The sequence below is a fragment of the Lolium perenne genome, chromosome 2, assembly GCF_019359855.2.
Source record: "Lolium perenne isolate Kyuss_39 chromosome 2, Kyuss_2.0, whole genome shotgun sequence".
NCBI lineage: Eukaryota > Viridiplantae > Streptophyta > Magnoliopsida > Poales > Poaceae > Lolium > Lolium perenne.
In genome coordinates, this window is record NC_067245.2 from 123,307,589 (window position 1) to 123,379,677 (window position 72,089).

Genomic DNA, 72,089 nt, shown 5'->3' on the forward strand with positions numbered 1-72,089 from the left:
GCAACACAGGGTGGAGAGACCTGAGAACCCAGGAGTCACATTAGCAGACTTCCAAAACACTAAGCCTATATCTTTCGCATACGCGCCCGAGCCAATGGACGCGGAAGATTGGCTGATGGATACTGAGCGAAAGCTCAACACCGTGGGATGTAACGACCAAGAGAAGGTTCGTTATGCTACCCATCTGCTGTGTGGACCTGCCGCATCATGGTGGGACAATATTGTAGCCGTTTATCCGGCTGGAAAGGTATTCACCTGGGAGGAATTCGCAAGGAAGTTCAGGGAATCCAATGTCCCTGAAAGTATTGTGGAGTTGAAGCGTCGAGAGTTTGAAAGTCTCGAGCAGAAGGACAAGGCAATCCTGACTTATGTCAGGGAATTCTCAAAGCTATCCCGGTATGCTGTTGAAGAAGTCAACACCGAGGACAAGAAGAAGAAGAGGTTTCTGAGGGGGTTAAGTCCCCAGTTCAAAGTTCAGCTCCGTATGATGAGAGCGACGGAGTTTCAAGAGTTGGTGGATGCAGCCATCACTCTAGAAGATGATTTCAAGCAATTACATGAGGAGAAGAGGAAAAAGGCCAAGTTTGAGCCTAAGAGGTTTGTTAGTAACAAGCCTAATACCAGCTTGAGTTTCAAGCCCAGATACAACAACAACAACAACAACAACAACAACAACAACAACAGTAACTACTACGGTAGTAGGAGGAATCAAGCTTTCCAGACCGCCAATCCAATGGTCTGTCGAATCTGTGGACTTCCAGAGCATTTTGCCAAGGACTGTAGAAAGCCAAGGGTAATATGCTTTGGTTGTCGCCAGGAGGGGCACATGCTGAAGGACTGCCCCAAGAAAAATAGTGGAGGAGGTCAGTCAGGAGGAGGAGGAGGTCGAGGAGGAAACACTGGAGGCAACTGGAAGAATAAAAAGCCCTTCGGCAAGCTGAACTGTACCAGTCTAGAGGAGGTGGTCAACTCGACCGGGCGGTGATAGGTACGCTCCAGATACTCACTCATCCTGGCAAAGTACTTTTTGATACTGGTGCAACTACATCATTCATTTCTCAACAATTCATCACCAAACATGGGATTAGTTGCACTAAGTTAGATACACCCATAACCATACTTTCTGCGGGGGGAATGATAGTAGTGACCCATGCCAAACAAAAACAAGTCATTATGATCAATAAGTGCGCGTTTGATGCGGACCTGTTCATTTTACCAATGAAGGACATTGATGTCATTCTTGGTATGAACTGGTTAGAAGCTAATGGAGCGTTGATCAATTGTGTAAACAAGACGGTATCATTGAAAAGCCCCGATGGAAGTAGAATGATCTACCAAGGCGACAAACATACACAGATTGAAGTTGAGCTACAGCTGAATAGCATGAAGGAGGTGAAGTTAGAAGATATACCTGTAGTAAATGAATTCCAGGATGTGTTTCCTGCGGAATTACCTGGTATGCCACCAGATAGGGAGATAGAATTCACTATCGACCTAATTCCAGGAACAGCTCCGATTGCTAAGGCACCATACAAGATGGGGCCCAAGGAGTTGAAAGAGCTTAAGGAGCAACTGGATGACTTAGAACAAAAGGGATTCATTCAAGAGAGTGTTTCACCATGGGGATCACCTGTGATTTTCGTGGATAAAAGAGATGGAGGAAGAAGGATGTGCGGAGACTACAGGAATTTGAACAACGTCACAATCAAGAACAAGTATCCACTTCCAAGAATACAAGATCTATTTGATCAAGTTAGAGGCGCGGGAGTCTTTTCCAAGATTGATCTAAGATCCGGTTATCACCAGATAAAGATCAAGAAGGAAGACGTTAAAGCGCCTTTGTCTCAAGGTATGGACACCATGAATACCTTGTAGTACCTTTTGGATTGACCAATGCCCCAGCAATATTCATGAATCTCATGAATAAGATATTCATGCCATATCTAGACAAGTTTGTCATCGTATTTATCGATGATATCTTGATATATTCCAAGAACAAGTCCGAACATGCTGAACATTTGAGGTTGGTGTTGCAAACACTAAGGGAACACCAACTTTATGCCAAATTCAGCAAGTGTGAATTTTGGCTAGATCAAGTGGAATTTCTTGGTCATGTCATTAGCAAAGATGGAATCGCTGTCAACCCGAGTAAGGTAGCAGCAGTTCTAGAATGGGAAGCACCCAAGACTGTCAAGGAAATCCGAGGATTCCTAGGAATGGCAGGATATTATCGGAGATTCATCGAAGGATTCTCTAAGATAGCAGGACCTATGACAAAGCTGTTAAGGAAGAACACACCATTCGTGTGGTCAGAGGAGTGTGAGAAGAGTTTTCAAACTCTGAAGGAGAAACTCACCACGGCACCGGTGTTAGCAGTTCCGGAAGTTGGCAAGGATTACACCGTGTACTGTGACGCATCCAAACATGGATTGGGTAGCGTACTCATGCAAGATCAGAAAGTGATATCTTATGGATCGAGGCAACTTAGACCTCATGAAGTGAATTATCCAACACATGACTTGGAATTAGCAGCAGTCATATTTGCACTCAAAACTTGGAGACATTTTCTCTATGGAGCTAAGTGTGAGCTCTATACAGATCATAAAAGCCTCAAATATTTCTTCACTCAGAAGGAACTCAACATGAGACAGAAAAGATGGCTAGAATTGATCAAGGATTATGACCTGACAATCAATTACACACCAGGGAAGGCTAATGTTGTAGCAGACGCCCTGAGTAGGAAGAGTACCGGAGGAGTGGAACAAGAAATATCACCGGAGTTGAGGAAGGAAATAAGTCAAGCCCAAATACAACTTTGGGAGAAGGAAGCCCATGAAGGATTATCGGCGTTGCAAGTAGCGGATGAGCTAAATGTTAACCTGAAGAATGAGATAATGATGGGTCAGCTGGACGATCCATTCATCGTGGAGGAGATGAGAAGAATAGATGAGGGAAGAACATCAGAATTTCACCGCGGAGAATCTGGATCATTATGGTTCCAGAAAAGGATTTGCGTTCCGGATATTGCTGAAATTAAGGAAGTAATACTCCGGGAAGCTCATCAAACACCATATTCCATACATCCGGGAAGTACAAAGATGTACATGGACTTAAAGGAACTATTCTGGTGGAATAACATGAAGAGGGAGATAGCACAATATGTGGCGGAATGCCATACCTGCTAGAGAGTGAAGGCTGAACACCAGAGTCCGGCAGGGAAGTTACAACCTTTACCTATTCCAGAGTGGAAATGGGAGGAAATAGGGATGGATTTCATCACCGGACTACCCATGACTAATAAAAAGAAGGACATGATATGGGTAATCGTGGACCGATTGACGAAAAGTGCACACTTCTTAGCGGTAAATCAGCAGGATAAAGGAGAAAAACTCATCGATCTCTACATCAAAGAGATCGTGAGTAAGCATGGAGTGCCTAAGAAGATCGTGTCGGATCGAGGATCCGTGTTCACATCAGCATTCTGGAAGCAACTTCACGAAGCTTTAGGATCCAAGTTGGATTATAGTACCGCTTATCATCCCCAGACAGGTGGACAAACGGAGAGAACCAATCAAATCCTAGAGGATATGCTTAGGGCTTGTGCCCTAGACTTCGGAGGATCATGGGAGGAGCACTTACCACTAGCAGAGTTTTCCTATAACAATAGTTATCAAAGCAGCATCAAGATGGCACCATTTGAAGCTCTGTATGGAAGGAAGTGTAGATCACCGATATGTTGGTATGAAGCCGGAGCAAGCAAAGAGTTCAACCCTGATTATGTCAAGGAAAAACAACAAATCATTGACATCATCAGAGACAGGCTTAAGATAGCGCAAAGTCGGCAAAAGAGTTATGCCGATCAGAAGAGGAGGACATGGGAACCACAAGTTGGAGACATGGTCTATCTTAAGGTAAGCCCGATGAAAGGACTTCAGAGATTCGGAGTAAAAGGAAAGTTGAGTCCTAGATACATAGGACCTTTCAAGATACTGAGTCAGAACCGAGGTTTAGCCTTTGAATTTGATCTACCGGGAAGGTTAGCTCAAGTTCACAATGTTTTCCATGTGTCACAACTCCGGAAATGTTTGAAGACCCCAGATGAACCAATATCACATGATGAGATCGAGTTACAACCAGACTTGACATACATCGAGAAGCCAGCCAAGATTCTCGAGGAGAGCTGGAAACAACTCCGAAATAAAGCTATCAAGTACTGCAAGATACAATGGAAGCATCACCCCGAGAGGGAAGCCACCTGGGAAAAAGAAGAAGACCTGAGGAAAACATACCCCGAGCTGTTCAGGTATTACAACCACAACTTCGGGACGAAGTTTTTCTTTAAGGGGGAAAGGCTGTAATGTCCCAGGTTTAGAGACGATCGAGGGGTAGATTTTAGAAAGGGATGTGCATTGCATAGTACATTCTGGGGAAATTTCGCGCTTTTAAACAAAAACTGCATCGAAGGGGGACAAGTTTCTCTCTCGACACCTTACAGGGTTAGGGTTTCGAGAGTGCGACAAACTTGCATCTCACTTCACTAGTTAGGGTTTTGAGAAGAGAGGGGAGAGTTTGCATGATTGAATTCTAAATGAAGTGACATGGTTGAATTCAAACCAATGATGAATTTGAAGTTCAAATTCAAACATTAAATAATTACCCTAAATAATTTAATTGTGAGGAAATTCATTAAGTAAATAATCAATAATAAACAAAATGAAAAATTATAATAAAGTAAAGCTCATTAGGGAAAACTTTGAGCTTTATTGATTAACACACAAGATACATTGTCTTTACAATATTCATAATGGAAATAAATGCATATTACAACACATTACAAGAATTGGTGAAATTGAAAAATAAAAGAAAATAAAAAGAAAAGTACAAGGATGTATCCTAGTCTAAATACTACAAGATCATCTTCACTTGATCTTGGATTTGATGACCTCCATGTCCATTTTGATCAATTGTTGATCCCCGCACAAAATCACAACAAAAAGAAGTTATTGTAAAGACAATATTGTGTGGCAGGTTAGAAATCAAATGAAAATAGGAAATGAGCAGATAGGACCAAAGTGGCCGAGCTGATCCATGCCATAGTCATGTTCCAGGTCCAGGTGCACAGCACATGCCTACACACACACACAGCCTGCTCACAGGGCTGTGTGCATGCAGCACACACACACAGTGAGTCACCAAAGTGACAAGCAAGAGCTGTCGACCAGGGAGAGCAAGGGAGCACCACATATAAGCTTTTCAGAAGCAAACCCTAAGCCATATCCATCGACAGGCTTCACTGGTAAGAACATAAGATCACAAGAACACAAGAACACAAGAACAGCCACTGCTGTTCAATCTGCTAACTCACCACAAGATCTTTGAATCAAGCCCCACAAGATCACCAGGAGGAGCAGGGCAAGCAAAAGATCAACACAGAAGCAAATCCTCTACAACAACACTTTAATCTAGGAGCTGGAGTGAGGTATACCACACAAGAGCCTGAGCAAGATCATACCTTGCTCATACTTAAGCATGCTTGCATCACATGAGCACTGAAGGGTAGGAAAACCCTGGATGTATCATCATTTGGTTACTAAACCAATTGGTGCCAGCAAGTATAATCAGGGTTAGAAGGAAACTAAACCAGGGAACACTGGTTGTGACAACACAGTATCAAAACCAGAGAAATCCAGCATGGATTACCCTTGTAACCATCCAAATTGCAAAGCACCTATTAGCCTAGCTAAACCATCAGTTTGACAAGCAACATATGTCTATCCTGTTTATCAACATCAAGGCTACTGGAAGTTCACTAAGTGACTAGCCAGTGAGCATCTATCCATCACAGAAAGCCACCAAATAGGGGAGCTACCCTAGGGCAGCATATGAATACTGCCAGGGTCACCTCAAACCCTAGAACAGCCAAACTAACAAGCCAGATACAAATATCATCACCCTGGTTGGGTTCAAAGAAGGGCTAGGGTTCCCAACCCTTTGTGGGCATCCATCTAGCCTAAGCCAATCAAGTGTGATGATCATCACTGTATCACAGTTCACATCAATTATCCACTCCATCAATTAAGGCAACACAGATAATTGATGTTAACAAGCAAACCTTGGAATAAATAATTGCTAATGATCCAGAGGATCACTGCAAGCATCAGCTGATGCTTGAGCAAGCACCAGCACTGATCTGTGCCACACACATACACATAAATAGGTAACAGCAATGCACAGGCACAGGTAAGCAAACCAATTATCAGCTGTTGATGATCACATGATCATCAGAGCTTGCCATGGCATGCTAGAGCATCACTAAGCAACAGAACATGGACCAAGTATTTAATTGGCCACAGATAATCAACAAGTGTTTCACAGGCAACCAAATAGATAATTAAATGATTGTATCCAGAAGCACACCCAAGGCAGGATGAACCCCTAGATTAAGATAAATAAGTAAAGCACTTGGTGCTCATCACTGAATCATGCAGTTAACCAGCAGTAATGCTCAACCAAGCTTACACATGAAATTGCGCACAAGGGACAGCATATCAGTGCCCTGGAACTTGCAAATTGCAAGGATTACACATGGTAATCAAGTCAGGGCAGCCAAATTGAATACACATGAATGTCTGGCAAGAATAGTAAATAGAACAGAGGCACAGGGAAGGTTCCAAGCCAGATATGCAAGATTCAACAAGCATGTGGCTCTGGAACATGCACAGAACTGTGCATAATCAAGATAGCAAGAATTAAGCCCAGCTAATAGGCAGAATAGGGCAGCACCGTAGCTAGGATTCATGGCAGTAGCTCTAGCAGCAGCAGCACACGCCACACAGCAAGCTAGGCGCAACAGAGCAGCAGCAACAGCACGGCAGGCCCTCCATTGGGAGGAAAGCATTTGCTAGAGCTACTGAGAGAGGAAGAAGAACAGGCACACATGGGAGAAGAAGAGGTGGAGGACGTACCAGGGTCGAGCAGGCCAACCACCATGGCGGCCACGGCGGCACACGCTAGGGCGCGGCGGCGCCAGGCCAAGCCAGGCCATGGCGGCGCCACAGCACCACCCCATCGTGGCGGCCACAGCACCATCTCGCCCGGAGCTTGGGGAACCACGGGATCAAGCGGATCCCGAACCCTAGGCATGGCGGCGAGGGTCGATGGCGAGCGAGGGACGGCGTCAGCTCCAAATCGACGCGGAGAGAACGAATCGCCGTCGTCTGGCGGTTCGATTGCACCCCATGGCATAGGCCATGGCGGCCGGAGACCGCCGGAATCGGCCGGCGACGGTGCGGGCGGCATGGTCGCCGATGAGAGCGGAGGGATTAGGGTTAGGACGAGCGGCGCGAGGTGCGGGAGAGAGCGCCCGACCGCACGGGTCGGTTGGCCCCGCGCAGGTCTAGCCCAACCTTTGGGCTCCATCGGACTGTGGGCCCCCGTGGGCAAAAAGGACTTTTCACAATTCAATAAAAACATGAAACTTTGAAATTCAATAGAAAATTATTTAAAGCTCTTAAAAATAAATTAAAAATATGAAAAAGGATCAGCATAAAATTCTCTATTTAAATAAAATATCAAAGAGAATTTTTGAAGACAATTAAGAATAAGTCCTATGTTAAGGATTTAAATAATGATTTAAATCACACATATTATTTTCATTAATGAAAATAAGTCCATCAATGCAATTGGACTTTAAAACACCTTGACAATATTTCAAGGTTGTATTTTACTTTAAATCAAGTATCCTCAAATTATTCTTAGTATTAACCTCTTACATGAAATAATAACGACATCGGAAGGGGGGAACAAACCCTAAAAATGGAATCATGCATAATTGCTTCTTTAACCATTGCCCTTATCGGACAATGATGCTATTTTTCAGAGACAGAGGACAAGGGTCAGTCCACACCTTCCAACTGCAAAACTTTGCAGTGTTCAGGCAAGTTCATCACTTGCTCATGTCATTTGAGTATTTTTATCAAATTACTTGCAAAGTATTATGGTTATCACTATTGCACAAAAATCAAAACCACTACTTTCATAACTATGAATATGACTAAGTGGTGGGCAATGGAACCATGGATTGTGTTGATATGGTGGAGGTTCCATTGCACGGGTTTATATCCATCTAGGATTAAACAACAAATGTCGTGATGATTCTTGTGCCGTAATACCCGTGTTAACCATAAGATCCGGAGTGGGACGGAGTAGTCAAAAGTGTTTCCACCTCTCGTTCATCAACGGATGCGCTTTACCGTAGACACTTGTATCTGTCAGGGCAAGCGGTTGGCTGGGGAAGCCTTAAGTCCCCACGGCATAGTCCGTAGACACTTGTCGCTCGAAGTGCAAGCGGTTGGCTGGGGAAGCCTTAAGTCCCCACGGTATTGCGGTCTATGATGGGTTGCAGCTACCGGCGAAGGAGTTTGGTTCGATCCCAAACTGTCGTCGTGGTCGGGGTCCACCCGTGAGTGGGAATAATGGGACCGGCGAGGACCCAGGGTCGGGGCATGCAACAAAGGGTGGGTGTTCGAGGTAGCGGAGGAACATGATTGGCTAGACCTTATACCGGGCCTCACACCAAAGGAAGTGTGGATGGGAAAGCTGCCCGGTTGGCACCAAGGTTAAGATCTCTTATGGGTAAAGCAACACACCTCTGCAGAGTGTGAAGAACTATGACCTGTCACTCCCTGTTCCGGGATGAGGAACTGCGAACGCGGCCGGAAAGGAGCTCCATGAAGTTCTAGTAAACCGGTGAAGGCTGACGGACATAGCTCTTTGAAATAAAAGCAATCTCTTGAAGAAATGTTGATCAAAACTTGCATTGGTATTAGACTTTCTGGTCTAATATCGTAGCTAGTGCATTAAACACCTCTTATCTATAATGAACTTGTTGAGTACGCTCGTACTCATACCACTCTTAAATCCCATGCTTAGATTGTCTGAATCGTCTGGAGGAGGACTACGACAGCAATGAAGGAGCCGAGATCATCGGCTACGAGGAACCAGACCTCTCAGGAGGAGTTGAAGGCGTAGACTATCTCATAGTCTACGGATCCGGGGAGGCTTCCGGAGGAGATCAAGCCTAGAGATATCCGAGAGTAGTAATAGCCGAGCAGCACGAACTCTTAATATTTAGCTGCTCGATGAAATAAATGTTTAGCTTAATGAGACACTTATATTGTAAGTTAAGTTGGGTTCGCCTCGAACCCAGGAGTATTCCTCTTAGGACCCAAGAGGAGCTCCAAGAGGACATGTGTATGATAATTGTAATAATAAGTGAATGAGTTATGGACCTCGCTATGTTCTGTTGTACTACTCTGAGGGATGTAACATTTGCGGAATGGTACTTCGTGAATGTTATATCAACGACTGGCATACTACAACATGCAGTGGTATGCAGGGTCACCACAGGACTGGAGTGGCATCTCTCCTTGGTATGTCCCGAGAGCTGGTCCTGACGGAGAGTACTGGTGCCTCATGATTTCCTGGATCACCCGAAGAGCTACACGCTCCAAAGTGTTCACCAGGTTCTCAGAGTGGCGGTGCAGCGAGTGAGCCACCAGGTAGTTAATCTCCTGACGTAGGGACCTGGTGCGTTCTTCTGACGGGGCGGACAGGTCTATCCCATCGAGCGCACCTTCCGGCGAGAACCCTTTCCACCTGATGCCATGTGAACGGGTTCTGTGAAAAGAGCCGATGAGGTCGGCTTCGAGGATCGCTTTGACCTCGTCATACTTCTTCTTGAGCTCCTCGGTCAGATCCTCGTACGTGACTGGAGTGTCGTCCGCCATCTCAGATGTAGATGGCGATGTGGTTGATGTCGAAGATTGTCCCACCGGGCGTGCCAGAATGTGTTGCGGTCAGAAACCCACCGGCGAGCAGCGACGGGCAACACAGGAGAGCCGGGAGCAACTTAGGGCTGCGGCTGGCCCTGGTCCCTCCGAGCGACGGCCCGCAAAGACTCCGGCACGCACGTCCGATGCTGGTGCAAGGGCGTGCCACCTGACCTATACCTGGTCAGGAAGGTGATGGAGATGCCTCGCTTAGTTTCCTGCATGGCATACACGTAAACATTAAATACGAGCCTCGATCGGCTCTCAGGTTGTCCTGTGAATCGGCTCAAGGAGCCGATCCACCCATGATTCGTACGAGGTGCACGAATATATGGTGGTCCTGCTTGATCAAAATAAAGCTAAAACGATCTACGACGATTTAGGGTTTTCACCGCATAATCGGAACGTCCTACTCACGATTGGGCCTCGCGGTCGCGCACGGTGATCGTAAGCCGATCCTAGATAGGGCCTAAAAACCAACACGAGGTTGATCCCCGGAACATCCTGTCTAGGGCCAGCAAACTACACCCTACGCGTCGCTGGATCCTCCAACCCTTTGTAAGGCCTAACTATGCAGATATTAAACTAATCCTTGAAGAACAATGAGCAATCATAACGGATCGGATCTACTAAATAATGATCAAGCGGGGTGCCGCCCCTACACCTAAGATAGGTGTAAGGGCGGCTAGATGTCTAAGGGTTGCACTACAACAGCATATGATACGAAGAACAATGCTAACCCTAAAACATCTAAGATAACTACGTTGCTCGCCATCAAAAAGGCTTCAGTACGAGCAACGCATGAACAACGAATAAACTTGTACTACCTAGATCGCAAGATGCGATCTAGGCAGCATGATGCTTACCCGGAAGAAACCTTCGAGACGAAGGAGTTGGCAATGCGCCTAGATTGATTTGTGGTGAACGTGATTGTTGTTTATTCCATAAACCCTAGATACATATTTATAGTCCGTAGACTTTCTAACGTGGGGATAATCCCCACCGTGCACGAGACAAACTCTAACTAACCGACACGTATCCTACTATGTTACAGATACACGGGCAAACTAGCCCAAACTTTGCGTATAAGGCCGATTCACGTGAATTCTTCCATGTATATTCTTCAAGCCCATCTTGATTGCGGCCCACCTCTGACTCGGTTAAATTCTGGTGATAACAAGTTGATAGCCTTGCTCTTGATGTTGAACTTCTTAAACTAAAAGTTATGCCTCATGATGTTAAAGAAAGCAAAATTTTGAATGCCATTCAAGTTAGAATTAATAACAATGTTAGCATGTTGGCTGAATTGCATGCTAGGTGGGAAAGAGAAGATGGAATTGCAAGAAATTATAATATGACTAAAGTTTGTACCATTACCACCACCAGTAGTGTTAAAGTCTCAAATGCTAGCAAACCTTTTAATATTAATGGTAAAATAATTGGTGTAGGAAAAGTCCCCACTCCTTCTACAAAATTTCCTAGAACCACTGAAAATGTTTCTGATAAGAGTGCTGAAATTTTTCGAAGTATGAGAGACAATAGTCCTTTTACCTTTGATAATAATGACTTTGATTTTGATGATTCCAATATCTCTGAAGTAATTAAGCTCTTACAAAATCTTGCTAGAAGTCTTAATGATAGTGCTATGAATATGGCTTTTACAAAATATATTACAAATGCTCTCATGCAAATTAGAGAAGAGAAATTAAAACGAGAAGCTTATATTCCTAGGAAGATAGAAGATGGTTGGGAGCCCATCATTAAGATGAGAGTAGATGAATTTGAATGCTTTATGTGATCTTGGTGCGACAATTTATGTTATGCTTAGAAAAATTTATGATATGCTCAATTTGCCACCGTTGGAACAATGTTATTTGGATGTTCATCTTTCTGATACTGCTAAGAAGAACCTTTTGGGAGAGTTAATAATGTTCTTATTATGGTTAATAATAAATTTTTCCCCGTTTATTTTGTTGTTTTGGATATTGAATGCAATGCTTCTTGTCCTATTATTTTGGGAAGACCTTTTCTTAGAACTGTTGGTGCTGTTATTGATATGAGAGATGGGATTATTAAATATCAATTACCGCTCAAGAAAAGTATGGAACACTTCCCTAGAAAAAGAAAAGAAGTCATCTTTTGATTCTATTATTAGGACAAGTTATGATGTTGATGCTTCACTTGAAAATACTTGATGCGAGCTCTTTTTCTGCGCCTAGCTGAAAGGCGTTAAAGAAAAGCACTCTTGGAAGATAACCCATGTTTTATTTCTGTAATTTTTCTTTTTTTTGGGTCTTGGAAGTTATTACTTCTCTAATAACCTCTTTTATCATTTTTATTTCGTTTTTGTGCCAAGAATAGCGTCTAATAGGAAGAAAGTAAGATTTTGGGAAGTTGCTGTCCTGAAACAGATTTTGTGCTGCCACAAAAAAAATCGTTTTCCCAGACAGAACGTAATTTTGAGCTTTCAATTTTTGAGCATATGACCCAAATTATTATCTAACTTTCATTAGTTTAGCACTTTTCAATTTGAGCAACAGAAGATTTTCGAAAAAATCGATCTGTACCTGTTGTTCTGTTTTGACAGGTTTCTGCCAATATTTGCATTTGCCTCTTAATATCTTTCTTTTTGAGTTTTTTTTAGAGATTGAAGAGGTTTCTACAGTAGATAATGTTTTAATGGAAGTTTTATATATGTTAGAATTGAACCCAAGTGGATTTTTTATTTTGATTGCACTAATGCTGCTAATGAGAATTGTGTGAAGTTTTGTATGAAGGAAGTTTTCAAGTGTAGGGAGAGAAGAATGATGTAATGAGATGAAGTATGGAAAAAATCTCAAGCTTGGGATGCCCATGTCACCACAAGAAATATCCAAGAGGTACAAGCGTCAAAGCTTGGGGATGCGCAAGGCATCCCCTCTTCATCAACAAAGCATCAGGTCATCTTTCTAGAGGCTATATTTTTATTGCTTCATATGCTATGTGTTGTTCTTGGAGCGTCTTTATTTTTTTAAGTTTCTTTTGTTTTTTTGCTGTAGCATATGTTTGGATTCCAGCATATTTGTTTTGGAGAATGACACACTCTGTTTTAATTGCATAGAACACACTAGTTTTCGCTCCTATTGTTCTGCAAGTGTTCTCTTTTGCTAGTATTGCGTTTAGCTCTGGTTTTCCACTCGTATTTTGTTCAGAGCTTGTTAGTTTTATTTAATTAGGTATGATTAGCTCTCTGGTCTTTATTTATTATTATCTATAAGAGTTGTTTCAAATAAGTTGATTGGTGTTGGAAACGAGTAAAATGTTTCATGTTTATAGTGATGCAAAAGGAAGCTTGTTTAAACTTTGGCATGTCATGTTGGATGTTATTTTAATCATATGCTTAGTATTTATTATTGTAGCATGACTTGTCTCAAATAGCTGAGAGTGCTTAATGTGCCATTGAAAGAATGATGTGTGGTTTCCATCATAAAAAGCATAATATTGGGGTACTCTCCTTTGATGCTTTATTGGGTTGACTTGGCACATGTTTACATCATGTTATGACTACAAACCAGTCAACTAAAGCCTATATGATCATTTAGTTTTTGACTTGTAATATCACTTTATGCTTTGATTGATAATGTTTTGTCGCTATGCATGATTATGGCCATTATTGCTCTCTTAGTTGGTCGCTCCCAGTCTTTTCCTAGCCTTCACATGTACTGAGTATGAGCTCTACTCGTGCATCCAACTCCTAAAAACCAAAGTTTTCCAATTGTGTCCACCATACCTACCTATATGTGGTATTTCACCGCCACTCCAAAGTAAATTGCTTGTGTGCTACCTAATTTAAATCTTCAAAAACTATTACCTATTTTGTGTTTTGTTTTAGCTCATGAGGAAGTGTTGAATGCTTTATCATCTCTTTCATGTTTATTATGGCTTAACACCTTGACTAGCATGGATCATGTGCTAGTTCTTAATTTTGCAAAAGAGCAGGCGCGGGTGCCCACCAACTAAATATAAATTGAGCCATTAATCTAAATCTCCTAACACTATGTACTTGAAAAATCATGAACTAGCTTGTTTAAACAAAGGAGAAGAGAAAATTTATTGTTCTCTCTATGGGAGCCGCTCTTGAAGCCATTAAACATGAAAGGATGATAGATCATTTGATGTCATTCGTTGACATAGACATACATACCTCTCAAAATATATTTTCAACACCTCTATTGCATTCAAAATAAAAAGCTCTAGCACATGAGTAATTTTGTTTCCCTCTGCGCAGGGTCTTTCTTTTACTTTTATGTTGAGTCTTCATCTTCTTACTTTATGCATAGTTGTCATTCTGAGTATAATGTGCATAGTCCCAAAATTTATTATTGATTGATTCATGATTATGATATTGCTTATTCTCAAATTATTGTATCTAGTCACCCTTTGAACTTTAAAGGTGTCCTAGCATTTATATTTTGCTACTTCATAAAGGACAAGCTGAGTACCACTTTGCTATGTTTTCTCTATGCTCAAAAACAAACAGTTGCTTTCAATGCACTATTATTCATGATCTTTTGTTTGAGTTACTTTTCATGATGTAACATAGTTGCTAAGTTCTATTGTTAGAACTATATCTATCATGCCTATATTTAGAGTACTTTGATCCCATCTCACAATGCTTTTATAATAACTTGATCAAGATTGTGTTGGCTTCATGTCACATCAAAACTTATTTTTGTTATCACTTACCTACTCGAGGACGAGCTGGAGTTAAGCTTGGGGATGCTGATACGTTGCAAACGTATCTATATTCACTACAAGAGATCTGGTATATTGTGACGAGCTCAAGACGTCATGCAATAGCAATAAACGTCACGGAAGACCCCTCTGTGACGTAGTTTGAGCGTCATGAGCATCGTAACGGAATCCCCGTCACAGATTAGTCCCTAGTGACACGGCGCGCGAGAAAACGTCACAAAGTATATAATGACATCATGTGTGATGTCAGCACCTAGGAGACCATCCCACAGCTTGAAAACGTCATGGATTAGCGTCACAGATGTTGATGATGTCATAGGTGATGTCATCTGATTAATTTTTTTGACCTATTTCACATTTGTTTTCAATTTTTCGATTTTTCCCAAAAATATACATTATTTTTTTATTATTTCCGCTAAATAGAATTATTTACCCATTTCTGGTACTATTTTCTGGATTATTTCGCATGTAATATTAGTTACTTTTTATCTGATTTTATTTTCAATTATTGCAGGTAATAATTTCTGAATTCAATATATATTAGATTGTAAATTAATATTAAATTTGAATACATATAAACAGATACACTCAGTTGTGAGAAATCACAATAACCAAATATCATCGTATATAAACACAAGCAAACTAGATTCATATTTGAAAGCATCGTCATATAGTAATATTCTTCTAACTCTCGGACATCGCCCTCCCAGATCTTGATTGGTACCCCATGATACAAAGTGCTTGAGGAGTTGTGCTCCTTTAGAACTTCATCCACAATCTGTCAGGCACCGGCTGTTCATCTTGCAAGTGGTATTGTTTTCCATGGCAGTCTGTAGAAGAAAAACTACAACTTGTATTATTTTCGTAGCGGTCTGTAGAAGAAAATCACCGTTGCTCATGTTAGAGGACAGTGATAGGTTCAACGTTGCCAGATTGCAAATCATTTGATGTTTATCTAGCTGAGTCTTCCAAAGCTGGTTGTGCACTTCACATAAAAATCATGAAAACTCATTAAATGCAACGATAGTATAATTCTTAACGTGATAAGTTCAATCTACTATAACCTAGCTCAATATAGAAGTATCCAGTGCAAATATTTCTTTGTGTAATTGTTCACCGACTCACTTACATCTCTAGATTAAATCAGGTTGTGTTGGAGACTATAAATTACAACAAATTGGAGAGGACTCGGCTGAAGCGTTTCTGATAACAAGGGTGTACTTCTATAGTCAAAGATTGGACTATGGAGACATAATATAGCATCGCATCCATTTATTTATTTATACCTATATAAAAGTTAACCCCTTTTGCTCCAAGGAGAGCGTTTTTGGTCATGTTCACGTAGCTATTTTATCCAATCAAACCGTGCCACGATAGAGATTTTTACTGTAGATGGAGACCGGTAACTGTAGATCATTTATCTCTGGGATTTGTTTCTCCTTTTTTTCCGCGTGAGAAATCCGTGATGACCGGCTCCTTCCCGGTATTCCCACTTTATAGCTTCCGGTAATCGCTCTCTCTCCTCCTTTTGTTCACCTTCAGTTACCGGTCAACCGGTTTATTTCCCACGATGGATTGGTCAAAGCGGTGTTGCCATCTCCAGAACAATCCAGGTCCTCTTCCTTGCCAATCCCCACCGCTGCTCTCTTCCTCCCCAATTCTCATCGCTCAAGTTCCAAAAAAAAAATCCCATCGCTGCCACTCGAGTGCTCCACCCGGTGGGGCGGCGTCCCATCTCCCTCCATGGCTGCCGTGTCTGTACCGACGTATCAAGGTTGAACATCCCCAGGACGAGCTCCTATGTGCCTTGGCCCTGCTGTGTCTAGACAGCTGCAGCTCCCCACGACCTCGCCGGTTCGTCCGATCTATGCCTGCTCGGCATGTAGCAACACAACCTTCTTCCCCCACTCCTCGGGCGCCATCGCCGTCGACGCATACTGTACCAAGAGTCACACAGGGTGCGCTGGGTTCATCCCGCTCCTTCGAGCTGGGGAACACCCACAGGTTGAGGTGGCATGGCTCCGCCATCACCATCGTCAGCCAGGTACACTTCATCGGCCGTCGGTGCACTATCATCGGTTCAGAGGAGGATAGGCGGAGCCTGGCAGGATCAAGATGCTTTCTGCGGTGGTGTATCATCTGTGCCATCCTCTTCTGGATTGTTTTCTTCATTTGTTCCTTACTTTTCTCTACGGGTTTATCAGTTTGTTGCTTTCTGCTCCCTAAAGAAGATTTTACTTTGTGATGTAGGCCATTGGTGTTTCTCAGCGGCACCTAGCTATTGTTAGTCCAGCGCCATAGCGCTCTGCCATCAAGCTGGGTATCCGATGAGTGCAGGTCATCTTTACAGGCCATCAGTGCTGAAGACACACCCTACTATCCAATATTTGATTACCCCTACATGGAAGCAGATGTGAAGCTAACCCAATTTAATAACTGTTTTTTCAATAGGAATCCAGATCGTGGAAAAATTATATCCTTTTCTTCCCAAGATCACTGCAATTCAGCTCCGTACATGATAGCCTGTATTTTGTGTGCTAATTATGTTGTTCCATTATAGATGCCTAATTCTGCTACCTGACAAACACAGTCAAAGTAGCTCTTATTTGATCCACTCTCCTAGCATCAGAGGAAAAGATAATCTTGCAACATTACTATATATCAAATGCCAATATCAGTAACTGTGCAAAAATAAAACAGAAAGCAGTAGACAGGAAGTTCTTTTATAAGGTTAGTATGCTGTATTCACATATATCCACTTCAGAATTTTGTATGTTCAGATCAGAAAATTGCATCTTATCCATGAAATAAAGATTTATCTTTGACAGATATTACAGGGAAACACAATGAAGGAATATGTCCCAACCAAGAGCTTTCACCAACAAAGAGAACAACTGAAGGAAAGAACAACTTATACATTTGGGGATGTTCACTTTTTCTCACATGTTCTCACTTCTCTGCTTTGCTTTGAAGACAAATATTGGTACTAGCATTCTTTTTCCAAGTATTTTTTGGTAATTTTATTGCGCATTACGAGTCATCCTTTTTGTTACTTTGTCGGACATGCCTTATGATATTAATGTGAGCTTCTGTTATGTCCACATAGTTGCAGATGACTTGCCATTTGATCAGTGTGTTGGATACTTTAGTTCATACTAAGGGAGCTTATTGCGTGTTCAGCGACAGCCGACTGTACCTAATCCTATCAAGAAAAAGATGTTGGAAGAAAACTTAGCTCTGTGGCGATAGATACAATAGAGTCCTAGCCGTCGGTTCCCAAATGTGGCAGCAAATCCAAGGTATTTTTTTAAAAAAAAATGCATAGAAGGATTGGTATCTGATGCTCAGTGCATAAATTCCTTCTATTACAATGCAGACTGTGTTATCTTCAAAGCTTTGAGAGAAGAAAATACTCTGTTCAGATTCTCAGATTTTAGTTGTCGTACCGACCTATTCATGTGCTCATGTTTTTTTTATGTTATTTAGAAAAAATGAATCCATCTAAATGCTACTGTGGTAAGTTCCTGAACATTATTCAGTCTCAAAATTTCCATTGATATATCCATTATAGGGGCTAATCATCTGGAATCTTTTGCACAAATAAGACTATGTTTATGCAGCCTATCCAACCTTCTATCCACTACCGCCTGCAGTCAAGATTCTCAGATTTTAGTTGTCTGTACTATACCGACCTATCCATGTGCTCATGTTTTTTTATGCTATTTAGAAAAAATGAATCCATCTAAATGCTACTGTGGTAAGTTCCTGCACATTATTCAGTCTCAAAATTTCCATTGATATATCCATTATAGGGGCTAATCATCTGGAATCTTTTGCAGGAACAAGACCATGTTTATGCAGCCTATCCAACCTTCTATCCACTACCGCCTGCAGTTATTCAGTACTAAAACTACTCACGGAATGCCTCCAATTTGTCAAGGCATGTCTACTTGGAGACACAATGTGATCAGTTCCTACTTGCAAGCACAATGTGATAAGTTTAGACAATGCCTAGAATGTGTTACATGCATTTCTTATTAGTGATGCACATCAAGTCAAGGCATAATTGGAGTCCCAAATTTTGCATCTCACGTTGTTGTTAAAAAATGTGACCAATTAGTCTACTAATTAATACAAAACATCTATAGATTGCCTGGTTTAAGTTCTGTCACTTTACTCAGCATCTGTATAATGGCATCTTTTCTTGCCTCTCCGGTATTTTGTTTATATATTGATCTGGTGGGAATTATTTGCCTTACGGAGAAAAGCACTGAAAAGCGGTACGACCAGAGGCAGTATAATTCCTATCCGATGAACATAATCTGAACCTTTTTTGTACATGAATCTGAACTAATTTTTGCTTGAGGACTTGTGCTTGCTGTCCTGTTTTAAGTGAGATACTCGCTGGTTGTTGGAATTGGATGGTTGCAAAATCGGCATCTAGAATCATTGTACGGTTATAGACCCCCCAGTCTCAGTGGAAAGAACAGGTTGATCAACATCTAAATTGCATTGCCTCCTGATGAAACCAACGGAGCACATGCTAAAGCAAGCTACCAGTGGAACAGACTTTTGGGTTTGAAGTACTGCAGCATGTTTCAGAGTTTAGCTATGAAATAGTACAGAAGGTGTGTGTGCCAGATAGGAATGATATTTCTGGATTTTCCTAAAAGATTATGTGGTTTGGCAGCCACTTGATCATACATTTTGTAGGACGGAAACAGGAAATTCCTTCATCACCTGTACATTAACTAAATATATGGAATTGGTTGGTACAAGTAAACATCAACATAGAACAGTCAAATTCTTGACACAACAGCAAAAAAGTTTATCTTCTCTTCTTTCAATAATTCATTTCACCTACAGAGAGGAATGGAACACGAAAACGCTTTACAGTATACCAGCAAGAAGTAGCGTACCAGGCCCTCCATCCATTCCTTGGAGATCCGATTCGAACGAGCGCTGCAACAACAGAGCGCCTCCCCAAGACACCCGCCACCACCGGCACCGCGATGTCAGCGGAGCGCTTCGGATCCCCACCCTCCCCACCGGCTCTGCTTCTTTCTCCCCCGCCGTCGTCGATGGTAGTGAACAAGCCACCTCCAAGCGTGGCCGCCAGCTACAGCCTACGCACGCCGGCGCCATAGTCCCAGGCACCAGCTCTACGCCGGATCGACATCTTGTGGGGAAAAGAATAGGAAGTAGGCGCCAGCGATTCTCCTTCCGCCATGCTTGATCTCGAGCTCCAGCAGATCTATTGCTCTTATTTTTCTCTCTATAAGCTACTGGTCAGTTTACCACTTTACTAGAAGGAACGAGCCTCCTCTCTATTCGTTTTGTTATTTCAGTTACTGTAGCTTCAAGCAGGAAAAAAAGACACAGCCGAGCACTGCATGAAAACATAATAATTAAGAAAAAAAAACTATTGGATATGCCAGGTTCAACTAAAAATTGTATCCGTCAACTATCTAGACTGAAAAGCGTGTAGATCAATTCAGACAGCACTTAATACTACATCCAGATGCATTTCATTTGAAGTTCAGTACGGATCAGAAAAGATAATTACACGTACAAACTCCGTGAGGATCTAGCCTACTGCAAACAGTACAACAGCTCTTACTTTTTTTTTTTGCAAAAAGATCTGGGATTAAAAGAAAACATTAAACAGTACAAAACACCTTAAAAAAATTACAACAAAATCCTTAAATGCTCTTCGTTTTCGTCGACGGTGCGCCGCCGATGAAGCGGCGATCCGAAGATCCCTTCAAACAGAAGAGGTCCTCGAAGACCACATCACTCCAACAAGCTTCTCGACGTCACAGCAAAGGTTATCTAAGTTACACCTATACTAACACTACTGCATTAGAAACTAATACTTCTCAGCAATCTCTTCAAACTGGCTGGCCCCCTCAAAAAATGCAACCAAACAAGCATCTTCTTAGCTAGCAACATAAGGAGAAGCCACCAAATTACACCCAGGATTGACCCCTTCTAACGTTCGACACCATTTTACCCTCAGGGCTTCAACTTTCAATCTTTCTTCTTCAAAACGTCCTATTTTCTATTTTCTGCACTGACACCACTTGAGATCCTTCGTCTCAAATGTGCAATTCTTCTACTTCTGCTAGAAAATTAGCAACACGGGCGCGGCGTGCCGCCGCGCCTAAACTTACTAGTAATCTACAAAATGGACCTATGAACCCAAACTTTAAACATGTATGGACTAAAAGCAGGTTGCTACCTGCTAGATCGTCAGCATGCACAAGCTTTAAACATGGAGAATACTTGAAGCAAAGAGGTTGCAGTAGATTAAATTGACTGGTCAACAAAAAAATGAACATTTTATGAACCATAAAAGATCTATCTACTACCTCCTTTTACTACCAATGAACATAAAGATTAATATCGTAGGGAATGTAAAAAAAGTAGTAACAAACTAAAATAAAGTTGTGTGCAACTTAATATTCATAGGTATTGTCGGTGGCCTATTTTGATACAAACCTGGTTTCTTTCATCCAACCATTTGTTGACAAGAGCTTCCAAATTTTGTTGAGTCACTTTGGGTGGCTTACGGGATAACTGTTCCTCACATACTGCAGAGTGGAGTGTTCAGTTTTCCTCTTTCAGAATCTTCTCAACATGAGTATATGAATATCATTCTAGCAAGCAGGAAAAGCAGCACAAACAAATGCAAAGTAAAACTCTAATGACTTCAATAAATCTGCCACGTTTTATCATCCATGTGCTGCTGCAGGGCAAATTACAAAGAATTAGGTCCATAGACAAAGAAAAATGAAAGCCTGGAATATGTTTCACTAAGTTCAAAAAATGAACTTCTTGCACACCAAACATAGCTCATATGAGAAAGTACTGGTTAACAAAATTAAAACCGAAAACTCAATATATATTTGCGAGCTAGTGAATATGATAAACATCTCAAACTAAACATGTTTATTTAAATGAAACTTGTTTATGCACCCACAAAACTGCTATAACGGTTCCGCCTAGCATGCATCGCACAACATGAAGAAGGATCTTCAATTTAGACATGGCAAGCAAGCAAAGGATTAAAGTAGAGACCAAAACAAGACACTGAATATATACTTGACTGCTGACTGCTTAACTTTACGAAATCAGCACACCCAAGGTAAATCAAAACTGTTCATTTTTACTCTGAATAGTTTGAGCCTTCAAGAAGCTTACATATGTATTTGGTGTGTGATAACTAATCAGTTAATTACTTTATCAGAACATAAAACTCAGTACTCGTGAGACACACAGGTTGATTACGGGATGGATATTATCATCTCAAATATCAACAACAAGCTACTACGAAAGGGACAAGAAACATCACAGCACACAGTCCGTAAACAAGACAGTAGTAAACAACTTCCAAGACACAAAATAAAAACAAAGTACTGTAGGTAAAAACATGGGTTGTCTCCCATAAGCGTTTTTCTTTAAAGCCATTAAGATGGGCTCAGCAGTTTTAATGATGCACTCGCAAGAAATAGTATTTGAAGCAAAAGAGAGCATCAAGAAGCAAATCCATAACACATTTAAGTCTAACATGCTTCCTATGCAAAGGAATCTTGTAAATAAACAAGTTCATGAAAAGCAAAGTAACAAGCATAGGAAGATAGAATAAGTATAACTTCAAAATTTTAAGCATATAGAGAGGCGTATTAGTACTATGCAAATTTCTACAACCATGTTTTCCTCTCTCATAATAATTTTCAGTAGCTTCATGAACAAACTCAACAATATAGCTATCACATGCAGCATGCTTTTCATGATCCACAAACATATAATTTTTATCAAGTTCAAGAATAGTGGATTTAATGCTTTCAAACTTACTTTTATTAATAATATAACAAGGTAGTTGATCATTCTCAAGAGATATGGGACTCATAGAATAAGTCAAGAACTCTCCAATCCCATTTTCATTAGTAGCACAATTAATATTATCAAGTAACATAGGACCATCATCTAGAGATTTATCATAAACATTTGCCAAGCAAAATTCTTTAGTACCATGCATTTCGACATCAGACACAAACAAAGCATTATCATAAGATTTATCAAAGTAGCATGGATTATCATATATAACAGTAGCATAATTATTCTCACAAGTATTACTCATAGGTACTATTTCAAGAGAATCCACAGGAACATAACATTCAACCTCTTTCGGTAAGCATGGAGGACAATCAAATAGTGTAAGAGATAAAGAGTTACTCTCATTAGAAGGTTGGCATGGGTAGCTAATCCATTCTTCCTCCTTTTGTTCGTCGCTCTCCTCTTCTTTTTCATCCAATGAGCTTTCAGGTTCATCAATTTCCTCCTCTTTTTCATCCAATGAGCTTTCAGGTTCATCAATTTCTTCTTCCACCGGTTCTGCCAAATTGTGAGTGCATTCTTGTGCATTAATGTGTCTCTCTTTATAATCAATGATATAAGGATTATTACCGAAGCATTCTATGCAACAATTAAGGATAGAAGAGACATAATCTTTAAGGTCCTTACAAACAACACAAGTTTCATAATTCTCAACCATGAAGGATTCGATCTCAGAGGCTCCCATAAACACGACAAATTGTTCTACCTCTTCGAACCCATAATGAATATAGCAATTCCGATTATAGTTCTTAATTAAAAATTCCTCACTAAAGCCACATTGAAATTTAAGATGTTTAGTATCTTGTTGAGAGCAACAGTTTATATCATGGCGTTTAAGCAAGATTTTAGCAATTGTATTCACTTTTTCTATCATAGCACTCATTACTTCACCAGCTCTTGATTTCCTATAATTATTATAACATTCTATGAGCTCCAAGTAGGTTGTTGGTTCTCCCATAATGAGTTTTTAATTTTTTGGTTTTTCAAATTTTTATGGATTTTTGGGTATATGAGACAAATAAAACAAGACAAAAATAAACTAAGCAAAAGTAAACTACGCAAACTAATACTAGACGAGAAATAAACTAAGCACAAATAAACTAGGCAAAAGTAAACTAAGCAAAACAAAATAAAATAAAACAGAGAGAGAGGTAGAGTGTACTCCCGGGTGAACTTATGAGTAGAGCTATGCCTCCCGACAGCGCCGAGAAACAGTCTTGATAACCCACAAGTATAGGGGATCGCGATAGTCTTCGAGGGTAGTATAACCCAAATTTATTGATTCGACACAAGGGGAGGTAAAGAATACTTATAAGCCTTAACAATGAGTTGTCAATTCAATTTGCACTGGAAAAGCACTAGTAACGGGGGTGATGTGAAAGTAGCGATAATATGAGAGCGATAGTAATAGTAACACAGCGGCGATAATAGTAACACGGAGGTAATATGATGACATGTAGAACAAGTATTTGATGATGAAATATGGGAGGGGTTCCAGCGATCTACACTAGTGGTAACTCTCCAATAAGTGACAAGTGTTGGGTGAACAAATTACGAGTTGGGCAATTGATAGGAATCAAAGCATTAAGATAGAACATCGGGCTTATTAATTATGTAGGCATGTTTTCCGTATATAGTCGTACGTGCTCGCAATGAGAAACTTGCACAACATCTTTTGTCCTACTAGCAGGTTGGCGGCCAGGGCCTCAAGGAAACTACTGGATATTAAGGTACTCCTTTTAATAGAGTGCGGAGCAAAGCATTAACACACCGTGAAAACATGTGATCCTCACATCACTACCATCCTCGGTTGTCCCGATTTACTGTCACTTCGGGGCCTTTGGTTAGGACGGTGACATGTGCATACAACTTGTAGATACAATCTAAGCAATAAGTATAGAGCTCAAATCTAAGATCATGCCACTCGGGCCCTAGTGACAAGCATTAAGCATAACAAGATTGCAGCAACAATAACTTCACAAACTTTATAGATCGACTAATCATAATGTATCATCCATCGGATACCAACAATCACAACAACGATTACATCAGATGAATCTCAATCATGTAAGGCGACTCATGAGACCATTGTATTGAGGTACATGGGGAGAGTATCACGACATAGCTCTTGCTAGAACCCGTAGTCCATGGGGGAACTACTCACGGAGCATGGCGGAGCGGTGGCGTTGATGGAGATGGCTTAGGGGCACTTCCCGTTCGGCGAAGGTGCCGAACGAGTTGTCCCCGAATTGGAGTTTCGCGATGGCGGCGGCGCCCTGGAGTCTTTACGGAGTTTCGTCAATTGGTACGGTGTTTTTAGGTCGAAAGGGATTTTATAGGCGAAGAGGCGGCGCAGGGGGCACACAGGGCTCCACACCATAGGGTGGCGCGGGCCGAGCCGGGCCGCGCCGCCCTATGGTCAGTGGCCCTCGGCCCCTCTCAGGCTCTTCTTCGGTGTTGGAGCCTTAGGGAAAAATAGGAGGTTTGGCGTTGATTTCGTCCAATTCGAGAATATTGCCCGAACGACCTTTACGGAACCAAAAAGCAGAAAACGAGGCTGCATGGCATCTCGTTAATAGGTTAGTTCCGGAAAATGCATGAAATCATCATAAAGTGCAAGCAAAACATGTAAGTATTGTCATAAAACAAGCATGGAACGACAGAAATTATGGATACGTCGGGGACGTATCATGGAGACAGCGCGAATCTTGATATCTTGCTTCAGAGTCCCGTCGGTTTTCTTTTAGTTCGGTTTTTTCAGTTAGCTCTGGTTTTTTCCGGTTTTTTTCTACTGTTTTGAATTTCGGGGTTCGTGTTACCTTGTCCATAGCGACGTTGTCTCTCCTCTGTCTTTTTCATTTGTTGGGGAGAAGAGGATAGGGGCGGAGCGGAGCGGAGCGGACGGAGCCATTCGGCCAGCGGCCAGCTGCGGCGACGGCGGGAGGGCTGCCGGAAGGAGCGGGCGGCGGTGGGGCGGGAGGTGCAGGAGATCCGCTCCATGCACAGTCGTCGACACGGACGACGTGGGTTGCTCCATGGCGATGCTTCCATGGAGCGACCGGTGATTCGGCAGGTCGTAAGAGGGGTCGTCGGCGACGAGATGGGTTCGTCGTTTATCCCCTCCCCTCTGTAGTTTTTCCTCATCTAGTGTCGCTTGGTTGCTCGATTTTGGATCTGGTGTGGTAACTCTGTTCCAGGATTTTGGTGGCCGATATCATGGGTCCTTGTTATTGTGTCTACCGTATTGTATAGCTAGGTAGTTCGTTTACAACACACAGCATGTGTTTCCTTGTACACCCTTTGATTTTGTGTGTTCCTCGTCTGGATCTGGTGGTGGAAGCAATTTTTCTTGATAGCATGGGTGGTTTGTGCGGTGTTTTTGTATCTGGTTCCTCATGCTTTAACTATGTAGAGAAGAGTAGCTAGCTGATATGGAGTATTATCTTTTAAATTTGTGTTGCATGGATATATACAAGCATTTTTGTATCTGGTTCCTCCTTGAGTGTATGTAGTTACGGTTTTGCTCATCATTCTGACTCCTTGAGTGTATCTGTTTTGTTTTCATATTTGTTTTAGTATTATATACAACCCATTGTTTTAGGGTTTTTAGTAACATACTTGTGCTTGGAGCAACAGGTGTATATCTACATTTTTGTCAGTTCATTTTGTATGATCCCTACATATTCTGTCTGATACCAATACTTTTTGATTGGTTAGTCAGATTAATTAGGATTATGGCAGTGTGTATAACATTTTTCCTTTTTTATCATTGCATGATAAGGTCCGCTTTTGATTTTATTAATATATGAAATGGTCCCATTTCTGATGATGGTGCTATCGTTGTTTTTATTTTAATGTTCAAGTTGCATGTTTTTGTATTTAAGTTTTGAACTGGGAACGCACATACCTGCATACATGCGCTATATGAAAAACTTATTAGTCGTTGTTTTTATTTTAATGTTCACCGAGTGCCCAAGTTCTAAATTTCGTGTCCCATTTTCTGATGTGTGCTATCATCTGAATATATGTTTTAATATATATTTTCTCAATTTATCTTTATCATTTATTCATGTAGGCATCGAGCTTATGTTCATTGGCGTGATGGATCTGATTGTGGGTCTTCAGATTTTGATTGCCACAATGAATTCAGTTCATCAAGTGATGATACAGAAGTTGTTACTCTTTGCTTTATTTTTCAATTATTCTCCTTTTCTGACACTGCTTTTTTATTCTATTGGTTTTTTTGAATTCTATCTTATATTCAAGGTTGTATTCCCTTTGTATTCTATAGGTTTTTGTCCACCCAAGGAGGAAGAGAATTTTAGATGATGCACCTTTTGAGTTTTTCAGCAAGGAGGTACTGGGGTTTGAGTTATATGCATCTTAGTTGTTGTTTATTTTCCTCTTTTTGCATTGCAGAAAATCCTTTCTATCTTCTCTTTTCTTTGTTATGTTCTTTGAATTTATACCTATATAAAAGTTAACCCCTTTTGCTCCAAGGAGAGCGTTTTTGGTCATGTTCACGTAGCTATTTTATCCAATCAAACCGTGCCACGATAGAGATTTTTACTGTAGATGGAGACCGTGCTTGTAGATCATTTATCTCGGGATTTGTTTCTCCTTTTTTTCCGCGTGAGAAATCCGTGATGACCGGCTCCTTCCCGGTATTCCCACTTTATAGCTTCCGTGTCGCTCTCTCTCCTCCTTTTGTTCACCTTCGATTCTGGGTCAATCGGTTTATTTCCCACGATGGATTGGTCAAGCGGTGTTGCCATCTCCGAGAACAATCCAGGTCCTCTTCCTTGCCAATCCCCGCTGCTCTCTTCCTCCCCAATTCTCATCGCTCAAGTTCCAAAAAATCCCATCGTCGCCACTCGAGTGCTCCACCGGTGGGGCGGCGTCCCATCTCCCTCCATGGCTGCCGTGTCTGCATGCAGCGTATCAAGGTTGAACATCCCCAGACGAGCTCCTATGTGCCTTGGCCTGCTTTGTGTCTAGGCAGTGCAGCTCCCCACGACCTCGCCGGTTCGTCCGATCTATGCTGCTCGGCACGTAGCAACACAACCTTCTTCCCCCACTCCTCGGGCGCCATCGCCGTCGACGCATCTTGTACCAAGAGTCACACACGGTGCACTGGTTCATCCTGCTCCTTCGAGCCGAGGAACACCCACAGGTTGAGGTGGCATGGCTCCGCCATCACCATCGTCAGCCAGGTACACTTCATCGGCCGTCGGTGCACTATCATCGGTTCGAGAGGAGGATAGGCGGAGCTGGCGGGATCAAGATGCTTTCTGCGGTGGTGTATCATCTGTGCCATCCTCTTCTGGATTGTTTTCTTCATTTGTTCCTTACTTTTCTCTACGGGTTTATCAGTTTGTTGCTTTCTGCTCCCTAAAGAAGATTTTACTTTGTGATGTAGGCCATTGGTGTTTCTCAGCGGCACCTAGCTATTGTTAGTCCAGCGCCATAGCGCTCTGCCATCAAGCTGGGTATCCGATGAGTGCAGGTCATCTTTACAGGCCATCGGTGCTGAAGACACACCCTACTATCCAATATTTGATTACCCCTACATGGAAGCAGATGTGAAGCTAACCCAATTTAATAACTGTTTTTTCAATAGGAATCCAGATCGTGGAAAAATTATATCCTTTTCTTCCCAAGATCACTGCAATTCAGCTCCGTACATGATAGCCTGTATTTTGTGTGCTAATTATGTTGTTCCATTATAGATGCCTAATTCTGCTACCTGACAAACACAGTCAAAGTAGCTCTTATTTGATCCACTCTCCTAGCATCAGAGGAAAAGATAATCTTGCAACATTACTATATATCAAATGCCAATATCAGTAACTGTGCAAAAATAAAACAGAAAGCAGTAGACAGGAAGTTCTTTTATAAGGTTAGTATGCTGTATTCACATATATCCACTTCAGAATTTTGTATGTTCAGATCAGAAAATTGCATCTTATCCATGAAATAAAGATTTATCTTTGACAGATATTACAGGGAAACACAATGAAGGAATATGTCCCAACCAAGAGCTTTCACCAACAAAGAGAACAACTGAAGGAAAGAACAACTTATACATTTGGGGATGTTCACTTTTTCTCACATGTTCTCACTTCTCTGCTTTGCTTTGAAGACAAATATTGGTACTAGCATTCTTTTTCCAAGTATTTTTTGGTAATTTTATTGCGCATTACGAGTCATCCTTTTTGTTACTTTGTCGGACATGCCTTATGATATTAATGTGAGCTTCTGTTATGTCCACATAGTTGCAGATGACTTGCCATTTGATCAGTGTGTTGGATACTTTAGTTCATACTAAGGGAGCTTATTGCGTGTTCAGCGACAGCCGACTGTACCTAATCCTATCAAGAAAAAGATGTTGGAAGAAAACTTAGCTCTGTGGCGATAGATACAATAGAGTCCTAGCCGTCGGTTCCCAAATGTGGCAGCAAATCCAAGGTATTTTTTTTTAAAAAAATGCATAGAAGGATTGGTATCTGATGCTCAGTGCATAAATTCCTTCTATTACAATGCAGACTGTGTTATCTTCAAAGCTTTGAGAGAAGAAAATACTCTGTTCAGATTCTCAGATTTTAGTTGTCGTACCGACCTATTCATGTGCTCATGTTTTTTTTATGTTATTTAGAAAAAATGAATCCATCTAAATGCTACTGTGGTAAGTTCCTGAACATTATTCAGTCTCAAAATTTCCATTGATATATCCATTATAAGGGCTAATCATCTGGAATCTTTTGCACAAATAAGACTATGTTTATGCAGCCTATCCAACCTTCTATCCACTACCGCCTGCAGTCAAGATTCTCAGATTTTAGTTGTCTGTACTATACCGACCTATCCATGTGCTCATGTTTTTTTATGCTATTTAGAAAAAATGAATCCATCTAAATGCTACTGTGGTAAGTTCCTGCACATTATTCAGTCTCAAAATTTCCATTGATATATCCATTATAGGGGCTAATCATCTGGAATCTTTTGCAGGAACAAGACCATGTTTATGCAGCCTATCCAACCTTCTATCCACTACCGCCTGCAGTTATTCAGTACTAAAACTACTCACGGAATGCCTCCAATTTGTCACGGCATGTCTACTTGGAGACACAATGTGATCAGTTCCTACTTGCAAGCACAATGTGATAAGTTTAGACAATGCCTAGAATGTGTTACATGCATTTCTTATTAGTGATGCACATCAAGTCAAGGCATAATTGGAGTCCCAAATTTTGCATCTCACGTTGTTGTTAAAAAATGTGACCAATTAGTCTACTAATTAATACAAAACATCTATAGATTGCCTGGTTTAAGTTCTGTCACTTTACTCAGCATCTGTATAATGGCATCTTTTCTTGCCTCTCCGGTATTTTGTTTATATATTGATCTGGTGGGAATTATTTGCCTTACGGAGAAAAGCACTGAAAAGCGGTACGACCAGAGGCAGTATAATTCCTATCCGATGAACATAATCTGAACCTTTTTTGTACATGAATCTGAACTAATTTTTGCTTGAGGACTTGTGCTTGCTGTCCTGTTTTAAGTGAGATACTCGCTGGTTGTTGGAATTGGATGGTTGCAAAATCGGCATCTAGAATCATTGTACGGTTATAGACCCCCAGTCTCAGTGGAAAGAACAGGTTGATCAACATCTAAATTGCATTGCCTCCTGATGAAACCAACGGAGCACATGCTAAAGCAAGCTACCAGTGGAACAGACTTTTGGGTTTGAAGTACTGCAGCATGTTTCAGAGTTTAGCTATGAAATAGTACAGAAGGTGTGTGTGCCAGATAGGAATGATATTTCTGGATTTTCCTAAAAGATTATGTGGTTTGGCAGCCACTTGATCATACATTTTGTAGGACGGAAACAGGAAATTCCTTCATCACCAGTACATTAACTAAATATATGGAATTGGTTGGTACAAGTAAACATCAACATAGAACAGTCAAATTCTTGACACAACAGCAAAAAAGTTTATCTTCTCTTCTTTCAATAATTCATTTCACCTACAGAGAGGAATGGAACACGAAAAAGCTTTACAGTATACCAGCAAGAAGTAGCGTACCAGGCCCTCCATCCATTCCTTGGAGATCCGATTCGAACGAGCGCTGCAACAACAGAGCGCCTCCCCAAGACACCCGCCACCACCGGCACCGCGATGTCAGCGGAGCGCTTCGGATCCCCACCCTCCCCACCGGCTCTGCTTCTTTCTCCCCCGCCGTCGTCGATGGTAGTGAACAAGCCACCTCCAAGCGTGGCCGCCAGCTACAGCCTACGCACGCCGGCGCCATAGTCCCAGGCACCAGCTCTACGCCGGATCGACATCTTGTGGGGAAAAGAATAGGAAGTAGGCGCCAGCGATTCTCCTTCCGCCATGCTTGATCTCGAGCTCCAGCAGATCTATTGCTCTTATTTTTCTCTCTATAAGCTACTGGTCAGTTTACCACTTTACTAGAAGGAACGAGCCTCCTCTCTATTCGTTTTGTTATTTCAGTTACTGTAGCTTCAAGCAGGAAAAAAAGACACAGCCGAGCACTGCATGAAAACATAATAATTAAGAAAAAAAAACTATTGGATATGCCAGGTTCAACTAAAAATTGTATCCGTCAACTATCTAGACTGAAAAGCGTGTAGATCAATTCAGACAGCACTTAATACTACATCCATATGCATTTCATTTGAAGTTCAGTACGGATCAGAAAAGATAATTACACGTACAAACTCCGTGAGGATCTAGCCTACTGCAAACAGTACAACAGCTCTTACTTTTTTTTTTTGCAAAAAGATCTGGGATTAAAAGAAAACATTAAACAGTACAAAACACCTTAAAAAAATTACAACAAAATCCTTAAATGCTCTTCGTTTTCGTCGACGGTGCGCCGCCGATGAAGCTCCATGGCGATCCGAAGATCCCTTCAAACAGAAGAGGTCCTCGAAGACCACATCACTCCAACAAGCTTCTCGACGTCACAGCAAAGGTTATCTAAGTTACACCTATACTAACACTACTGCATTAGAAACTAATACTTCTCAGCAATCTCTTCAAACTGGCTGGCCCCCTCAAAAAATGCAACCAAACAAGCATCTTCTTAGCTAGCAACATAAGGAGAAGCCACCAAATTACACCCAGGATTGACCCCTTCTAACGTTCGACACCATTTTACCCTCAGGGCTTCAACTTTCAATCTTTCTTCTTCAAAACGTCCTATTTTCTATTTTCTGCACTGACACCACTTGAGATCCTTCGTCTCAAATGTGCAATTCTTCTACTTCTGCTAGAAAATTAGCAACACGGGCGCGGCGTGCCGCCGCGCCTAAACTTACTAGTAATCTACAAAATGGACCTATGAACCCAAACTTTAAACATGTATGGACTAAAAGCAGGTTGCTACCTGCTAGGTCGTCAGCATGCACAAGCTTTAAACATGGAGAATACTTGAAGCAAAGAGGTTGCAGTAGATTAAATTGACTGGTCAACAAAAAAATGAACATTTTATGAACCATAAAAGATCTATCTACTACCTCCTTTTACTACCAATGAACATAAAGATTAATATCGTAGGGAATGTAAAAAAAGTAGTAACAAACTAAAATAAAGTTGTGTGCAACTTAATATTCATAGGTATTGTCGGTGGCCTATTTTGATACAAACCTGGTTTCTTTCATCCAACCATTTGTTGACAAGAGCTTCCAAATTTTGTTGAGTCACTTTGGGTGGCTTACGGGATAACTGTTCCTCACATACTGCAGAGTGGAGTGTTCAGTTTTCCTCTTTCAGAATCTTCTCAACATGAGTATATGAATATCATTCTAGCAAGCAGGAAAAGCAGCACAAACAAATGCAAAGTAAAACTCTAATGACTTCAATAAATCTGCCACGTTTTATCATCCATGTGCTGCTGCAGGGCAAATTACAAAGAATTAGGTCCATAGACAAAGAAAAATGAAAGCCTGGAATATGTTTCACTAAGTTCAAAAAATGAACATCTTGCACACCAAACATAGCTCATATGAGAAAGTACTGGTTAACAAAATTAAAACCGAAAACTCAATATATATTTGCGAGCTAGTGATTATGATAAACATCTCAAACTAAACATGTTTATTTAAATGAAACTTGTTTATGCACCCACAAAACTGCTATAACGGTTCCGCCTAGCATGCATCGCACAACATGAAGAAGGATCTTCAATTTAGACATGGCAAGCAAGCAAAGGATTAAAGTAGAGACCAAAACAAGACACTGAATATATACTTGACTGCTGACTGCTTAACTTTACGAAATCAGCACACCCAAGGTAAATCAAAACTGTTCATTTTTACTCTGAATAGTTTGAGCCTTCAAGACTGGAGTGACATCTCTATTTCTTGACCGGTGAATGAATAAGTCAATAAGAAAGCTTACATATGTATTTGGTGTGTGATAACTAATCAGTTAATTACTTTATCAGAACATAAAACTCAGTACTCGTGAGACACACAGGTTGATTACGGGATGGATATTATCATCTCAAATATCAACAACAAGCTACTACGAAAGGGACAAGAAACATCACAGCACACAGTCCGTAAACAAGATGGTGGCACGGAATAACAAATACACGAAGTACCTGCAGTTCCCACGAATACGAAAGTTTCTAGATGAGGTTACCTTGATGAGTGTGGCAGCATTCGCGCGGGTGCGGGCGGTGGCGTTCTCACGGGTGCAGGTGGTCGTGTGCGAGCTGGTATGGGCGGCGGCATTCTCACGAGTGCAGGCGGCTGTGTTCGCCTGGGTGTGGACGGAGAACACTCGGGGCATCGAGGAGGACGTCATGGATGAGGCAAGCGCCTCCGATCCCGCGGTGAGAAGGCAGCGGCGTTCGATTTGCCTGGGGCGTGGCGGATTCTCAAGTGAGGTCGGCGGCTATGATCCTGTAGATGAGGAGGGCGGGGCTGTTTCTGGGGAGGGTGGATCGGATGCCTCCGATCTGGGCCGTGGCGAGAATTGGGGAGAAGAGTGGCTCCACGCCGGATTAGTAGTGGATGGATGGAAATTTTGCAACTGACCTACAACGTGAGGACGCCGCATTTTTAGTGGAGGGAAAATAGGCGAGAATTGGGGAGAAGAGTGGCTCCACGCCGGATTAGTAGTGGATGGATGGAAATTTTGCAACTGACCTACAACGTGAGGACGCCGCATTTTTAGTGGAGGGAAAATACTAGTATAATTTTCACCGTTCCTAATTTTCAGCTAGCTGAAAACAGAATTCGCTTCAAGTCATATCTGTAACCGTTCATTTGTGGAGACAGCGCGAATCTTGATATCTTGCTTCAGAGTCCCGCCGGTTTTCTTTTAGTTCGGTTTTTTCAGTTAGCTCTGGTTTTTTCCGGTTTTTTCTACTGTTTTGAATTTCGGGGTTCGTGTTATCTTGTCCATAGCGACGTTGTCTCTCCTCTGTCTTTTTCATTTGTTGGGGAGAAGAGGATAGGGGCGGAGCGGAGCGGAGCGGAGCGGAGCCATTCAGCGGCGGCGAGCGGCTGCGGCGGCGAGCGGGAGGGCTGCCGGAAGGAGCGGGCGGCGGTGGGGCGGGAGGGGGTACCGGAGATCTGCTCCATGCCTGGTCGTCGACACGGACGACGTGGGTTGCTCCATGGCGATGCTTCCATGGAGCGACCAGTGATTCGACGAGGTCGTAAGAGGGGTCGTCGGCAGCAGGATGGGTTCGTCGTTTATCCCCTCCCCTCTGTAGTTTTTCCTCATCTAGTGTCGCTTGGTTGCTCGATTTTGGATCTGGTGTGGTAACTCTGTTCCAGGATTTTGGTGGCCGATATCATGGGTCCTTGTGATTGTGTCTACCGTATTGTATAGCTAGGTAGTTCGTTTACAACACACAGCATGTGTTTCCTTGTACACCCTTTGATTTTGTGTGTTCCTCGTCTGGATCTGGTGGTGGAAGCAATTTTTTTTTTGCTGATAGCATGGGTGGTTTGTGCAGGTGTTTTTGTATCTGGTTCCTCATGCTTTAACTATGTAGAGAAGAGTAGCTAGCTGATATGGAGTATTATCTTTTCTGACTGTGTTGCATGGATATATACAAGCATTTTTGTATCTGGTTCCTCCTTGAGTGTATGTAGTTCTGGTTTTGCTCATCTGACTGCAGCTCCTTGAGTGTATCTGTTTTGTTTTCATATTTGTTTTAGTATTATATACACCCCATTGTTTTAGGGTTTTTAGTAACATACTTGTGCTTGGAGCAACAGGTGTATATCTACATTTTTGTCAGTTCATTTTGTATGATCCCTACATATTCTGTCTGATACCAATACTTTTTGATTGGTTAGTCAGATTAATTAGGATTATGGCAGTGTGTATAACATTTTTCCTTTTTTATCATTGCATGATAAGGTCCGCTTTTGATTTTATTAATATATGAAATGGTCCCATTTCTGATGATGGTGCTATCATTGTTTTTATTTTAATGTTCAAGTTGCATGTTTTTGTATTTAAGTTTTGAACTGGGAACGCACATACCTGCATACATGCGCTATATGAAAAACTTATTAGTCGTTGTTTTTATTTTAATGTTCACCGAGTGCCCAAGTTCTAAATTTTGTGTCCCATTTTCTGATGTGTGCTATCATCTGAATATATGTTTTAATATATATTTTCTCAATTTATCTTTATCATTTATTCATGTAGGCATCGAGCTTATGTTCATTGGCGTGATGGATCTGATTGTGGGTCTTCAGATTTTGATTGCCACAATGAATTCAGTTCATCAAGTGATGATACAGAAGTTGTTACTCTTTGCTTTATTTTTCAATTATTCTCCTTTTCTGACACTGCTTTTTTATTCTATTGGTTTTTTTGAATTCTATCTTATATTCAAGGTTGTATTCCCTTTGTATTCTATAGGTTTTTGTCCACCCAAGGAGGAAGAGAATTTTAGATGATGCACCTTTTGAGTTTTTCAGCAAGGAGGTACTGGGGTTTGAGTTATATGCATCTTAGTTGTTGTTTATTTTCCTCTTTTTGCATTGCAGAAAATCCTTTCTATCTTCTCTTTTCTTTGTTATGTTCTTTGAATTTATTTTTATTCTGCCTTTTTTTATTACTGTGACAGGCTATTAAATCTGTTAAAAGAGATTTCTCAAAGTTCTGTAGGTCTTCCAATGTATGGAAAGAGGTGTGTTTATTCATGTGCATCTGTGTGTCTTTTCTTTAGACTCGCTTTTACATTCTTTTTGGTGCCTTTTTTTAATAATATTTGTATCCTTGTTTATTTTTCTTATGTGTTTTCCAGAATAAAAGAGTAAAGAAATCTGGGATTGACAAGTCATGCTTCACTGTTTATTCAACCAAGTATTTTTTCGAAGTGTTGCGCCGCCTTACTGATGCTCAGAAGTCTGTTATTGAGAAGTTTGGTTTCCATTGTTTACTTGTTTTTGGGAAGACTGGCATTCCATCACCTTTTATCCGGTGGCTCTCTTCATGTGTCGATGCTCTCTCTTCGCAAATCATTGTTGATGACAAGATATTAAATGTTTCAAAAGATTCTTTTCATTTTGTTCTTGGTTTGCCAAATTCTGGAGCTGAGTTGGTCGATGACAGTGATGGTGGATTGGACTTCATTTTGTCTTTATTCAATCTATCAGATGCCCCGCACATTACGTTCTTTGGTGACAGGCTAAGATCTAGCGAACCGCTATCTGATCAAGAGATTTTTGTTTGTTTCATGCAAATTGCTATCTCTTGCTTCCTTTGCCCATCTGCCAGTGATTGTTTAGACACCAGATACATAAGGCAGCTGGGTGATTGTGAACAAGCAAGGAATTTTGATGTTTGTCATGTAGTTTAGAAGCATCTTATTCATGGAATTACAAAAACTTTGAAGTTTGCTAAATCAAATGGGAGAAAACCTAAGGCATTTGAGTTCTGTTCGTATGGACTTGCAGTAAGCACTATCTCTTAAAATATGTGGTTCCTTTTATTTTTAAATCATTTTATTTTATTTTTTAATATTTTGACTTTTGTTATTTTATTTTTTGTTTTTTCAAGGTGTATTATCTAGATGCCTTTGATTTTGGTGTTCACATTGCTGGCAGTGGAGTTCCAAGAGCTGTTTCGTGGCGGGGCGACATGATAATTGAATTCTCTAAATTGGATCGTAAAAGCCGTACATTGTTTGGTAGGCGGCGGCGGAGACAAGATCTTCCAACATGCTACTTAAACGTATAATGACTTGTCCTTCTCATTTTTATTTAGTCTTTTGATGTTTGTTGCTTTTTTTCACGGTTTAGTTAACTATGATTTCATTGATTTTTTTCAGAAACCAAACGTGAGTAACAAAAACACATTGCATTGTGGTACCCACTTTGATGCAATATCTGAGGAACAAAAGCAGGCCTTACATGAAGAGTTTGGCTTTAAATTGTCTGGGAAGGTACCACAATATCATTACTTCCTTATTTACTCCCTTCTTGTTATCTTTTTACTGTTTGTTTTTCATGTACTGATAAATGCCTTTTCATATATATCTTTTTTTGATTTTTTGTACTTGTTTCTGTACCAGACTACAGATGGCATCATTGATATTGCTCAGTCTCTGAATTCTTCTCAATTGGGCAACAACAACTTGTTGCAGAGAGTAGCTCATAGTGTTCTTCTTTTTTTGTCAAACTCACGTCCTTGGTACATCAGCAGCAATACCGTTCCGACAGGTATTGGTGTACTGTTTCTATGTCTTTTTCATGTGCTTTTCTGTTTTACTATATCATTACTTCCTATTTTTCTTGTGCGTAGATACCCCTGTTGCTTTTGTATCCAATGCTTTTGCTAAAAATCGGGACATCACAGGTAGTAGCTCATTCATTTTGGTATCCTTGCCCTCCTTTTTTATTCTTTTCTGTGAGTTGCTCTGACATGGTTTTTTTTGTGAATCTTTGTTTTTCTTTTAAAAACAGCCCCAGTCATGCAGCCTCTAGCTAAGGTCAAGTCGACTGGCCCTTCACTTGCCTGAAAACGGTTCACCCGGATTCTGTCAAACTGACCTTATATCTCCTATTGGTCGTATGAGTTTGTCGCCTTCTTGTGTTGGCAAGGTTAGTTGCAAAGCTCTTTTCAACTTATCATTTTTTTGTTATCTTCCATTGATCTTTTTTTTCTTCACTGTTCTGATTTCGTGGCTATTGTCACCTTTTTTTGAAATTGCATTTTGTTCATAAAGGAAGGAACCAATGTAGCAGAGGTACCTATTGGTGATAATGTCTTACCAAAAACTTTGAAAGGAAGCAAGAAAGCTCCAATTACTATTGGTGACACAACTCCAAAGGCTACTTTGGTATTCTACCCTTTTCCCTTTCCATGTTTATATTAATTTTTCACCATGTTTTCATTTTCTTTTCATGTAGTCTTCATTTTCTAAAGTAGTTTGTATTTTAATTTATTTTTTGTAGATTGAGGACTTTCCCGAAGTTACTATCACTAAATCATTCTCCTTCAAATACCATCAAAAGAAACTTGCTGTGGATGTTGATTCAGTTTACGATAGGACAGTACATCAGAAATCTAGCACTTTTTGTAAATCAAAAGAAATGCCAGGAGCAACATTTAAAGCTCAGCCAGAAGTTGTTGATTTAGAGAATGTTGATAGTGTCATTAAGGAACAGAAAAGTGCAGACAGTCGGTTTATTATCCTGCAGCCTAAGAACACCCTTGTTTTTCCTTTAGCACACAATCCACGCTTTCCTGTATCAGATGATGACATTATGCATTTCAGTGCAATTGTTGAATTGGCATACACCAACCGAATTCAGAAGTACGTCCTGTTAATTGTTATTTTCTAGTTCATTACTTATTCTTTTTTTCATTATTATTTTCTTATAGTATACTTTTTTATAATTATTGTGTGTTGTTTTCATTATAGGAACTATGCTCTTGTGTATCATGGTGTTCATTGCAGCTATATTTCTCTTGGTCAAACTCTTATGCCTGATGGTCACATAGATAACTTCATAATCCCTTGCTTCTGCCGTAAACTGTTTGAAGATAATCATCCTTCAAAGTCTGGAAGGCATTACTTCTTTTCATACATTGGTGTATGTATAACTATGTACCATTAATAGCTAATTAGCTTTTTCTTGTTCTCTCCTTTTTTGTATGAAACTATTCAGTAGTTTACATTTTCTTATTTTTCAGGAAAGTATTCTTCAGTTGTCTAATCAAATGCACGAGAGCCTTGTTCGGACCTCATTTCTTGGTGCTGCTAGTGCAAGCAAGGGGAAAAGGCTAGATTTCTCTGATAGGGTATGACTGACTATGCATGTACTTTTCTCGAGTAACCTGATTTTAATCAATTTTTCTTTTTTGTTTTTTAATTTGTTTCTCAATGTTGATCATGCAGTTATTTTTCCTATATGTCATGAGGATCATTGGTTTTCTTTTGTGGTTGACTTCAAGTGGAAGCTGTTTGCTTTTCTTGACTCTTTCTATGGTCCAAAATCTGAATATCAGTGTGCTGTCCGTGGCCCCTTAGTATGTGTCCTATTCCTTTTTTTATATACATGATCTCTTGTGTATATGTTTTTATTAATCATTAATTCTCTTTTTTGTTTATGTTTTTGACATAGATTGATAATTTCATTATTCTATGGAATAAGATTTTTTACACTGATGTTCCTAATTTCAAGAGTTTCACAGTTATGACACCTAACATGCCTCGCCAGAAAAATGCGTAAGTTGTCCTTTTTGTTTTTTCAATTTGTAACCTGAGTTGTCCTTTTTGTGTTTTCAAGTGTGACATGATTTTATACATTTTTATAGCCTTTTTGTAATATAAATTTTCTTTTTCTATGTGTCCTACACTTTTTTCTTGAGCAGTCATGATTGTGGTGTCTTTCAAATGAAGTCTCTGGAAGTTTTTGATCCTACCAAGAGCTTGCTTAAGGAATTCAGCTCTAATGATATTAATCATCTCCGTATTCAGTATGCAAATCGTCTTTTCTTCCACAGCGGTAACAAAGCTGATCAGAGCTTAGTTACAAATTTCTATGTTAAGGTACAATCATAGCTTAGTCAATGATTTGTTGTTCTCAGCATTTTTGGTAATCAACATATTTGGTGCACAAGAGGATTTTGTGCGACAGCTCCATTGATGCATTACTTTTGGAGTTCCAAGTGTTCACTGCTGCAAGATTGGCATGTGCCTTTTTTCAAGCAATGCTTGGTTGACGCGCCGCCCAGATGCTTTTGCAAAAGTATCTTGAAAATGGCTCTTTTCGAGGATGAAAACCTTTGTAGACTGTTATGTAGATGAACAAACTTCAGTTTTCTGGAGCCTCATCTAATTTTTGTCTATATCTCTTGTTTGTTTTCTATACACTATAGCTATATGTTTGTGACTGTAACTACAGTAGTCTTTTATGTGTGTTTAGTGCTTCTTTTATGAACCTATGTGTTTAGTGCTTCTTTATGAACCTAATTTTCTTTAAGCATTGGTTGTAATGATCATTGTTGATAGTAGGTCTTTGCATACAGTTCTCTGTTTGTTTATATGTATGTTTTTGGGGTATTGGGGGGGTGGGGGGGTGGGTAACTCCGCCTACGCCATATTTTATTATTCTCAGTATGGCTAGCCGGTTCCAAGCCCGGGAAAAGGAGGAGGACTCATTTTTAGCATGAATTTTGTTGGATCATTTTTTTTTGGTTTCTCGACATTCATCAGTTTCTTTCCCTCGATCAGTAGCTATTTTTTCATTTTTTTTAATGGACCCAAAGTACATCGAATTTTAAGCAATACAAACACAAGTTTACAATGCATGCATAATATATGTATCTCTGTAGCAAACAATCTTTTTATAGAAAATAAACATTCTGGTCATTTACGCCTCCATCCACAAATACATCATTTTATTCATCCAGATACATTTTCTGTCAAATTTTCTTGCTTGCTATCTTCTTTGAATACTTCCTCTACTGCCCATCTGTGTGTGGTGCTGCTGAAGAAGATAAACTTTGGTTCACCATGTTTTGCTCAGGAACACTTTGTTTTGTAGTTTTCCTTGCCCTTTTTGGCGATGCATTTACCTCATTGTTTGTACCTGGAAGCAAATAAGATGATATGATTAGTACTGTATAACTATATTATTAGTACCTAGAAGCTAACTGAAGCGAATTTTTGACAAACCATTGTCATTTTTCTTCCTTCCTCTCTTCTTCTTTGGCAAATTGAATGTCAAATGCAGTTGGTCACATTTCTTTTTGGTATGCATGTTAGAACCACAATGGGTGCAGCTATAGAACTTGTTCTGCTTTATTCTTTCTTTTATAGTCAGCAATCTAGGGCGACCTTTTGTATCTACAACATCTGGGTCAAGTAGTTGTATGTTTGAACCACTTTCAGTTGTAGGATCCAAATTCACAACAGTTCGTGTTGAGCTGTTCTGCCCCATTGCTGATTTTTCTTCAGTTTCTTTGTCCATTCTTTCCATTTCTGCATCAAGTCTTGGTATTTCTTGTATCAAGAATTGGTATCTTCTGTTGTTCTTTGATCCGTTTGAAGCAGTGTGACCCAGCATTCTTGATAGTATATTGAATCTCAGTACTGTGCTGTCCTCATTTGGAGGCGGGATAAAATGATTGAATTGCTTCTTTTCTCTCTTACGCCACCTGTCAATTATATATTTTTCAGGTATCTTCTCCAATTGCAATTGCAGCATTACCTTCAGTATGTGAGAGCAGAGCAGGCCATCCTTATTAAACCGGCAGCAGATGCATGAATAGTCTTGTGTCTCTTCATTTACTTGAACAAGGTAATCCCTTTTCCTGTGCTCTTTTATTGGGTAATTTGTTGCTTGAAATACCCAGTACATCTTCCCTTTTTCTTCCTCTCTGATTTGTAGTCTTGTAACATCATTTAAGATGTTTTGGAATTTCCAGAAGATAGATATGGTGTACAGTTCATGTGCTTGCCTTTCAATGTAGTATCTAGTGAGATACTTTTTCTCCGGAACCCTCTTGTTTACTACATTATGATCTAGTTCATCTTCAGTTGCATGAATGTTATCCATTATGCGTTGGTACTCCCTTAGGAAACTTGTCATGCTGAATTGTGGGCCTACACCTTTTTTGAACAATGCATTAGTGCCTTCGCTTCTAGCTGTAGTTTGTATGAAGGGGAATTAGTTGTTTTTGAAGTAAACTGGAACCCACTTCTTTCTACTCTTCCAAAGATCTTGGAATATCTTAATATGCCCTACATTGTGCTCATTTATCATTGCTTGCCATAGTGATTCAAATTCATGTACTGTCAGTGACTTGTCAATAATGTCTTGCATTTCCTCATATAGACCTTCGTTTGCTTGGAATACTGGACCTCCTTTGTCATCAATTTTTTTCTTCACATGAAACAAACAACATTTGTGTACGGCATCTTTGAAAATTTCTGGAATTGCACTCCCCATTGCTTTATCTTGGTCAGTTATAATTGATATAGGGCTCTTGCCTCCCATAGCTTTCTTGAACTCTCTAAAGCACCACTCGAAGCTTTCTGTTGATTCATTCACTATGAATGCACAGGCAAATAGGTATGTTTTCCCATGTGGTGAGATACTAACAAACGGTGCAAACGGCAGATTGTACTTATTTGTTAGGAATGTTGTGTCGAAGCTGACACAATCACCACATATATCATAGTAAAGTATAGCTCTTGCATCTGCCCAGAACACACTTCTTACTTTGTTGTTTTCATCCAAGTCTAGCGAATGGTAGAACCCTGGGTTTTCTTTCTTTTTCATTGCAAACCAGTTGAGGACCTCCGTCATATCATTGTTTGTCACCTCCCTGTTTATACTTGAGCTGTAGTTGCTGACCTTTCTCTTATTGTATGGAAGTTGTGTCATTCCTCCTCGTATAAATGCCAGCACTGCAACCATGTCTCTGGTAGGCATGTTGCAATGTTTCATTGTTTTGATCATCTATTTTTCACCGTCTGACATGTATATGTGTGACCTGTCGAACCTGCTCTGTGGACATAGTGCATGGTTGTGTTGTAGGTCAAGTCCTGTGATTTTCCACAAACCATTTTTCTCACTGACCACCATCTCAACTTTGCAGTTAGATTTTGCTATTACTGTGCTCTGTCTCTGCGCCACAATCTGCCCTTATTGTGCTTCATTGTTTCTCCCATATTTTTTGCATTTCATTGTAAATCTGATCACCTCATTGTTTCTCTTTTTGCTTGCAGTTCGGTAAGATGAAACAATGCTGACTGAGAACCCATCAGTGTAAGCGTACAGGTTGAAGAATTTCTGCGCTTCTTCTCTTGTACCAAACTCCATTCCTATCTCTGGTTTCAAGATGTCCACAGTTTCATTTTCTGCATTTTCATCCCGCTTCACTCCCTCAGCTTCTAATTTCTCATTGTTCAGGAATATATTGATGTCCTCTTCAGTTATTTCTCTTTGTTGATCTGTGTTGACACCATCTGTGCTGGTATTGTCATTTCTGGTGGATTGTTCATCATTGAACTGCCCTAATCCTGTGTTATCTTCATTCTCCATTGACTTGTCTTGCACATCCTTTTGATTCGTTTTGTCCACTGGCTCAGCATCATAAATCTGCATGCATTTTAAGCTCTTTTGTATAAGTACCTAAATATGTTTTGTATTATACATTTTTTGTATAATAATTTTGCATCTTTGTGTTTTACCTGGTCTAGCTGTATGTCATCGAACATGCTTAGATTCCATGGATCTTCGTCAAGTTGTTTTTCAAATGTTGTAGATGATGCTTCATTACTTTGCTTCCTATTTCCCAACTCCATATGGCTTTGAAGATTTTTTGAGATGTCCTCATTTCCGCAGTTGTCGACTCTTTGTTGTACAACATATCCTGGAGGATGTTGTATAGCACCAAGCAGCAATCCAGTGTATGTGAACCCATCCTGCATTTGTTTTGAAACCATAACATTGTAAGTATTTTTTTTGTTACGTTTGTGAAGTAATTAATTTTTCTATTTTATTTAGCTGTCTTACCTGTGTGAAGTATTCATCCTGAATATCAATGTCTGTATCAAAGCTTGCAGAGTATATCCCTGATTCAACCTGCAATTTTTAGAAAATCAAGAAATATTGGTTAATCAAGAAAGCAGCATATGGTCTGAAACTAGTTCTTAACATGTAGTATGTACAAATGCAATGCAACTTAATTAGTCATTCTTTCTGATTTTTCAGTCATCAGTACTCATTATTCTTTTTTAAGTTTCTTAGCTCAGTTTTCATTTTCACTTTCTTAGCTCAGTACTCATTGTTTATTCATCAGTTTTCAGTTTTCAGTGTTCATTCATCATTAGCTCAGTTTTCAGTTAATTGTTTTCAATTGTTAGTCTCTTTCTTAGTTTCTCATTTTCCCAATTCTTCAGTCTTAGTGTTTTAGTTATCTGTCATTGTTAGCTCAGTTTTAGTTATCTTTTTTCTTCATTCCTTTGTTCTCATTTATCTTCAGCTTGGGGCTCTCATTCTCTCTTTCTCTTAGTCTTGTATTTTCTCTCAAATTCTCTGTCCCTCATTACTTGTCACTTATTCATCATTTTTTTGGTTTTCTCAGTTATAGTCTCACTTTTATTCTTCAGTCTCAGTTTTAGCTAGTGCCAAAGATCATTTCTCCGTCCCTCAGTTTTAGTCTCAGTTTTATTCTTCAGTTAATCGCTCTTTCTCCGTCCCTCATTTTTGCAGTGTCATTCTTCAGTCCTCAGTGTTCAGTTTTTATTCCTTAGTTATTCCTCGGTTTTTTTCCTTGTACCAACTCTGCCTTATGTTTGCTCAGTGTTCAGTTTTTGGTTTTTATTCCTTAGTTATCTCTGTAAATATTCTAACTACTTTCTTCTTTCTCTGTCCAGTGACAGAATATACAAGCTAACTATATCCTTTTTCTTTGGAAATTGCATCAGGTGTTTGTCTCTGTTCGTTTTGCGGATCGTGAGCTAACAAATGACCACAGGATGCACAGGGACATCAAGGTCAAGTACGACTCCGTGCACGGCCACTAGATGCACAACGACATCAAGCTCAAGAATGACAAGACTCTCCTCTTCGGTTGGAAGGAAGTTGATTTTCTTCAGTGTCAGGTACTCATATGTTGTAGCTTCTTCTTTTGAACAGTTGACCCAAGGTTTTGTTGTGGAACTGATGTTTGAACCTCTATGATTCATTAGGAACCCTGGGTAGATCCCATGGGCTGAGGCTAGTGCCGACTATGTTGTGGAGTCCACCGGTGTCTTCACTGACAAGGACAAGGCTGGTGCTCACTTGAAGGTATAATTCAACTTCCAGTTTTCATCTTCCTACTAGTATATTATTACTTTTGACTTTTATCTAATTGATTCCTTTGATTTTTGGCGTATGCTCCTAGTAACTTAGCAAGTGCTGGCATCAATATCCCATGACAGTCTAGTCTCACTTTTATTCTTCAGTCTCAGTTTTAGCTAGTGCCAAAGATCATTTCTCTGTCCCTCAGTTTTAGTCTCAGTTTTCTTTGTCCTTGTTTTGAGTTAAATCACATTTTTTCACCCCCGTCTCCAGTTTCAATCTTTATTCTTCTTTTTATTTCTTTTATCTATTTTTTCAGTCTTAGTTCATTTCGTGGAGAGCCGCCAGGCAGGGAGTTGGAAGAGTGGACTCAATAAAAGAGGCGGGAGGAGCTGGTGCTGTCGGTTGGCCAGGTACATAGCTAATTTCTCTATTATGTTGTTATTTAATTCACTCGCTGGTTGATACGTCCCAAACGTATCTATAATTTCTTATGTTCCATGCTACTTTTATGATGATACTCACATGTTTTATACACATTATATGTCATATTTATGCATTTTCCGGCACTAACCTATTGACGAGATGCCGAAGAGCCGATTCTTTGTTTTTATAACATTTTTGGTTTCAGAAATCCTAGTAAGGAAATATTCTCGAAATTGGACGAAATCAACGCCCAGGGGCCTATTTTTCCACGAAGCTTCCAGAAGTCCGAAGAGGAAACGAAGTGGGGCCACGAGGCGACGACACGCTAGGGCGGCGCGGCCTGGCCCCTGGCCGCGCGGCCCTATTGTGTGGGTCCCTCGTGACGCCCCCTGACCTACCCTTCCGCCTACTTAAAGCCTCCGTCGCGAAACCCTGATGGCGTGTAACTCACACGTTCGTTGGGAACCCCAAGAGGAAGGTATGATGCGCACAGCAGCAAGTTTTCCCTCAGAAAGAAACCAAGGTTTATCGAACCAGGAGGAGCCAAGAAGCACGTTGAAGGTTGATGGCGGCGGGATGTAGTGCGGCGCAACACCAGAGATTCCGGCGCCAACGTGGAACCTGCACAACACAACCAAAGTACTTTGCCCCAACGAAACAGTGAGGTTGTCAATCTCACCGGCTTGCTGTAACAAAGGATTAACCGTATTGTGTGGAAGATGATTGTTTGCGAAACTTGATGAAACGATGTGCGATGGGTGTATTTCAAGATAGAGAATTGGACCGGGGTCCACAGTTCACTAGAGGTGTCTCTCCCATAAGATAAACAGCATGTTGGGTGAACAAATTACAGTTGGGCAATTGACAAATAAAGAGGGCATGACCATGCACATACATATTATGATGAGTATAGTGAGATTTAATTGGGCATTACGACAAAGTACATAGACCGCTATCCAGCATGCATCTATGCCTAAATAGTCCACCTTCAGGTTATCATCCGAACCCCCTCCAGTATTAAGTTGCTAACAACAGACAATTGCATTAAGTATTGCGCGTAATGTAATCAGTGACTACATCCTTGAACATAGCACCAATGTTTTATCCCTAGTGGCAACAGCACATCCGTAACCTTAGTGGTTCTTGTCACTCCTCAGTTCACGGAGACATGAACCCACTATCGAGCATAAATACTCCCTCTTGGAGTTACTAGCATCAACTTGGCCAGAGCATCTACTAATAACGGAGAGCATGCAAGATCATAAACAACACATAGACATAACTTTGATAATCAACATAACAAGTATTCTCTATTCATCGGATCCCAACAAACGCAACATATAGAATTACAGATAGATGATCTTGATCATGTTAGGCAGCTCACAAGATCCGACAATGAAGCACAATGGGGAGAAGACAACCATCTAGCTACTGCTATGGACCCATAGTCCAGGGGTAGACTACTCACACATCACTCCGGAGGCGACCATGGCGGCGTAGAGTCCTCCGAGAGATGATTCCCCTCTCCGGCAGGGTGCCGGAGGCGATCTCCTGAATCCCGAGATGGGATTGGCGGCGGCGGCGTCTGCGGAAGGTTTTCCGTATCGTGGCTCTCGGTGCGGGGTTTCGCGACGGAGGCTTTAAGTAGGCGGAAGGGTAGGTCAGGAGGCGGCACGAGGGGCCCACACCACAGGGCCGCGCGGCCAAGGGGGGGCCCGCGCCGCCCTAGGGTGTGGCCACCTCGTGGCCCCACTTCGTCTCCTCTTCGGACTTCTGGAAGCTTCGTGGCAAAATAGGACCCTGGGCGTTGATTTCGTCCAATTCCGAGAATATTTCGTTACTAGGATTTACGAAACCAAAAACAAGCACTTGACAAGCGGCACTTCGGCATCTTGTTAATAGGTTAGTTCCAGAAAATGAACGAATATGACATAAAGTCTGCATAAAACATGTACATAACATCAATAATGTGGCATGGAACATAAGAAATTATCGATACGTTGGAGACGTATCAGCATCCCCAAGCTTAGTTCTGCTCGTCCCGAGCAGGTAAAACGATAACAAAGATAATTTCTGGAGTGACATGCCATCATAACCTTGATCATACTATTTGTAAAGCATATGTAGTGAATGCAGCGATCAAAACAATGTATATGACATGAGTAAACAAGTGAATCATAAAGCAAAGACCTTTCATGAATAGCACTTCAAGACAAATATCAATAAGTCTTGCATAAGAGTTAACTCATAAAGCAATAATTCATAGTAAAAGCATTGAAGCAACACAAAGGAAGATTAAGTTTCAACGGTTGCTTTCAACTCATAACATGTATATCTCATGGATATTGTCAACATAGAGTAATATAATAAGTGCAATAAGCAAGTATGTAGGAATCAATGCACAGTTCACACAAGTGTTTGCTTCTTGAGGTGGAGAGAAATAGGTGAACTGACTCAACAATGAAAGTAAAAGAATGGTCCTCCATAGAGGAAAAGCATCGATTGCTATATTTGTGCTAGAGCTTTGATTTTGAAAACATGAAACAATTTTGTCAACGGTAGTAATAAAGCATATGTATCATGTAAATTATATCTTACAAGTTGCAAGCCTCATGCATAGTATACTAATAGTGCCCGCACCTTGTCCTAATTAGCTTGGACTACCGGATCATCACAATGCACATGTTTTAACCAAGTGTCACAAAGGGGTAAGGAGAAAGCTCGCATTGGATTTCTCGCTATTGATTATTCTCAATTTAGACATCCATACCGGGACAACATAGACAACAGATAATGGACTCCTCTTTTATGCATAAGCATGTAATCAACAATTAATAATTTTCTCATATGAGATTGAGGATATATGTCCAAAACTGAAACTTCCACCATGGATCATGGCTTTAGTTAGCGGCCCAATGTTCTTCTCTAACAATATGCATGCTTAACCATAAGGTGGTAGATCGCTCTTACTTCAGACAAGACGAACATGCATAGCAACTCACATGAAATTCAACAAAGAGTAGTTGATGGCGTCCCCAGTGAACATGGTTATCGCACAACAAGCAACTTAATAAGAGATAAAGTGCATAAGTACATATTCAATACTACAATAGTTTTTAAGCTATTTGTCCCATGAGCTATATATTGCAAAGGTGAATGATGGAATTTTAAAGGTAGCACTCAAGCAATTTACTTTGGAATAGCGGAAAATACCATGTAGTAGGTAGGTATGGTGGACACAAATGGCATAGTGGTTGGCTCAAGTATTTTGGATGCATGAGAGGTATTCCCTCTCGATACAAGGTTTAGGCTAGCAAGGCTTATTTGAAACAAACACAAGGATGAACCGATGCAGCAAAACTCACATAAAAGACATATTGTAAACATTATAAGAATCTACACCGTCTTCCTTGTTGTTCAAACTCAATACTAGAAATTATCTAGACCTTAGAGAAACCAAATATGCAAACCAAATTTTAGCATGCTCTATGTATTTCTTCATTAATGGGTGCAAAGTATATGATGCAAGAGCTTAAACATGAGCACAACAATTGCCAAGTATCACATTACCCAAGACATTTATAGCAATTACTACATGTATCATTTTCCAATTCCAACCATATAACAATTTAACGAAGACGAAACTTCGCCATGAATACTATGAGTAGAAACTAAGGACATACTTGTCCATATGCTACAGCGGAGCGTGTCTCTCTCCCATACAGTGAATGCTAGGATCCATTTTATTCAAACAAAACAAAAAAAAAACAAACCGACGCTCCAAGAAAAGCACATAAGATGTGATGGAATAAAAATATAGTTTCAGGGGAGGAACCTGATAATGTTGTCGATGAAGAGGGGGATGCCTTGGGCATCCCCAAGCTTAGACGCTTGAGTCTTCTTAGAATATGTAGGGGTGAACCACTGGGGCATCCCCAAGCTTAGAGCTTTCACTCTCCTTGATCATATTGCATCATACTCCTCTCTTGATCCTTGAAAACTTCCTCCACACCAAACTTAGAACAACTCATTAGAGGGTTAGTGGACAATAAAAATTAACATGTTCAGAGGTGACATAATCATTCTTAACACTTCTAGACATTGCATAAAGCTACTGGACATTAATGGATCAAAGAAATTCATCCAACATAGCAAAAGAGGCAATGCGAAATAAAAGGCAGAATCTGTCAAAACAGAACAGTTCGTATTGACGAATTTTATCGAGGCACCAGACTTGCTCAAATGAAAATGCTCAAATTGAATGAAAGTTGCGTACATATCTGTGGATCACTCACGTAAATTGGCATAATTTTCTGAGTTACCTACAGAGAAAACAGCCCAGATTCGTGACAGCAAAGAAATCTGTTTCTGCGCAGTAATCCAAATCTAGTATGAACTTTTCTATCAACGACTTTACTTGGCACAACAAAACACTAAACTAAGATAAGGAGAGGTTGCTACAGTAGTAAACAACTTCCAAGACACAAAATAAAAACCAAGTACTGTAGGTAAAAACATGGGTTGTCTCCCATAAGCGCTTTTCTTTAACGCCTTTCAGCTAGGCGCAGAAAGTGTGTATCAAGTATTATCAAGAGACGAAGTGTCAACATCATAATTTGTTCTAATAATAGAATCAAAAGGTAACCTCATTCTCTTTCTAGGGAAGTGTTCCATACCTTTCTTGAGAGGAAATTGATATTTAATATTACCTTCCTTCATATCAATGATAGCACCAACGGTTCGAAGAAAAGGTCTTCCCAATATAATGGGACAAGATGCATTGCATTCAATATCCAAGACAACAAAATCAACGGGGACAAGGTTATTGTTAACGGCAATGCGAACATTATCAACTTTCCCCAAAGGTTTCTTTGTAGAATGATCAGCAAGATTAACATCCAAATAACAATTTTTCAGCGGTGGCAAGTCAAGCATATTATAAATTTTCTTAGGCATAACAGAAATACTTGCACCAAGATCACATAAAGCATTACAATCAAAATCTTTAACCTTCATCTTAATGATAGGCTCCCAACCATCCTCTAGCTTTTTAGGAATAGAGGCTTCGCGCTCTAGTTTCTCTTCTCTAGCTTTTATGAGAGCATTTGTAATATGTTGCGTGAAATCCAAATTTATGGCACTAGCATTAGGACTTTTAGCAAGTTTTTGCAAGAACTTTATAACTTCAGAGATGTGGCAATCATCAAAATTCAAACCATTATAATCTAAAGCAATGGGATCATCATCCCCAATGTTGGAAAAAATTTCAGCAGTTTTATCACGAGCGATTTCGAGCTTTTAGCAGTTTCGGGCAGTTTCTCGCGCTTTGCACTAGAAGTGGAAACATTGCTAACACCAATTCTTTTATTATTAATAGTAGGAGGTGCAGCAACATGTGTAGCATTAGCATTACTAGTGGTGGTAATAGTCCAAACTTTAGCTACATTCTTCTCTTTAGCTAGTTTTTCATTTTCTTCTCTATCCCACCTAGCACGCAATTCAGCCATTAATCTTATATTCTCATTAATTCTAACTTGGATGGCATTTGCTGTAGTAACAATTTTATTATGATGATTTTCATTAGGCATAACTTTCGATTTCAAAAGATCAACATCAATGACAAGACTATCGACTTTAGAAGCAAGTATATCAATTTTCCCAAGCTTTTCTTCATGATTTGTTAAAAGCAGTTTGTGTACTAATAAATTCTTTAAGCATGGCTTCAAGTCCAGGGGGTGAACTCCTATTATTGTTGTAAGAATTCCCATAAGAATTAGCATAACCATTACCATTATTATAAGGATATGGCCTATAGTTATTACTAGAATTGTTCCGATAAGCATTGTTGTTGAAATTATTATTTTTAATGAAATTCACATCAACATGTTCTTCTTGTGCAACCAATGAAGCTAATGGAACATTATTAGGATCAATATTAGTCCTATCATTCACAAGCATAGACATAATAGCATCAATCTTATCACTCAAGGAAGAGGTTTCTTCGACAGAATTTACCTTCTTACCTTGTGGAGCTCTTTCCGTGTGCCATTCAGAGTAATTGATCATCATATTATCAAGAAGCTTTGTTGCTTCACCAAGAGTGATGGACATAAAGGTACCTCCAGCAGCTGAATCCAATAAATTCCGCGAAGAAAAATTTAGTCCTGCATAGAAGGTTTGGATGATCATCCAAGTAGTCAGTCCATGGGTTGGGCAATTTTTAACCAGAGATTTCATTCTTTCCCATGCTTGTGCAACATGTTCAGTATCTAATTGTTTAAAATTTATTATGCTACTCCTCAAAGATATAATTTTAGCAGGGGGATAATATCTACCAATAAAAGCATCCTTGCATTTAGTCCATGAATCAATACTATTCTTAGGCAGAGATAGCAACCAATCTTTAGCTCTTCCTCTTAATGAGAAAGGGAACAATTTTAGTTTAATAATGTCACCATCTACATCTTTATATTTTTGCATTTCACATAGTTCAACAAAATTATTAAGATGGGCAGCAGCATCATCAGAACTAACACCAGAAAATTGCTCTCGCATAACAAGATTCAGTAAAGCAGGTTTAATTTCAAAGAATTCCGCTGTAGTAGCAGGTGGAGCAATAGGTGTGCATAAGAAATCATTATTATTTGTGGTTGTGAAGTCACACAACTTAGTATTTTCAGGGGTAGCCATTTTAGCAGTAGTAAATAAAGCAAACTAGATAAAGTAAATGCAAGTAACTAATTTTTTTGTGTTTTTGATATAGAGAGCAAGACAGTAAATAAAGTAAAGCTAGCAACTAATTTTTTTGTGTTTTGATATAATGCAGCAAACAAAGTAGTAAATAAAATAAAGCAAGACAAAAACAAAGTAAAGAGATTGGGAAGTGGAGACTCCCCTTGCAGCGTGTCTTGATCTCCCCGACAACGGCGCCAGAAAAAGAGCTTGATGGCGTGTAACTCACACGTTCGTTGGGAACCCCAAGAGGAAGGTATGATGCGCACAGCAGCAAGTTTTCCCTCAGAAAGAAACCAAGGTTTATCGAACCAGGAGGAGCCAAGAAGCACGTTGAAGGTTGATGGCGGCGGGATGTAGTGCGGCGCAACACCAGAGATTCCGGTGCCAACGTGGAACCTGCACAACACAACCAAAGTACTTTGCCCCAACGAAACAGTGAGGTTGTCAATCTCACCGGCTTGCTGTAACAAAGGATTAACCGTATTGTGTGGAAGATGATTGTTTGCGAAAACAAGAGAACGATTGCAGTAGATTGTATTTCAGTATAGAGAATTGGACCGGGGTCCACAGTTCACTAGAGGTGTCTCTCCCATAAGATAAACAGCATGTTGGGTGAACAAATTACAGTTGGGCAATTGACAAATAAAGAGGGCATGACCATGCACATACATATTATGATGAGTATAGTGAGATTTAATTGGGCATTACGACAAAGTACATAGACCGCTATCCAGCATGCATCTATGCCTAAATAGTCCACCTTCAGGTTATCATCCGAACCCCCTCCAGTATTAAGTTGCTAACAACAGACAATTGCATTAAGTATTGCGCGTAATGTAATCAGTGACTACATCCTTGAACATAGCACCAATGTTTTATCCCTAGTGGCAACAGCACATCCGTAACCTTAGTGGTTCTTGTCACTCCTCCAGATTCACGGAGACATGAACCCACTATCGAGCATAAATACTCCCTCTTGGAGTTACTAGCATCAACTTGGCCAGATCATCTACTAATAACGGAGAGCATGCAAGATCATAAACAACACATAGACATAACTTTGATAATCAACATAACAAGTATTCTCTATTCATCGGATCCCAACAAACGCAACATATAGAATTACAGGATAGATGATCTTGATCATGTTAGGCAGCTCACAAGATCCGACAATGAAGCACAATGGGGAGAAGACAACCATCTAGCTACTGCTATGGACCCATAGTCCAGGGGTAGACTACTCACACATCACTCCGGAGGCGACCATGGCGGCGTAGAGTCCTCCGGGAGATGATTCCCCTCTCCGGCAGGGTGCCGGAGGCGATCTCTGAATCCCCGAGATGGGATTGGCGGCGGCGGCGTCTACTGGAAGGTTTTCCGTATCGTGGCTCTCGATGCTGGGGGTTTCGCGACGGAGGCTTTAAGTAGGCGGAAGGGTAGGTCGGGGAGGCGGCACGAGGGCCCACACCACGGGGCCGCGCGGCCAAGGGGCCGCGCCGCCCTAGGGTGTGGCCACCTCGTGGCCCCACTTCGTCTCCTCTTCGGACTTCTGGAAGCTTCGTGGCAAAATAGGACCCTGGGCGTTGATTTCGTCCAATTCCGAGAATATTTCGTTACTAGGATTTCTGAAACCAAAAACAATGACAAAGAATCGGCACTTCGGCATCTTGTTAATAGGTTAGTTCCAGAAAATGCACGAATATGACATAAAGTCTGCATAAAACATGTAGATAACATCAATAATGTGGCATGGAACATAAGAAATTATCGATACGTTGGAGACGTATCAAACCCCCAGTACCGAGAGCCACGATACGGAAAACCTTCCAGAGACGCAGCCGCCGCCAATCCCATCTCGGGGGATTCAGGAGATCACCTCCGGCACCCTGCCGGAGAGGGGAATCATCTCCCGGAGGACTCTTCATCGCCATGATCGCCTCCGGATAGATGTGTGAGTAGTTCACCCCTGGACCATGGGTCCATAGCAGTAGCTATATGGTCGTCTTCTCCTAATTGTGCTATCATGCTCGATCTTGTGAGCTGCCTATCATGATCAAGATCGTTTCTTTGTAATCCTACATGTTGTGTTTGTTGGGATCCAATGGATATTGAATACTATGTCAAGTTGATTATCAATCTATCATATATGTTGTTTATGTTCTTGCATGCTCTCCGTTGCTAGTAGAGGCTCTGGCCAAGTTGATACTTGTGACTCCAAGAGGGAGTATTTATGCTCGATAGTGGGTTCATGCCTCCATTAAATCTGGGACAGTGACAGAAAGTTCTAAGGTTGTGGATGTGCTGTTGCCACTAGGGATAAAACATCGATGCTTTGTCTAAGGATATTTGTGTTGATTACATTACTCACCATACTTAATGCAATTGTCTGTTGCTTGCAACTTAATACCGGAAGGGGTTCGGATGATAACCTGAAAGTGGACTTTTTAGGCATAGATGCATGCTGGATGGCGGTCTATGTACTTTGTCGTAATGCCCTGATTAAATCTCATAGTACTCATCATGATATATGTATGTGCATTGTTATGCCTTCTTTATTTGTCAATTGCCCAACTGTAATTTGTTCACCCAACATGCTATTTATCTTATGGGAGAGACACCGCTAGTGAACTGTGGACCCCGGTCTATTCTTTACATATGAAATACAATCTACTGCAATACTGTTCTTCGCAAACAATCATCTTCCACACAATACGGTTAATCCTTTGTTCATAGCAAGCCGGTGAGATTGACAACCTCACTGTTACGTTGGGGCAAAGTACTTTGGTTGTGTTGTGCAGGTTCCACATTGGCGCCGGAATCCCTGGTGTTGCGCCGCACTATACTTCGCCGCCATCAACCTTCAACGTGCTTCTTGGCTCCTCCTGGTTCGATAAACCTTGGTTTCTTTCTGAGGGAAAACTTGCTACTGTCTGCATCACACCTTCCTCTTGGGGTTCCCAACGGACGTGTGTTAATTGCACGCATCAAGCTCTTTTTCTGGCGCCGTTGTCGGGGAGATCAAGACACACTGCAAGGGGAGTCTCCACTTCCAATCTCTTTACTTTGTTTTTGTCTTGCTTTATTTTATTTACTACTTTGTTTGCTGCACTTAAACAAAACACACAAAAATTAGTTGCTAGCTTTACTTTATTTACTGTCTTGCTCTCCATATTAAAAACACAAAAAAATTAGTTACTTGCATTTACTTTATCTAGTTTGCTTTATTTACTACTGCTAAAATGAATACCCCTGAAAATACTAAGTTGTGTGACTTCACAAACACTAATAATAATGATTTCCTATGCACACCTATTGCTCCACCTGCTACTACAGCAGAATTCTTTGAAATTAAACACCTTTCTTGAATCTTGTTATGAGAGAGCAATTTTGGTGTTAGTTACGATGATGCTGCTGCCCATCTTAATAATTTTGTTGAACTATGTGAAATGCAAAAGTATAAGGATGTAGATGGTGATATTATAAAATTGAAATTGTTTCCTTTCTCATTAAGAGGAAGAGCTAAAGATTGGTTGCTATCTTTGCCTAAGAATAGTATTGATTCATGGACTAAATGCAAGGATGCTTTTATTGGTAGATATTATCCTCCCGCTAAAATTATATCTTTGAGAAGTAGCATAATGAATTTTAAGCAATTAGATAATGAACATGTTGCTCAAGCATGGGAGAGAATGAAATCTTTGGTAAAGAATTGCCCAACCCATGGACTGACTACTTGGATGATCATCCAAACTTTCTATGCAGGACTGAATTTTTCTTCGCGGAACCTATTGGATTCAGCTGCTGGAGGTACCTTTATGTCCATCACTTTGGGGGCGGCTACAAAGCTTCTTGATGATATGATGATAAATTACTCTGAATGGCACACGGAAAGAGCTCCACAAGGTAAGAAGGTAAATTCTGTCGAAGAAACCTCCTCCTTGAGTGATAAGATTGATGTGATTATGTCTATGCTTGTGAATGGTAGATCTAATGTTGATCCAAATAATGTTCCTTTAGCTTCATTGGTTGCTCAAGAAGAAAATGTTGATGTGAATTTCATTAAAAATAATAATTTCAACAACAATGCTTATAGGAACAATTCTGGTAACAACTATAGGCCATATCCTTCTGCTAATGGTAATGGTTATGGTAATTCTTATGGGAATTCTTACAACAATAATAGGAGTGTACCCCCTGGTCTTGAATCCATGCTTAAAGATTTTATTAGTACACAAACTGCTTTTAACAAATATGTTGAGGAAAAGCTTGATAAAATTGATATTCTTGCTTCTAAGGTTGATAGACTTGCCTCTGATGTTGATCTTTTAAAACTGAAATTTATGCCTAATAAGGACATTTATAATAAGATTGCTACCACAGCAAATGCCATCCAAGTTAGAATTAATGAGAATATAAGATTAATGGCTGAATTGCGTGCTAGGTGGGATAGAGAAGAAAATGAAAAACTAGCTAAAGAGAATAATGTAGCTAAAGTTTGGACTATTACCACCACTAGTAATGATAATGATTCACATGTTGCTACACCTCCTACTATCAATGGTAAAATAATTGGTGTTGGCAATGTTTCTACTCCTAGTGCAAAGCGTACAAAACTGCCTGAAATTGCTAAAACTGCTGAAACTGTTTGTGATAAAACTGCTGAAATTTTTTCCAACATTGGGGACAATGATCCCATTGCTGTAGGTCATAATGATTTAGACTTTGATGATTGTCACATCTCTGAAGTTATAAAGTTTTTACAAAAACTTGCTAGAAGTCCCAATGCTAGTGCTATAAATTTGGCCTTTACAAAACATATTACAAATGCTCTCATAAAAGCTAGAGAAGATAAACTAAAACTTGAAACTTCTATTCCTAGGAAGTTAGAAGATGGTTGGGAGCCCATCATTAAGATGAGGGTCAATGATTTTGATTGTAATGCTTTATGTGATCTTGGTGCAAGTATTTCTATTATGCCTAAGAAAATTTATGATATGCTTGACTTGCCACCATTGAAAAATTATTATTTGGATGTTAATCTTGCTGATAATGTTAAAAAGAAACCTTTGGGGAGGATTGATAATGTTCGTATTATGGTTAACAATAACCTTGTCCCCGTTGATTTTGTTGTCTTGGATATTGAATGCAATGCATCTTGTCCCATTATATTGGGAAGACCTTTTCTTCGAACTGTTGGTGCTACCATTGATTTGAAGAAAGGTAATATTAAATATCAATTTCCTCTCAAGAAAGGTATGGAACACTTCCCTAGAAAGAGAATGAAGTTACCTTATGATTCTATTATTAGAACAAATTATGATGTCGATGCTTCTTCTCTTGATAATACTTGATACACACTTTCTGCGCCTAGCTGAAAGGCGTTAAAGAAAAGCGCTTATGGGAGACAACCCACGTTTTTACTACAGTACTTTGTTTTATATTTGAATCTTGGAAGTTGTTTACTACTGTAGCAACCTCTCCTTATCTTTATTTTATTGCATTGTTGTGCCAAGTAAAGTCTTTGATAGTAAAGTCAATACTAGATTTGGATTACTGCGCAGAAACAGATTTCTTGCTGTCACGAATCTGGGGAGAATTCTTTGTAGGTAACTCAGAAAAATCTGCAAATTTACATGCGTGATCCTCAGATATGTACGCAACTTTCATTCAATTTGAGCATTTTCATCTGAGGAAGTTAAGTGCCCCTGTAAAATTCGTCTTTACGGACTGTTCTGTTTTGACAGATTCTGCCTTTTATTTCGCATTGCCTGTTTTGCTATGTTTGATGGATTTCTTTGTTCCATTAACTTTCAGCAGCTTTGTGCAATGTACAGAAGTATTAAGAATGATTATGTCACCTCTGAATGTATGAATTTTCAAATATGCACTAACCCTCTAATGAGTTTGTTTCGAGTTTGGTGTGGAGGAAGTTTTCAAGGGTCAAGAGAGGAGGATGATACAATATGATCAAGAAGAGTAAAAAGTCTAAGCTTGGGGATGCCCCCGTGGTTCATCCCTACATATTTCAATAAGACTCAAGCATCTAAGTTTGGGGATGCCCAAGGCATCCCCTTCTTCATCGACAACATTATCAGGTTCCTCTAATGAAACTATATTTTTATTCAGTCACATCTTATGTGCTTTGCTTGGAGCGTCTGTTTGTTTTAGTTTTTGTTTTGTTTGAATAAAGTCGGATCCTAGCATTCTTTATATTGGAGATATTACGATCCGCTGTTTCGTATGAACACATGTGTTCTTAGCTTTATCTTTAATGTTCATTGCGAAAGTTGAACTACCTCATTCATTGATATATGGTTGGAAACGGAAAATGCCGCATGTGGTAAATGGTATAATGTCTTGAATAATGTGATACTTGGCAATTTTTGTGCTCATATAGATCATGTTTAAGCTCTTGCATCATGTACTTTGCACCTATTAATGAATAACTACATAGAGCTTGTTAAAATTTGGTTTGCATGATTGTTCTCTCGAAGTCTAGATATTTTCTGGTTGAGGTGTTTGAACAACAAGGAGACGATGTAAAGTCTTATAATGCTTACAATATGTTTATATGTGAGTCTTGCTGCACCATTTCATACTTGAGTTTGCTTCAAACAACCTTGCTAGCCTAGCCTTGTATTGAGAGGGATTCTTCTCGTGCATCCAAATCCTTGAGCCAATAACCATGCCATTTGTGTCCACCAAACCTACCTACCACATGGTATTTCTCCGCCATTCCAAAGTACATTACTTGAGTGCTACCTTTAAAATTCCATTCTTTACCTTTACAATATATAGCTCATGGGACAAAATAGCCTTAAAAACTATCGTGGTGAAGAATATGTACTTATGTGTCTTATTTCTTAGTAAGTTGCTTGTTGAGCGGTAACCATGTTTTCTGGGGACGCCATCAACTCTTTTACCTTTGTTGAATATCATGTGAGTTGCTATGCATGTTCGTCTTGTCTGAAGTAAGGGCGGTTTTCACAATCAAATGGTTTGAGTATGCATATTGTTAGAGAAGAACATTGGGCCGCTAACTAAAGCCATGAATCATGGTGGAAGTTTCAGTTTGGACATAAAACCTCAATCTCTTATGAGAATATTAACAGTTGTTGAATGCTTAAGCATTAAAAGAGGAGTCCATTATCTGTTGTCTATGTTGTCCCGGTATGGGTGTCTAAGTTGAGAATGATCAAAAACGAGAAATCCAATGCGAACCTTCTCCTTAGACCCTTGTACAGGCGGCATAGAGGTACCCCTTTGTGACACTTGGTTGAAACATATGTTATGCAATGATAATCCGTGTTAACCCAAGCTAATTAGGACAAGGTGCGAACACTATTAGTATACTATGCATGAGGCTTGCAACTTATAAGATGTCTTATACATAACTCATATGCATTATTACTACCGTTGACAAAATTGTTTCTTGTTTTCAAAATAAAAGCTCTAGCACAAAAATAGTAATCCATGCTTCCCTCTGCGAAGGGCCTTTCTTCTACTTTATTGTTGAGTCAGTTTACCTATTCTTTCTATCTTAGAAGCAAACACTTGTGTAAACTGTGTGCATTGATTCTTACATATTTACCTATTGCACTTGTTATATTACTTTGTGTTGACAATTATCCATGAGATATACATGTTAAAGTTGAAAGCAACCGCTGAAACTTATATCTTCCTTTGTGTTGTTTCAAAGCTTTCTACTAAGAACTTATTGCTTATGAGTTAACTGTTATGCAAGACTTATTGATGCTTGTCTTGAAAGTATTATTCATGGAAAGTCTTTGTTATATGATTCATTTGTTTACTCATTATCTTCATCATTGCTTCGCATCGCTGCATTCATCTCATGTGCTTTACAATAGTATTGATCAAGATTATGATAGCATGTCACTTTAGAAATTATCTTTGTTATCGTTTACCTACTCGAGGGCGAGTAGGAACTAAGCTTGGGGATGCTTGATACGTCCCAAACGTATCTATAATTTCTTATGTTCCATGCTACTTTTATGATGATACTCACATGTTTTATACACATTATATGTCATATTTATGCATTTTCCGGCACTAACCTATTGACGAGATGCCAAAGAGCCGATTCTTTGTTTTTCTGCTGTTTTTGGTTTCAGAAATCCTAGTAAGGAAATATTCTCGGAATTGGACGAAATCAACGCCCAGGGGCCTATTTTTCCACGAAGCTTCCAGAAGTCCGAAGAGGAAACGAAGTGGGGCCACGAGGCGATGACACACTAGGGCGGCGCGGCCTGGCCCCTGGCCGCGCGGCCCTATTGTGTGGGTCCCTCGTGACGCCCCTTGACCTACCCTTCCGCCTACTTAAAGCCTCCGTCGCGAAACCCCCAGTACCAAGAGCCACGATACGGAAAACCTTCCAGAGACGCAGCCGCCGCCAATCCCATCTCGGGGGATTCAGGAGATCGCCTCCGGCACCCTGCCGGAGAGGGGAATCATCTCCCGGAGGACTCTTCATCGCCATGATCGCCTCCGGATTGATGTGTGAGTAGTTCACCCCTGGACCATGGGTCCATAGCAGTAGCTAGATGGTCGTCTTCTCCTAATTGTGCTATCATGCTCGATCTTGTGAGCTGCCTATCATGATCAAGATCGTTTCTTTGTAATCCTACATGTTGTGTTTGTTGGGATCCGATGGATATTGAATACTATGTCAAGTTGATTATCAATCTATCATATATGTTGTTTATGTTCTTGCATGCTCTTCGTTGCTAGTAGAGGCTCTGGCCAAGTTGATACTTGTGACTCCAAGAGAGAGTATTTATGCTCGATAGTGGGTTCATGCCTCCATTAAATGCGGGACGTGTGAAAGTTCTAAGGTTGTGGATGTGCTGTTGCCACTAGGGATAAAACATCGATGCTTTGTCTAAGGATATTTGTGTTGATTACATTACGCACCATACTTAATGCAATTGTCTGTTGCTTGCAACTTAATACCGGAAGGGGTTCGGATGATAACCTGAAAGTGGACTTTTTAGGCATAGATGCATGCTGGATGGCGGTCTATGTACTTTGTCGTAATGCCCCGATTAAATCTCATAGTACTCATCATAATATATGTATGTGCATTGTTATGCCTTCTTTATTTGTCAATTGCCCAACTGTAATTTGTTCACCCAACATGCTATTTATCTTATGGGAGAGACACCGCTAGTGAACTGTGGACCCCGGTCTATTCTTTACATCTGAAATACAATCTACTACAATACTTGTTCTTTACTGTTCTTCGCAAACAATCATCTTCCACACAATACGGTTAATCCTTTGTTCATAGCAAGCCGGTGAGATTGACAACCTCACTGTTACGTTGGGGCAAAGTACTTTGGTTGTGTTGTGCAGGTTCCACGTTGGCGCCGGAATCCCTGGTGTTGCGCCGCACTATACTTCGCCGCCATCAACCTTCAACGTGCTTCTTGGCTCCTCCTGGTTCGATAAACCTTGGTTTCTTTCTGAGGGAAAACTTGCTACTGTCTGCATCACACCTTCCTCTTGGGGTTCCCAACGGACGTGTGTTAATTGCACGCATCACTGGTCAAGCAAATTCTGTTGGGATAGTTTGATGAAGTAGTTTTTCTAGAGTTAGATGTCGCACAACACAAAGGTGAGAGGTGAATCCTGGGCTGTTTTTTTTTTGGCTGTAAGTGTATCGGCTGGAAACTCTGATGATTTACAGAACATTATCCAAAGAAAGAGGCTTGCGGCAGATGGTTCACCATTTTGTCAAATGTGAAAGCTTCCTATAGGTAGACTTAATGCGGAAGATGCTCACAGTACATGGCTTCAGTCTGAATTTTTTGTTACACGTGTAGTTGCAATTCATTTGTAGTATCCCATTATCATGAATACATAGATGTGATGGAGGGTTTTAGTTGCCTGGTCTTTTTAACTTAGCTTCGGATGGTTATTTTTAGATAATTTTAGCCTGAATTCATAATTTCCTGTTAATACATGAAACAAATGTCTAGGCTCACTTGACTGGACCCATGTAGTGTGATCAGTAGCACTACATACAGCACCACAGACATGCACTCAGACATGATGGAGCGAGGTGCGAAGGCTTGCCCAGCTGAACTGCGCTTTTCTTTTGATGTAGGTTTCCTAATTTCCTTCATTTTCAGTAATGGGATATCAGGACTTCCCTTTTGCTTACTTATTCTGAATTTCTTTCCTCACAAGAATCGTATAAACTGAACTTGCTAACTCAGCCTTGTATCTCTTATTTACTCATTTATATCAGTCACCTCAGTCCATGTCTTCAGTCTTTGTTTTGTATTAATCTCCACATTAAATTAAATTTCCACATTAGCTGTCAATTACTCCACTTGTCGTTCATGTGTATATAGCTTCTGTTTATTTAAATTACTCCCTCCGTTTCATTGTGCAGTTTAGTTTCAGCTTACTCTTAGGGTTTTTTTTTGAATTATTTGAAGTTCAGTATATATCGATTCATTTTCTCTCCACGAACTTGATTTCCTTTTGGTGTTTGTGCATTGTTTTTCACTTTTTCTGAAAGATAGCGGGTGGTTCTATAGGGGGGGTGGAGCAAGTTGAGTGGAGCAATGGCTTAGTGCGCTAGCCTGTTGCTTATTTGGTTTAGTTTCTACTCAAGGTATCATCCTCTACCTGGACTTATTTTTCATTCTAATGTGTAACGCGTTTCACCGCAGCTTCATCTCTGCAATGGCGTTGACCTGCTGCTCATTTTCATCGACGGTTCCGCGACGACGACTTCCTTCTCAAGAACACCAGTTGCTGCTCCTCTCCAAGAACAGAATGACTTGAAGACTCCACATTTCTGGTCCCCTTTTTCTGGTGAATTTCAATCTATCCTGCTCTTCTCCTCTGCAGATCCTCTCTCTTTCACCTGAACTTTTTCTGGTGAACTATCATGTCTGTGTCCAAATGTACTCAATTCATTTTGCCTGTTTCATGATGCCAGTTTATGATCAGGCAGGATGTTTGTTTATGATCAGGCGGGATGTCCGTATCACTGTATCACTATACTCTAGAATTCTAAGATGCATTTCCTAAACTCATTCAGTTCTAAGCTCAGTAATCAGTCCTCACTGTAGATCCCTCCTCACTGTAGGTTAGTCCTCACTGTAGTTTCTTAGCTCAGTCCTTACTGTAGAAACCTCCTAGTTACATAGATACATGCTAGGATATGCTCCTAAAACTCTTAGTATTTGATTCATGTCTTTCAATTTCATTTTAACTGTCTACTCCCAGATTTTTTTTCAAGTTGGGCATTGCCTTTTTTCCGCTGATCTAGAGTACTCAGTTATCTAAATGGGGTACTTAGTTCTGTTTCTTTTCTTCTTTTTTCCCAGATTTGCAGATCAAGAGCAGTAAGAGGCATGGTACCATATGATCACTGGAAGATTCAAAAGAACTTACCTGTGTGCTGGAAGGTGCAGATCTAGAAGCTCCAGATCCAGATAGGTTGAGGTTGGCTATCTCATTCCCCACCATCCTTTGGATCTTGTGGTTTTTCTCTGGTTTCTCGACCTCTCCTCTGTTTCTTCGTGGTAGAGATGGAGACAGTACGATGGGAGGAGTTTTTGCGTGATGAGGAAGAAAGGAATTCGTCAGATCTGGTTTACGTCTGTGTAAAACGGCCCATAGTTGTTGTTTTCATGTAAAAGGCCCATATTTTTACAGGCATTCCTTCTTCAGTTTTTTTGTCATGTCTAGTGGGCTTTTTAGGAAGCAACTGGGAGAGGTGCAGGTGAGATCCAGGAAAACCGGACTTAGTGGGCTACAGAAAAAAACCAGAGTGGGCTCCAGAAATTGTAGGGCTATTATATGATGTTATACGAGTGTAACCTATTGTATTTTTTTGTGACCTATCAACGCTCGTCACGGAAGCTATCAACTCGTCATGGAATGTGCTAATCTGTGATGGTGAGTGTATGACTGTCACAGATATTTGGCAATGCATGACGTCATAGGCAGAGCGTCACACATTATGTTATTACATGACGTTATCAACCACTGTCACGAGGGTTTTCGTCACGGTATATCAAATCTCTTGTAGTGATTTTTTGATGCTCCATGCTTGTTTTACACCAATTTCTATATGTTTGTTTACAAGTCATTGCACTTTTATACATTTTCCGGAACTAACCTATTGACAAGATGCCACAGTGCCAGTTCCCTGTTTTCTGTTGTTTTGTATTTCAGAAAATTTGTACAGAAAATATTGTCGGAATTGGACGAAACAAAAGCCAAAGTTCCTATTTTACTCCAACAAAGACGAACTCTAGATGAGAGACGAAGGGGCGCCACGAGGCAGCCACACCAGCCCTTGGCGCGGCCCAGGCCCTGGGCCCTCCTAGGGGTGGTGTGGGCCCATTGGGCACCCACCGACCTCGCCCTTCCGCCTACTTATTCACCTGTTCTGAAAAACCTAAACACCCGAGCCTCCATCCATGAAAAGTTCCGTCGCGGCCTCCATCGCCGACCCTAGCAATAGAGAGTTATGAAGCTCTTCCCAGCACCCTGCCGGAGAGGGAGATCATCACCGGAGGCCTCTACATCGCCATGCCCGCCTCCGAAGTGATGCGTGAGTAGTTTATCTCTGGACTACGGGTCCATAGCAGTAGCTAGATGGTTGTCTTCTCCAGTTTATGTTTCATGTTTAGATCTTGTGAGCTGCCTATCATGATCAAGATCATCTTTATGTAATGCTACATGCATGTTGTGTTTGCTGGGATCCGATGAATATTGAATACTATGGTTGAGATCGATTATATACTTGTCATATGTTATTTGTGATCTTGCATGCTCTTCGTTGCTAGTAGATGCTCTGGCCAAGTATGTGCTTGTGACTCCAAGAGGGAGTATTTATGCTCGATAGTGCGTTCATGCCTCTAGTAATCTGGAAGAGTGACAATAACTTCTAAGGTTGTAGATGTGTTGTTGCTACTAGGGAGAAAATAACAATGCTTTTTCTAAGGAAAATTCTATTATTTACTTTACACACATTGCTTAATGCGATAATTAGTTGCTTGCAACTTAATACTGAAAGGGGTGCGGACGCTAACCAGAAGGTGGATTATTAGTTATAGACGTTGTTGGATTACGGTCTATGTATTATGCTGTCATGCCCAAGTGAATCTTGTCATGTATGGTCTTTATTCTGTCAATTGCCCAGCTGTAATTTGTTCACCCAACATGTTATTTATCTTTATGGAGAGACACCTCTAGTGAACTGTGGACCCCGGTCCTTTCTTTTACACTGATAAAATCATCTACTGCAAACACTTGTTCTGTTTACTTACTGCAAACACTATTCTCTTTACTTACACTACAAATAAACATCTCTTTCTACACTATACGGTTAATCCTTTGTTTTCAGCAAAACTAGTGAGATTGACAACCTCACTGTAAGTTGGGGTAAATTATTTTGGTTGTGTTGTGTGTAGGTTCTACGTTGTTGCTGATGCCGGTAGTGCGCTCTGCCAAAAGTCAGCTAGTAACACCTTCATAAGTCACTCCTTTCTCCTACTGGTCGAGTAAACCTTGATTTCTTACCGAGGGAAAATTTTCTACTGTGTTCATCATACCTTCCTCTTGGGGTTCCCCAACGGTGTGCTCTTCACTCATCAGCCGATGAGTAGAATGTTTGGTCACTACACTCTGGGGTGGGCTGAATGAACCTGGTGTGATGGCATAAATATCAATATGTCGTGCATCCTACTTGAATTCGCTTACCCCATCTCTGAATGTTAATATTTGTTTCCACTAACAAAGTATAAGGCATGCTATTTAGTTTAATACTACTTGGCTCGTATTTGAGTTGGCATTCTTCGTTTACTTTGATCTTTCTTCCATTTTAGTGCCGATGATTAAAATGTTTGGTCACTACACTCGAGGGCGGATCTAGCGAGCCTGGTGTGATTGCACAAATATCAATCTCTTGTGCTTCTTACCTGGCCTCGCCAACACCGTCCCTGAATGTTAATATTTGTTTCGACCAACAAATTATGAGGCATGCTATCTAGCTTATAATACTTGGCCCGTATTGGAGTCCTCCGATAATTAGAATGTTTGGTCATCCGTACACTCTGGGGTGGGGTGAGTGAACCTAGTGTGATTGCACAAATATCAATCTGTAGTGCATCATACTTGGCTTCACTTACTCCATCCCTGAATGTTAATATTTATTTCGACCAACAAAGTATAAGGCATGCTATTTAGTTGATACTACTTGGCTTGTATTTTAGTTGACATTCTTCTTTTACTTTGGTCTTTCTTCCATTTTAGTGCCGATGATTAAAAATGTTGGTCACTACACTCGGGGGCGGTGCTAGTGAGCATGTTGTGATGGCACAAATATCAATCTCTTGTGCATCATACCTAGCCTTACTGACACCATCCCTGAATGTTAATATTTGTTTCGACCAACAAAGTATGAAGCATGCTATCTAGTTGATACTAGTTGGCTCGTATTTGATCGAGTTCGGATTCTTCGCTTACTTTGGTCTTTCTTCCATTTTAGCACTATACTCGGGGGCGGTGCAAGCGAGCCTGGCGGGAGAGAGGAGGGAGCGGAGGAGGAACCGGATGAAGACCACTTTCATCGCGATGATGCTCGTAGTGACTCTCGTCTATTTGTAACTAGAGATGGTGAACTTTGTATCAAGTAAAACTTGTGTAAAAAATTGACACTTGGCACTATATGTATCTCCGGCTGTAAGTAATGTGATGATATAGTAATGTTTATGTATAATTGTTGTTTATATTATACATGTATAATTGATGTTTGTATTAAACCTGTATACTTACTATATAAAACATGTATTTAAATAGCGGGCAGTAAAAAATCGTATATACATGTAACAAATTTTGTGGCGCACCTACAAGACATTATGTGGCGAACCTATTTTTGTGACGTATCACAAGCGCATGCGCCACTAAATATGGTTTCTGTGGTGCATGGGCTGGTGTGCCACATAATTACCATTTTAGTGGCGTGAATTTTGTGGCGCACTGCCCATGCGCCACAGAATACCTGTTTTGGTGCGCCACTGAAGAGTCTTTCCCTACTAGTGTTGGTATAGCAGCGTGGTTAATAGTTTGATTTTCTTTTACCGTATACTAATTACAGAATTAAACAAATTGGCACGTGATTGTACCTGACACTTGAGATCCGTCGATAAAAATGCTCGCATAATTTTATAAGGGGTAAAAGTTAGCACAACTTTTGCTAAATGGGGTAATTAGGATGAAGATTTTCTAGATGGGGTAATTATTGTGAAAATTTTCAATGTAGCGGGTAAAAACTAGAATTTACTCCTATTAAAATTTGTGATCAGTTTTCCCTATTCTCGTACATTTGTTTATGACATTGGTAGGCTCCCATCAAACGTTGTCACTGACATGTCTCTAAAATTCCAGTGATCTACAATAGCAAGACTTATCGTTGAATTGATGACCATGTGATCTTGCCAGCTGAATAATCAAACTTGTATCATGGTAATCTTCATATTTCCCTTGCTTCATATGCATTGCTTGTAGCCTTGTATGTGGCGCGAAAAATGATTCTTTACTTTTTGTCAATGCAGTTGCCATGAGTTGCACAGTGCACCATCTGTATCAGTTGGTCATTTCCTGATTGAATCATGGGACTCGTTCTGTTTCAGAGGTAACATCAGGGTTTCCCGCTTAACTTTTTTTCCAAAATATCACGAGTCCTGATTTTTGATTTTGTGATCTTACGCTGTACATTTCCATGTTAGTTAGGTGCTTGTGATCGCATGAGTGGAGAAGGGTGTCACCTCGAATTTAAGCAAGCTCTTGACTGGAGCGGCCTAAGGAGCCATAGCCTTTCATCTGAGTCATTTGGTAGCATGTCATAATTATTCCGATATAAACATGCTTTGTGTACCCGTGTTTTGTCAGGGTTGTACCTGTAATTGTACATGTGTCCGCCTATATATATATATATGAGCAGCCGGCCCTATTGGTGCTGTGCAATCTCCAATATCTCTTCTACATGGTATTAGAGACCCTTCGGGTCCTGACCTAGCCGCCGCCCTCTTCCCCTTGGGCGCCGCCGGCCTCCTCCTCCTAGCCCTAGCCGCCGCACCCCTCTCTCCCTAGTGCGCCGCCACCCCTCCCCACCCAGCCCTAGCCGCCGCCCCTCCCCAACCCTAGGCGCCGCCGGCCTTCCTCCTCTCACCAACACCGCCGCTTCCGCCATGGCCGGGTTCTCCTCCTCCGGCCCCTCCGATCCCTTTGACTCCTCTCGCTCCGGCAGCAGCAACCCCTTCGCCGGCCCCTCCGTCGCCGTCATCCGCGACATCCCCATCGCCGAGCGCGTGCCGGTGAAGCTCTCCACCACCACTGCCAACTTCTTCCCGTGGAAGACGTACTTCGGGCTGATCTTCCGCGAGTATGACCTCCTCGATCACGTCGACGGCACCATCGACCTCCTCGCCATGCCGCACGACCCCGAGTGGCTCGCGATCGACGCCACCATTATCCGCTGGTTCTACCAGACCGTCTCCAACGACATCTTTCGCACCGTCGTCCGCGACGGCGACTCCGCGCGCACGGTCTGGGCTAAGATCACCGGCCTCTTCACCGACAACAAAATCCAGCGGGTCACCTTCCTCCAGCAGGAGTTCTTCGGCACCCACCAGAACGACCTGTCTCTCGACGAGTACGTTCTCAAGCTGAAGAGCCTCTCCGACGAGCTCCGTGACTTGGAGTTTCCGATCGATGACAAGATCATGCTCTCCACCCTGTCGGCGGGTCTCGGCGAGGATCTCAGCAACGCCGCCTCCAACCTCACGCTCCTCACCACACCCACCTTCGAGCAGGCCGTGGCCTACCTGCGCCTCGAGGAGCGCCGCCTCAAGCATCTCCGGGCTCGGGCGGCTCACACCGCCTTCGTCGCCGGCTTCTCCCGCGGTGCTTCGACTCCCGCGCCTCGCCCCACGGGTCCGCCGCCGGGATTCCCCGCAGCCGGTCACCAGTCCGGCCAGACCGGGCCCTGGACCGGCCCGTCCGGTCACCAGGCCGGCCAGACCGGGCCGTGGACCGGCCATGCCGGCGCCCAAGCCGGTCAGACCGGCACCTAGACCGGGCAGGCAGCTCCTTGTGGCGGTGGTCGCCGCGGCCGTCGTCGCCGTGGCGGTGGTTGCAACGGCGGTGGCAATGTCCATGCGCCTCGTCCACCTCAGCACACCGCCCCTCCGCCATGGACCGCCGGTCACAATCCGTGGACCGGGGTTGTTCATGCCTACTCCATGCCCGTGCCGCGCGCCCTCTACCCGGGCATCATGGGGCCGCGTCCAGCCACCCACCAGGCGTTCTACGCGGCGCCCCAGCCCGCCCCGGCCTACGCCGCCCCCCCGGGCTCGGCCCCGTGGGATCCCGCGCTCCTGACCGCCCTCCAGAGCGCCCCCTCCGCTGGGGCGTATGGTAGCGGTGGCGACTGGTTCATGGACACCGGCGCCTCCGCGCATATGGCTGCGCACCCCGGTAACCTCTCATTTTCTACACCCGCTTCCACTTCCTCTCGCATCATCGTTGGCAACGGTCATGCTCTTCCCATTAATCACACTGGTTCCGTCTCTTTTCCTTCCACTTCCACTCCTCTCTCTCTACATAACGTTCTTGTTTCTCCTGACTTGATTAAAAATCTTGTTTCCGTTAAGTCTTTCTGTCGTGATAACCCTGTGACTGTGCCGGTGTTATCCTAACACTGCTGCCACCGCCACGCATAAGCTTGCGCTGCGCTCTCTCCCTTGTGTGTTTCTCGGCTACCCCGCCAACACCAAGGGCTACCGCTGTTACGACCCAGTCTCCCACCGTGTCCTCACCTCCCGGCACATGTACTTTGACGAGTTGGTTTTTCCGTTTCAGCAGGGACTTTTGGCGACACCTCCTCCGACGCCCCCGGCACCCGCTGGCCCTCTTGCGGCCGCGCGCCGACGTCAGACCGCGGCGGCCCCCTCTGCGCCTACCCCGCCTGGTCCCTCGGCGTCTTCGTCGCCGCGGCGCCCACAGCACCCCGGCGCCCCGTCGCCCCCGGACGCCGAGGCGCCTCCGGCGTCCCCATCGCCGCGGCGTCTCCTTCGGCCGCCTCTACATCGGCTGCCTCGTCGCTCGCCTCGTCGCCCGTCGCTGCGGCCCCGAGCCCATGCTCACCCGCGCACGTGCGGGCGTGCGGCGGCCGTCTACACGCTACCCCGCCGACCAGTACGTCTGCACGGCGTCTCCGTCTGCCGCGTCTGCCTTCTGGGCCAGCGGCAACAGCATCCTGCTGCACAACGGCGGCGTACCTCCCAGCTGCCGATCCGGCCCAGCACCCGGTCGGACCGGCCCGGCGACCAGCCGGCCAGGTCACAACCGGCTCCCTGACCGGTGCCAACCGGAGTGGTATACAGGGTCCTCCGCCCCCTCGCCCGGTCGGCTGCCCGGTAAAACCGGTCCCCCGGCCGGACCATCCGGTCTGCAGGCCGGTCCAACTGGGGACCCCTGCCGGCCCGTCCGGTCAGCAGGCCGGTCCAACCGGCTTCGCGACCGGCCCGGCGACCGCTGCTGCGTCTTCCTCCGCTCCTTCGCCGGTGCCCACCTCGGCTCGCACCGCCTTGCGCGACCCGCATTGGCACGCCACCATGCAGGAGGAGTACAATGCGCTGCAGCGCAACCGGACCTGGGAGCTGGTTCCCCGGCCGCCTCGCGCCAACGTCATCACCGGCAAATGGGTCTTCAAGCACAAGCTCGGCTCCGACGGTACTCTCGAGCGCTACAAGGCGCACTGGGTCGTGCGCGGCTTTCGGCAACGCGCTGGCGTCGACTTCACGGATACGTTTGCCCCGGTTGTCAAACCGGGCATGAGCCGCACGGTGTTGCACCTTGCCGCCTCTCGCGCGTGGCCGGTGCATCAGATGGACGTCTCCAACGCCTTCCTTCATGGCCATTTGCAGGAGCAGGTGTACTGCCAGCAGCCCATCGGCTTCGTCGACACCGAGCGCCCCGATGACGTGTGCTTGCTCTCTCGGTCCCTGTATGGACTGAAGCAGGCGCCCCGCGCCTGGTACCAGCGCATCGCCGGCTTCCTGCATCAGCTTGGCTTCCGCTCCACGCGTTCCGATGCATCGCTGTTCGTCTACCGGACCGGCAATGACATGGCCTACCTGCTGCTGTACGTCGACGACATCATCCTGACGGCCTCCACCGCTGGTCTTCTTTGACAGCTCACCGACAGTCTTCGCGCTGAGTTCGCATTGAAGGACCTTGGCCCGCTCCACTACTTCCTCGGCATCGAGGTTGTCCGGCGTGCGGACGGGTTCTTCCTTCATCAGCGGAAGTATGCCCACGAGCTTCTCGAGCGTGCCGGGATGCTTAACTGCAACCCTGCACCTACTCCTGTCGACACGAATGCCAAGCTCTCCGCCAGTGATGGGTCGCTGGCGTCCGACGCGCCGTTCTACCGCTCCATCGTTGGTGCTCTCCAGTACTTGACGTTGACGCGACCGGAGCTCCAGTACGCTGTGCAGCAGGTGTGCTTGCATATGCATGCTCCTCGGGATGCTCATTGGGCCGCGGTGAAGCGGATTCTACGCTACGTCTGTGGTACCATGGGCTACGGCTTGTCGTTGCATGCTTCGCCCTCGACGTCGACCGACCTCGTCGCCTACTCGAACGCGGACTGGGCGGGATGCCCGGACACGCGGCGCTCCACCAGCGGCTACTGCGTCTACCTCGGCTCGTCGCTCGTCTCTTGGTCCTCCAAGAGGCAGCCCACCGTGTCTCGCTCCAGTGCTGAGGCCGAGTACCGTGATGTGGCCAACGCTGTGGCCGAGTGCACGTGGCTTCGCCAGCTTCTGTTCGAGCTCTCTTGTCCTGTTGACAAGGCTACGGTGGTTTTCCGCGATAACGTGTCGGCCGTTTACCTCTCTGCCAACCCCGTTCATCATCGGCGCACCAAGCACATTGAGTTGGACATCCACTTTGTTCGTGAGCAAGTTGCCCTCGGTCGCGTTCGAGTTCTTCACGTATCGATGTCTCAACAGTTTGCCGATATCATGACGAAGGGATTGCCGTCCACGACTTTTCCGGAGTTTCGCTCCAGTCTATGTGTCAGTGTCGACCCTACGACTGCG

At 41.8% G+C, this 72,089-nt stretch overlaps 4 long non-coding RNA genes across 16 annotated transcripts; 2 read left to right on the forward strand and 2 right to left on the reverse strand.

The window, feature by feature from the left end:
* Nucleotides 1-15,839: 15,839 nt before the first annotated feature.
* On the forward strand, nucleotides 15,840-18,799 carry LOC127333513 (uncharacterized). 9 transcript variants are annotated; one of them, XR_011751916.1, is made up of 3 exons: nucleotides 15,840-17,294; nucleotides 17,393-18,321; nucleotides 18,404-18,799. It is a non-coding gene; the product is annotated as an uncharacterized lncRNA (long non-coding RNA). The 9 variants fall into 9 exon arrangements; XR_007871250.2 differs by having other exon boundaries at nucleotides 17,393-17,863; nucleotides 17,941-18,799; XR_011751920.1 differs by having other exon boundaries at nucleotides 17,393-17,547; nucleotides 17,671-18,799.
* A 493-nt stretch (nucleotides 18,800-19,292) lies between these two features.
* LOC139836054 (uncharacterized) lies at nucleotides 19,293-21,754 on the reverse strand. Its single transcript, XR_011751922.1, has 2 exons — nucleotides 21,066-21,754; nucleotides 19,293-19,953 (listed from the first exon to the last, which is right to left on the reverse strand). It is a non-coding gene; the product is annotated as an uncharacterized lncRNA (long non-coding RNA).
* Nucleotides 21,755-27,756: 6,002 nt separating this feature from the next.
* LOC139836055 (uncharacterized) lies at nucleotides 27,757-29,867 on the forward strand. Of its 4 annotated transcripts, none has more exons than XR_011751924.1 (3): nucleotides 27,757-27,969; nucleotides 28,084-28,362; nucleotides 28,461-29,148. It is a non-coding gene; the product is annotated as an uncharacterized lncRNA (long non-coding RNA). The 4 variants fall into 4 exon arrangements; XR_011751925.1 differs by lacking the exon at nucleotides 27,757-27,969 and adding an exon at nucleotides 29,472-29,867 and having other exon boundaries at nucleotides 27,998-28,362; nucleotides 28,461-28,931; XR_011751926.1 differs by lacking the exon at nucleotides 27,757-27,969 and having other exon boundaries at nucleotides 27,998-28,362; nucleotides 28,461-28,931; nucleotides 29,009-29,148.
* Nucleotides 29,868-31,278: 1,411 nt separating this feature from the next.
* On the reverse strand, nucleotides 31,279-33,669 carry LOC127333512 (uncharacterized). 2 transcript variants are annotated; one of them, XR_011751927.1, is made up of 2 exons: nucleotides 33,137-33,669; nucleotides 31,279-32,381 (listed from the first exon to the last, which is right to left on the reverse strand). It is a non-coding gene; the product is annotated as an uncharacterized lncRNA (long non-coding RNA). The 2 variants fall into 2 exon arrangements; XR_007871249.2 differs by having other exon boundaries at nucleotides 31,279-32,384.
* Between the last annotated feature and the right edge of the window lie 38,420 nt (nucleotides 33,670-72,089).